Here is a 55,016-nt window from a genome sequence, read left to right as displayed (position 1 = left end):
ATAAAGTTAATGCTGTACAAAGAACTGCAAAAAATACTGCCAGAGGGATCATTGTGAAAAATGTGTAAACGGACGTATACAGTACATTATTTTGTACTCATCAGCCCCACAAATCCAGCATCGCTCAGGCTCTACTATCCAGTTAAGTGCAAGTTCATTTTTACCACACAGACATAAGAGTGGTATCAATCATTTCATCAAAGAAACGTACTCTTAAGAAAGCAAGTAAACGCAGCGTATATACGCAAAAAGTCGAACAATGTCTTACTAATTTCTTATTCACTCTTCTTATTTTAAGTGCAGGAATGTGTTTAGGAGAAAAGAATGAGGCCACAAGTCAGGTAATGTTTTAACAATGTTGAGAGTTTTTATTTCCATGTATCTGGCCTTCAATGGTTTGTTTAACGCTGTCATCAGTCATCAGTCTGGTACAGCTCAAGCAGCGTTGCAGGTGGCTGGAGCCTCGCCCACGGGCGTGGATCAGACCCTGGAGCACATAGTTTCCCCAACTCCTTACACCTACAGCAGAGTGACTGCAGCCTTCCAGGGAAATTTCACCCTGCTCTGGGCCACGGAAAACCAGCTGTGCCACAGATCCTACGGGGGATTGGAGGAATGTGAGGATCTAAAATACCAGCCGACCCCCATCCATGGCCTGAGGACAGGTTGAGAGGCAGCCAGGTAATTACGAGCAACCTGGAGCTCCAATAAAAGTGTTGAAGTGTTAAGATGTGAGGAGACAGGCTGTTGTTTCAAGTCTGGTGCAGCAGAATTAAAGCTGTAAATTTACATGTTATTAGGAATCTGTCTCTCAATTTAATATTTTTATTTTTCACTGGAGGGTTCAGAGAGCAGCAGCAGCAGCCACCTGGAGCAGGTAGAGATTTGGCTTCACAGACGTTTTACTGCCTGTCCAGTGGCTGTTGCAGAAGCTTAGTTTACGACAGTCTGTTACATCTCGCTGCTCTCAGGTCAGTCAAGTTCCCCTTCCAGCATCCAGTGGCACCAGCTAGTTTTCCTCGGCAATAAAATAAGCTGACGGCTCAAACGGGTTGGGACCTCTTTGCGATTAAGAATAATAAACTACAATGTCTTGTCATTTTATTGAATGTGTCATCAGTTTAGAAAAATCTTTTTTTAATAATATATTCAATAAATATACAGGAACCATGGACTCATGAGAGTTTCTGTTTCATAAAAGCATCCTCGCAGTTATAACAAGTCCTAAACTTCTCTAAATATCTTTTTTTTTATTTTTAAAGGGATCTTTTTAGGTGAATCTTTTGTTCAGATTACAGGAATTAAGTCTGACAAGGTCAAATAAAGGACTTTGGATTTATAATACATGATGGGAAGGGCTCCAATGGATTGACTCCTGGTGAAGTACCATGCAGAGTGGATATGGGTGTACCAGACTGCATCCCTTTAGCGATCATTCACACTGTGCACCCTGAAAATTAGACTGTAAAGCAGCAGATGTCGTACCTATTTGGCAAAGAAAACATTCATCAAGCAATGGTAAAAAAAAAAAACAACAAACAAACAAAGTGGAACCAATATGGCGACACTGTAAAGTGACGTTTCTGTCTGAGCGGGGAACGATCTATACAGGAGGGGGACATGAAAATGGCCGACACATCTAATACTTGTGTTGCAAAGCCAGAACTGGTGATATATTAAAGAGAATACTTTAAAATGTTGGGAAAAAAGGTTTTTGGATGAGACGATATTCACTCCTCTAGTGATTATTCATTAAAAATGTGCAATTCGTAGAATATGGCCAGAATTCAAAGGTAGCTCCAAACATAGAGGGCAGCATATCACCAGAGTAGCCGACAACTGCTGCTCTTTGCTAGCTTTCCTTGGCAGGAGCACAGGACACCGACTGAACACAGCCTCCAATACCGACTGAGGTCAGTTTAACAGCAGGGGATATAGTATGGAGGTGATTTACAGTGGCGTGGACCAGGACTATGACTTCTGGGACAACAACACATGGCAGGTGGGGATCAGCCGTGGGTGAAAACGGTGTAGAGCAATTACATTTTGAATTCTACTATCTTATTTGGTAATAGAGGATTTATTTTGACCAAACCAGAGGTGATTGTGGAAAGACAAATAAAGACTGTTTTGGTGAGTTTTATTTCATTTGTGTGTTTCACAGTGATTTAACGAGGGAATGAAGCTCGTTGTCGATCTGTATGAGAAATTAAAACTCCGAAGGTGTACAGTTGTATTTTTCTCTTTTGTAAGGAAAGCAAGCGTAAGAGTTTTTCATTTCTTTTATATTTTGAGTTTACTTTGCTCATTTATTATGCTGAAACAACGAGGCGATGAGACTATCACCTCTTATGGGTACAAAGTGGTATTAAGACACATGACTGGCTGGAGCTAGCTGGTTAGCATGCTAACTGCAGTAGACATCTTCGAAACACAGTAACATGGACGTCTTTGACACGTCAACACTGTTGTCTTCACACTGTCTTCTGGCCATATTTTACAAATTGCTCCTTTAATATAAGGCTAAACATTACAGCCTGCAGCTAGTTAGCTTAGCTGAGCACAAAAACTGAAAAGGGAAGTGTTTTCACAGATTAAACAAACAAGAAGTCATGTGTTATTTAAAGAGCTTCACAGGTGTTGGTAGGCAGATTATGTTGCTTGTTCATCGCCAGGCTAGCTTTTTCCTCTGTCTACAGTTCTGATGCCAAGCAAACTTTAAGCTAGCTGTAGTTTCATATTTAACAGAGACATTTGAATAACTTATCGATCTTTTCATTTTCCACCAGAGGGCACATTTTTCCCAACATGTCAAACTATTTCCTTTAAACCTAAATTTTACCACAATCCTAATAGTATATTTAACTTCACTGAAGACTTTCTTTATAAATACAACCTTAATTAGACATCCAAACCTATATGTTTTTCATTTTGGCAGCTGTGATTGTTGACTTTGTTGCACTTCAGTGAGGGACATAGTGACCGTTGATTGCTCGATATTATTACATTTAAACATGACTACTTTTACCTCGGACCAATTTTACAAACATTAATAAAACACCCTATAGCATAAAAAACAGGCCATTTTAAACACTCAACAAGGAGTGCAGCTTCCTGTAAGCATAACAAAATGACAAAATGGTGGCTGGTTTTCATGACAAATTCGAGGCATTATGGTGACCGCTGAAGTGAATTCCTTCTTGAACACATGACACTACTGAACATGATTGGGCCAACCTGTTTAACTCTTCAGTCGAGGTCCTGACTCGTTCTAAGAGTAACAAGTGTGTGTCTGATCTCCCACAGGCAGAGGTTCTGGAAAATGTTCGTTCGACATAAAGATTTATACATTTAAACGACATTATTTTTTTAAAAAAAGAAAGACTGTTCAATAAAATACTTCTGACCATCAGTGCTTCTCTCGCATACACGTACAAGAAGTACAGTTTGTAACTGTAAAACGGAAAACAAACAAACAAAAGAAGCGCAGAGGCAGCCGCGTGCCGCTAACACTTTTTGCTCTCCCAGCTGAAACTGTCAACAGGCTGCTGGGCTGAACACAGCCTGACATCAGTCTGTCAGTGATTCGGTAACTGATAGCTCCATTATCAGGTAGGGTTTATCGTGGGAGAGTTTCTGTACACTGTGTACAACTGCCCTCTTTTCTCAGCAGGCCGCTAAGAGGTGCAAATGACATCTGTAGTGGTTGATGATTGAGCATGATTGAAGAACATGAAAAAGGAGGAGTGACATCCACTGAAAAGGCTTATTTTGTTGGCAGTGTTCCCTTTCAGCTTCCACTCTTCAAATTTTCACTGGAGTTGTGGATTAGACTGCAAGCCTTTTAAGGTTAACTCATCTATACCCCCGGGAAAAATCCTAACCCAAAACTTCCCTTCCGTGCTTTTATCTGGCAGTCCCTCCATCCATCCATCTTCATCAACGCTTGCAGTGCTGCTTGTTTAAACACTTCCAGACCTTCAATCCACTCTGCTTTTGGCTCTTTGCTGGGACACTCAGCCCCGACGCTAGATGAACTTGAAGCACTTGGTCTTGTCGTGGGGTAAACGAGTCTTAAAGAGAACAGAGTCCACGCGGAACTGCGTGTACAGCAGTGGCATGTAGCCGTACACCTTGACGAAGAAGTTGATGCACTTGTGGCGTTCGTGGAAATGCGAGTCGTCATGTGAGAGGGCCTGAGGGCAGCCGGGGCAGCGGAAAGTCCAACGAGATGTCACCTAACAAAGATAAAGAGAGAGAGTCAGTATGTACATTTGTCATGTTCACTAAACCCTGAACACTGTTATATATATATAATCACTGATCATATCTAAGCAACTTAGCACATCCAGCTAATTAGCTCACTACGTACAGGAGTAAGTAGTTACTTCCAAGGCCAAGAAATATTTCAATGGCTAACTACGTTTAGTAAAAAACTAGAGAACATCTTGTGAGGGGATCACACCAGCTGCGACAATCGCCAACATGTTGACGTTCTGACGGATGGTCATTACTACATTATTACATGAGTTGGACTGCACCCATCTTGGAAGTCCGCCTTGATTTTGATCTCAAGTTTCCTGACTGTATCTTGGATAGTTGTGACACCACAGACAGAAAGACCTGGCAACATACTTACAACTACAATAGGTGTCACATTTTGTTATGAACACACACACACACACACACACACACACACACACACACACACACACACACACACACACACACACACACAAAAAGCCCTTTCCACAACCAGCACACATCTGCTAGCCAATCCTGGATGCTAGCAGAGTTCATGCTAACGTCAGCAGCAACTTCTTGGAGTTGGGGAGACTCAAGCTGAATCTCATTACCCAGGATAGTGTTATAATCGCCAAACACATCAGTTACTACTAATGCTAAAAGCTTCTTCTTTTGTAATGTTTGAAAATATGAACAATTATGTAGGCAAAGCAGCCAAAAGGACTATACATTTTAATAATGTGTGCATAAAGTTAATACAATTATCATATTCTTTTTTTTTTTAAAAAGGGAAAGTGTACATTTAAACCAATATAAATGCCCCCAGTGTTAGCTGAACCTCTAGTTTTCATCGGCAGTCCCTTCACCTGATGTTAATCGGCATCCTAGAATAACTAAAAATAATACAGTATTTACAACAGGTAAAAAACATACACACTATTGCACACTGCATTACAAGATCAATGCAGTTCCTTTATTCGCAGGTCCTTTACCTGATCATTAACTTTTTGCCTGGGACATTCAGTCCTTAAGCATGATTTCACATATATACCCATGAAGTGCCTCATGAAGAACTGTTTTTTTATACAACTTAGCTTTAACATTAAACACACAGCCAGAGTTCAGTCAGAGTCACGGATGTAATATAAGTTTAACAAGTTCACCAGCTAGAGGTGGTGCAATCTGATCTGACAGTTGTCATTTCAGCCGAGAAAATCGACTGTGATTTACTTAAAACGACAACCCTGCTTTTGTCTAAACGTCTAAAATCAAAGATGCATTGCTTTAAAACATTACGACATATTTTTAGTGGTAAATCTGCCACTGTTATTATGTAACTGTGAACCGCACATGTGCTATGCAAAAGGTGACGGGGCTTAGCGAATGGCCAATTAAGACGAGGAAAAACTGACACTGAATGTTGTAAATTCAGCACCAGTGGTGCATAAAAAGTCATTTATTTTCTGTTTTATTTATCGTATTTGGACTAAAAGAGATATATAGTCCCTCAGCATTTAAGACTCCACATTCAAACTTGCCCCAAATTCATTATTCACAAGGCTTATTCCAAGCAGTGAATTGCTGTCATGCAACACACTCCATCAAAGCCGTCTTTAATTCCCCTCGGAAACACCCTGAATATTAACACCCATCTAAATCAAAAAGAACTTAAACTGAGAGCTGCATGACATTTCTGTTCCCGCAGCTTCCCCAGGCTTGATTGCTGTAATTATTTGTCTCGCCATAAATATGCACTCCGGTAATAAATGTCCTTCCAATAAAAATCCAGGGGAAAAATCAGACATAACGCACTGATTCGATCTTGTGTTTTTGATTTATCGTTTGTGTGGAATATTGGACGTGTCAGTTTGAGTAATGGCAAAGCTAAGTGGGCAGAAATATAAATACGCCGGGGCCTGAGGGAGATACAAAGTTTGTCGATGCTGAGCTGAGCACAGCCGCTCGGACTGCATCGCTCCGTCACTGACCTTGATGGGTGGTTTGCGGGTGATGTGGGAGACCAGGAAGTTCATGGCGATATCCTCGCAGTTTATGTACTCGTCCACCATGTCCCTGATGGCCTGGGGCATGACGTAGGAGTACAGATAGGCGTAGTACTACAAAAACAAACACATAGGCGAACACGTGAATGAAAAATGCAAAAACATATAAATTTGAGTGAATGCTTTGGGGAATGCAAGTTCTGACCTTGTGGAAGAAAGCAGCTCCTGTCAGGACCATGGAGAGCTCACAGGAGTAGTTGGAGTTGTAGAGCCAGGACTGATGGTTGACGTCCCACGCGTGATACCGCCCAGGGAAGCCCACGATGCGATCTCTGGCCTCGCGCCACACTCTGTGAGACACCAGCGAACACAAAATTAACAGAAGTCTTCATTTTCAATCAATTCATTAAGACTGACTGTGCAGGATCAATAAGTGTTTTGTAGTTTGTAACTTTTTCAAGTGTCTGTCTGAGCATACGCCACCATTCTTCATCCATCTGTTCCAACTTGCCATCTCACATTGCCTCTTGGGAGTAATTAAGTATCCACTCTGTTGTCTTCTATTAATATGTGACAGTTTTATTACAAAGATTTAAAGCCAGGATCTCACACTTGGCTCTTATTTACGCAGACACTGTTGCCCAGTCACTGCTAGAAAGACTTGAACAAAAAGGTTAGCTGATTAAACACAGAAGAAGAGACATCGAACGTCTTCAACAAGCTCATGTGAGACCGCTCGGATGTTTAACACTCAGCTGCTGTGTCATTTCTCTTCCTTGGTGAGAGTGCAGGTGAGGAAACATTCCTGGGTAATTCTGGGGGAGTCGAAATAATTCATGACAAATGACCCCAATTTTTGCCTGCCTGAACAAGCTGCTGCAGCACCGACTTGTAGACAAGTCAGAGAGGGAGGGGTGGTGCACAAAAATAGCATAACGGCGTACTGTAATTGGTTTAAGCATGGCCTTCAGCTTATCTGAGTACAGTATTAGCAAATGAATCATAAATACAAGGCACTGACAGCATGTTTCCCTTTTATTTTCTCTGGTTCAGTCTCTGGTGGTTGGCTCAGTCTCACTGTCTAATTCAGTGTTTTCAGGAATGTGATGCTTCTGCATTTTTTGGGCATTTTAACTCCTCTCAGGAGATGTAGCTTCTATTTTGCTGCAGTTTTGTGTTTAAAAACTGTCTTCACAGCAATGCTCCTGAGAGAGAAACCATTATACCTAGTGTGTATTTTGTTAAAGACCAGCCAGCGAAATTATCACTGGCTGAGTATTTATGCATTTAACTGCAGTGTACCAATAAATTCATAGGTCAGGGTCACAAACCTGAGGAACCGATCCAGTCATATTCTTAGTGTATAGTATTCCAATTCCATATCATTAGCATAATGCTGCTTGGAAACAAGGGATATCCAAGGAGAAATCAGGTGTGCCAGGTGTAGCTGTTAGCTAATTATGGGTAGTTTCACAATTTATGGTCTGTTTACACATCAAGATTCTGCATAACGGTAATCTTGTGTTGCCTTTTTGTATTTAGAGTGTTTTTGGGAACTTTTGGAACCGGTTTCCAGAGCATTATCTTGCAATTGCTGTGACGACACAGCCCAAGCTCCGCACATAACGTTTTCAGCCACAAACAGGAGAACACAAGAACAATTGCAGACTATCAAGCTTTTGTTGTGCTGCTAATACTGGCCTAGCCTGCATACAGCGTTTTCAATCGTTTTTACAGATCCGTGTGCATGAGGATGGTTTCCACAACGTGGTTTAATGATCGCAGAACTTTTTTTAAACACAAAGGAAAAATTAATCAGTTTTTCAGCAGAACTGCTGTCATGTAAACAGGGCCTATAATTCTCTATTTTCAAAATATGGCAGAGACGTGTCTGGTTTTTAGATGCAAAGTTGAAAAAGCAGAAATGGGGAGCATTCACCTGTTACCAAAGGACCTGAAAATCTGTGACAAATGGCAACAGTTTATTTGGAGAAATTGTGACGTCCCAACAAATCTTCCAGAGAAAACATGAGTCTGTAGTTGTCATTGTTTTGAGAATTTCACCAAAGAACAGATGGGATTCACCACAAAACTGCGAGTACACACAGCGAGTATGAGCATGTTGATAACATAACATGTTTGTCTACAGGTAAGTTTATTTTTCATGTGTTTTGTCTGTTGACAGCTGATTGATTTTGTTAATTAAGCTGGCATTAATGTTAACCTGCCGAGTTACATGTTACAAATTACAGGAAGGATGTTGGTTTTTTTTGCATGGGTTTGTTTGCAAAGAAAGTTATGTATTTATAGCGAATACAGTACATAAAACATGCAAACTTTCAAGATGGGTGAACACTTTTTACAGGCACAGTAAAATGCTACATAGTGATGACAAATGCCCAACCATTCATCTTCATTCTGTCATCATCACTGACCTGAACCCGAACATGATCTCATCATGGCGGAGATGAGCATCATCATCAATCGAAAGGATGGCCTCAGTCTCCACGGCATCCCAGGGGAGGAAGCGGTTGTTCAGGCTGTTCTTTTCTGTGCGTACAACCTGCAGGGACAAGACGAGATTCTGCTTAGCAACAACATTTCTGCACTTCACATGCAGCTCTTTGGTAAAGTCGACTACCTTCTACCTGACTGAAATGAACCTGCACTAACTGATTTTTTTGGCCACTAGGAGGCAGCAGAAACAAGCTGTAAACAGAAAATATACATAATTAATCACATTTTAAGTCGATATGCTGAACTTGGCAAACTGCTGCTAAGTGCTCCACTTTGTTCACCAGCTAGTTGCTAACTACTGGTCTGAAGCTGGGCAGGTAGCGTACAGAGTGTTTTGGGGATTTTGGTGAACACTGCTGCCCTCTGAGGCTGAAAATGAGCCTCGGGAAAGTCATGAGAGGGAATCAAAGCAGTAAAGTTGTGTGCTGGAAAACCAAAGTAATGAGTTGAAAGATGTGAAAACACTTCACAGAAGTGAGAGGAACTGTGGAGCTGAGTGATAATTCTCTGTGGGTACATCAAACAAGCAACCTCTTTCACATACAGTTATTTTATCCATTTTTATTATAAAAACATTGAATAAAGCTGTATAGTTTGTAAATCATAAATATTAGTAGACTCAATATGACTTTAAGAGCCATTTATGATGACAATTGATGTAAGCACCATTTAGAAATCATCATATAAAGTCGAGTCTTAGTGTCAGGTAGCATCAAAGCCTCTTCTACCAGATTCAACCCATCAGCTCTCTTTTGCCACTTGTACACAGTCTCCATCACAAACAAATGGTGTGAAGAGGGATATTTTATTTTTAAGGCTTAATTCATAAGCCCAAATTTTATTATTCATGAGCGTCAGCCTTCTTACATCCTCTTAGTAAAGCTTCTGGTAATTTGTGAGGACTCCTGCAGAGTTTCAAAGAGGTACTGATGCAGAGCTCGATGTAATGTACTTAAGCAAACTTTGCACCACCTCTGACACATTAGAAATGTTACAGGATTCTGTTTTATGCATTTTATAGACACAGGATAAAGAAAATGTATCCCTTACTTAAGAAGCCCTTCTTCTGAGGGAGTACTCACCACAATTGGCAGGCCAATGTCTGGCCACAGAAGGTCATCTGAAGGAGGCTTAGGCGAGTTCCACACCACCACCACCTTGTTGAGGTACGGCAGTCCATTCAACCTCTCCAGAGAGTTCATCAGCACCTCCTCTCTCTCATATGTAAGCATGACCACTGTGAACTGCTCTCTGGGCACGTTACCTCCTAGAGCTGCCTGGAACTCCTTCCCGGAGCCTCCCGTACCTCCACCGATAGGCCTGAAACCAGTACCTGAGCCAAGGAATTTGGCTTCAGAGGGCAACACAGGGTCCAAAGGAGTATGAGGAAAGAGATGGAAAGGCCCTGGGGCCCGATTCCATGCTCTGTAAGTGTCTGCAGCTGTGTATGTGAAATTGCGGAGAAAGCGGGGAGAGGCGTAGGGGGGCTCAGTCTCAACGGGACCCAAATCCAGGTCACCATTGTCAGCCAGGTTGGCATCAGTTCCTGCCAGCTTCCCCGCTTTGTGAGGAATCTCGTGGGCAGGCTCCTCTTTGATGGGTGCAGCAGGAACCTGGATGCTGGTTCTGATGCTGGCCAGGAGGGTGTTAAGAACATTCTCTGAGGTAGAGAAGTAGGTCTCCCACAGAAAGCGGCCCTGCCGCCTCATAGCTAACATGTCATTGTCTGATAGGCTGCGCAGCAGGAAGTGAAGCTCTGTGACACGAGGCTTAGGGACTATAATGGCAGCTTCGCTCCATCGAATAAACTGGTGATATGGTAGTCTTGAGTGGTCCCCCAACACCACTGGGATGGTCCCTACTTCTAGGGCCTCAAAGAGCCTCATCCCACAGCCTGCTGAGGCCACCAGCTGTCCATCCCCTGGAGAGATCACCAAGGCAAAAGTTGAAGCCTTGAGCACCTCCAGCCTGTCCTCCCTCTCTCCACAAAGAGCCCACTCAGTCGGCAAACTTGGCCGCGGGTTCTTGCAGGTGAACTCTACCAGCACCTGGTCCAAGTGGCTGTCCTGCACCGCCTTTAAGGTACCGATAATGCGATCATCGTAGTCGGCTGGTGGGTCTCCTTCCATTTCCTCTTCAAAAGACTGAGGGGGTGCCTCCTGTAAGCTGCTCCTCAGTGACTCCACCCTCTCCCCCTGGAAGGTAAAGAGGTATTTCCTCTTTACAGGAACTTGGGGGGGCACTTCCAAAAAGTTTGGTTCTGAGAGGGCATGAACCAGAGGGGACACGACCAAGTCAAAGCCCTCACGGTACTGCTGCTCCAGGAAGGTGGACTGAGCAACTGCTGCCCGTCCTGTGCTCACATTATACAGGAAGTTCTGTGTCATGGACTTTCGAGAGAGATGCACCAGTAAATGATTGTGTCCATCAGATCTCCAGTATGGGAGAGCTTTTAATTGCTTCTCCAGCTCTGCAGGAGATGGCATTGGGGAAGAGGAGGACTCCTGTAGCTCCCCTACCAGCACCAAATACAGACAGGCAATGCTGGGGTTATCAGTTACATAAATGTTGCTCTTAACTGACGCTGCAAAAGCCTGCTTCACCAGTGGGTCAAGATAGTCCGCCCACGGATAGGAGCCTGTGTCATAGACATACACAGGAAACCCAGACGTAAGAGGGCAGCGAGCGTAGTCGAAGCAGGAGCGTAGACGACATGAGCGCGCAGACTTGGGTGGAGGCAGTCCAGGGTCCTCCTTGTCTGGCAGCAGCCGGACCGGCAATGATAGTTTGGGCTGGTTCTGGGCCATTAGTTCTTTATAGGAATGCTCTGTCTGGCTGATGACATTCTTCAGCTGCAGCAGATCCTGCTTGGCGCTGTCGATGCTGCGCTTGCAGGCCTCGATGCGCAGGTTGAGTCGGGCGATCTCCCCGTTAAGCTCCTGCCTCTTGGCCTCCAGCTGCAGCAGCTCCTCGCTGACCGATTCACGGATTCGGCACAGATCCTGCACATGTTTGGCCTCGCACAGTTCACCACCGGGCCGCGGCCCAAAGATGCGCTTATCAGGACCCCCAGCTTCGTCTATGGTAGTGAGGTAGTAGTGGGCAATGAGTGGGAAGAAGACCAGGATGAAGAAGAGCATGAAACTTAGCCATGTGAGGCGCACACGTCGCAACACCCATGGCTGGCCACCGGCACCCACCCCGCCACCGTTACGCTGCATTGTTGACTCTCTCAGTCTGCGCCTCGCCCCACCAAGGAACCGTTGCTATGGGGATCAGCAGCAGCCATGGTGTGACCTTGTCAGCAAGGCAGTGGGATAGATACTAAATCATCAAAGCTTGGCTGTAGCTCTGTCCTTCTGTAAAGGTCATCTGAGGCCGTCTACCTCCTCTTCAGCGTCCTGTGGATGTTGAATCGAGGTTCAGCCTCACCTGTATTCTAGTATGTACTCTGATGTGTTATAGCCCACACAAACTAATGCCATTTCTATTTTCAGGTCTAGGTGATCTCACAAATCTATGTCAGAAAACAATCCTGCATCTGTAGAGGGGTTCCCCTCGATGTATGTTGCAGGGAGGGCATGGCCGCTCACAGGTCAGTGTGATAGCTCGGTGGGCCGGTTACTTCTGTTTGGGATTTGCTCATTTTCTGGCCCCTTGTCAGGAATTCCTCTGGAGACGGAGCTTCTTGAATCTTCTCTTCTCAAAACAGGAACCTAGGAGAGAGAATAACAGACAAAACAATGAGTCACGATGAAACAATAACTTTCTGAACCAAGATCAAAGTGACAGCTGTTTAACTATGACAGAATGAACTAAGACAGAATGATATTTACATGTATGTATACACTGTCTACTATGGGTTCACCAATTATTGACTTGACTTGATTATTCACCCAGAATCAGTCAAGATTTTTATTTCAATTGCTAATTAAATTAATTGATTAAAGAGTAAAAGTAAAATTTTTGTCTCCAAAATGTAGTGGAGTGGAAGTATAAAAGCAGGAAATGGATATGCTCAAGTAAAGTACTCGTACCTCAAAGTGTACTTAGTTTCATTACATCACAGGAAACATTACAGCCTTCAGTAAAGCAAACTCGTTATATAAAGCCCAGCTCTCTTTTTTTTTTTTTGCATTAAGAAGTGACTTGTTTGTCATTACACAGACAAAGAGGCTGTCGGCTGCAGGGTCCACACAACAACATATACATTTATATATACTCTGTCTTTCCGTAGCCAGCCACTTAATTGTTTCTATATAAAGCAAGTCTCTGCAGCTCATCCTGTTTTCCACTGCATTCTGTGCATGATTGCCTCGTCCAGGAAAAAATCATCAGTGTGGTGCAGAACACCAGGGGGTATCTGTTTCTTTCAATTTCCTCCCTCTCAAAGTTGCACGTTGAGAGTACGAAAGAGGGGAGAAGAGCTATCACTAGTAAACTACGCACAGTGGGCGAGCCAACACTCACGGCACCTCCAGCAAATCTCATTAAAGGACTCCTTCTGCATCCCGACCTCATCACCGACTCAAATTACTGAGCATCCCTGATAACAGTCCATCTCAGAGAGTGATGGGGAATTATCTTCACTAGCTCAGGAGAGAAAAAGGCTCAGGCCTTTTCACAAAGGAAACCATCTACACCTTCTGATGCAGACTACTCAACTCCAGCCAGGTTTATTTTTAAGTTTTCAAGATGCTCCTGAAGCCACTGGAGGTGAGTTTTCAGGATATATTACACATCCTCCTCATTTTCACCTTCAGAATGTAAGAAAAATTCAAGAGTTCAAGAGTTGCATTTTTAGTGTGCAGATGTTTTAAAAAAAAGCTCAAGGCCAAAAGCAACAGCAGAAATGTAAGTTCTAGTAACAGGCAGCTCCGACAGACTCTTACATCACGAGCAGTCTTAATTTAAGCACAGATTGTTTCTTTCCACAAGCAGCAGACAGTCTGCTCTCTGAGCTCAAGCTATATCACACAACAGCACAAGCCCCGAGGATGTCAACTGATAGGCCAAGCGCCAAACGGTCCTTATCAAACGCATTACTAACCCTACAACACAGAGAGCGAGCCTTGATTGAGCAGTGCAGTTCAGAGCGACACAGACACCGACACCAGAGGCGAACAGGAACGCAGGTGGTGTTTACCTTGCCGACATCACAGCTCCTCTTGATAAGGACATTACTCCCTGGGCTACTGATGAAGTCAACCCTCTGTGCTTGTAATGCTTTCATTACTGCAGGGTTGGATCACAACACACACTGATAGCATCTTAAAAACAAACATAGGAAAAAAGCCATCTTTCATTCTGTCTGAGTCAAGTAATCACATCTCCCCGCTGCCTCCATGTGACTGGCATTTCTGATGTTTGGAGATTACTGCTCCAGCCCCGACTCTCCTGAAAAACAGCATCTTGCAATACAGCTGGCGCGTGTGTGTGCGCCTGTCAAGGAGAGGAATGAGGAAAGATACTGGCCAATCATGTGACAGGCACGTGTTTCATCTTCCCTAAAATGACCGACTTCCTGCTGCTACATACTTTCTACCAGGCTGTGATAACTAATAACATGTCTTCATGACTTGTAATATACTTTATTGCCCACTTCTGTCTTACATTATTCTTTTCAACCAACAATTTTTTTCATTATCAAGTACTTTTGATTTTTTATGACTGATTATTTTCTTGATTAATAGATTAATCGTTTTGTAAGAAAATAATGAGAACTTCACATTATGGCTCGTTTTGTCCGAACAATAATGCAAAACACAACAATACTATATTGACAATGATATAAAATGGAAAAAAGTTAAATAGTTTTCTATTTATCTGTCATAAGGCTGAGCAATATGGCCTGAACATACTACTGCTATATTTTTAGGCTAATATACAATAAACAGTATATCTAGATATTATGAAAAGTTTTAGTGAAAAAACACTCAATAAAATAATCTTAAATAAATAATTTTCAAGCATTAGGGCTTCCAGCATAAATAAACTATGATTGAAAAATGGCAACCTCATCTCCCTGTTGTTTATTTAGTTTGGAATCTGCAGTATTCACACACATCCGATTAAAATATGCCTCCTGCCACGGTGTCAGACTTAGGAAATTCAAAATAAATCATGAAATCAACAGAGGACTAAAAGTCCCATATTGACAGCTCTTTCAAGTCATTCATGTGAGGATCGATAGTGAAAATGATCAACTTATTAAGAGCGTTTCTTAAAATTTCAATCATGATAAAAATCTCTTACCATCCCATTCCTAGTGACCTCGACTTTTGACCTTCAACACCCAAATCTAATCATTTCAAACTCGAGTCAGGGTGCACATTTGCGCCAACTTTGAAGAAATTTCCTAAAAAGGCATTTCTCAAGATTTGCATTCACAAGAATGGGACGGACGGGCGCACAACCTGAACACATAATGCCATAATAACAGTTTTCACATCGGCACAATTCAATGACTTATACGCCGATACCAATATGTCTGTGATAGGCCAGTATTGGTACTGTGTCACCTGGCTCTACTTTGGAGGCATGTGATCCAGTTTCTTTAGAGCATTCAAGAGATCCATGCACTGCTTCATTTAGTCTAACCTTAATTTGATGCTGAGAAAGCCCCTTTTTGTTTAGAATAACAATTTGACTTCCAAAACTTTCACTTTATTTCTGAGTTTTCAAATGTGGTCTAAGACTTTTGGACCCCACTGTATAAAGTCTCCAATCATGATAATGATAGACTAACATCGATATATTGCCCAGCCTTAGTCTGTCATTTTTTTGGCAATTGATTGGTCAATCATTTATTCTTTATGTGACATCTTTGAAAGTCCAAACTCAAAGATATTCAGAAGTAAAGCAGCAAATCTTCACATCGAAAAATTGAGAGAAATGTTACCAAGCAACTCATGTTTATGTAGCAATACAAAGTACCAGTACACACGAGGTACAGACATGAATACACAGTGTTTTATTACCTAGCAAAAAGGTGCAGCTGCAGTCCAGCAAGGATACACAGCAATCCAGGCTAAGATTAGATAAGAGGCTCTAGTCCTGCAAAGTAACTACAGGCCAGTGGATGTTGGAGTAGTTAGGGAGGAACATGTATAGTAAAAAGCCCCAGGACATGTGACCCTTTGGACGCTGACCCTCATCCTGCTGCTCAGTGATGTGCCCGAGGTGCAGAGTGACCGAGAGGCAGCTATCACAGCAGTCTGATTAATTGCTGCATGACTGCCAGTGTCACAGGGGTAATGGCAGACAGATGCTGGCAAACGCTGTTGCTAAGTCTAATCTGCAGCCAAAAACATGCTGGTTTAAAGCTCTGCCCCGTGGCTGCTTCTGGGGGGAAACAGAGCAACACATACACACACACAGATAGAAACTTAATCTCAATCTTCTCAGTTGTAGCTTTCTAATCTACAGAATGTCTTCTCTCCGCTACAGTCGGATTAATCTGACTGCTGTCTACATATAAAAACACAGGAAAGCATTGATCGCTCTGGACTTAGTTCCCGAGGATCAATGATAATGCCATCATTACCTGCCGCTGAGTTTGCGAGGCGGCTTGGTGTTAAGCACCTAAAGGGCTGCTGTTGTTTCCATTTTTTCCACTTGTAGGTTTTAGGCATACAAGGCAGCACAGGTGTAAGAGTGAGATGTAAAAAAAATACTTGCCTGTCCTTGCTGTCACCTTATATAACAAAGTGTGAAGATACACTATTACATGAGGACACAGAGCTGCAGTAACCAAATAACAGATCATAATTATGTTCATTTGCTTTTGTCACTTCTTCACAGATGAAGACTAATCTCTGTATTATAGTTTAATTAATCCATTGCTAATACTGGAAATCAACACAAATTTTACACAAACTCCAAACACTTTCAAATCAAGGGGTCTGCAGTTTCTCGGGGGAAAGGAGAGGCCGAAGCACAGCGCCTCGCTGATGACCCAGATAAAAAAAACCTTTTGCTCCACATGGTGAGCACTGAGCCAGCAATGACTTAGTCAGCAAATTACTGGTCAGGCCTATGAATAACGCAGACTCCATTAGTCTGGCATTCTGTTAATTTGATTTAGACGTATAAAATCTGGCAGGATGCATTTAACACACGCTTTAACATCAATCAAGCTTGAGTTCTTCACTCATGCCAAGTCAGGGAGTGTGAAAGAATGTAATGTTCGGAGGCACTCAGAGATGCATCATGTTGCGATTAATGCGAAGCAGGTCTGGGCAAAATATCCTCATCTGAAGTCAAAAGAATAACAGCAGCAGGTGCTGAGCTTAGAGCCGGAGAGAACGAAGAAGTAGGACGCTGCTTCCAAGTTCCCAGACGTTTGAGGGGGAGCACTTGTATAAATGTTTGAACAGTCTCTCTGCACACTGGCTGAGACAGAAATTCCTGTCTATGAAGGAACAGGAAGCACGGACAGAATCGTCATCCAAATCTAACAGGTTTTTACTTGACCACAATCAACTCACTTCTCATGAGGGGGAGCTGGTGAAAGGCAGCAGGAGCCAACTGTGAATGAGTGAAAGCTGAAGTTTCTGTCCAGCAACAAAAGTTGAGCGTGAGGGCATTTTTCTGCCTGCCTGTGCGGCATCTGACTGTGCTTTTTGACAGATACTGAGTCGTACTGAGGGATTTGAGGGCCGACAGAGAGATCACACAGCTTGTATTTTTAATAAGCCCCCAGGCAGCAGGGCTGAGAGAGGTAGCTACTGCAATGTCTGAAATATTAAGAAGATGGATCTTTGATTTTTCTTTTAATGTCAAGATGAATAGCTTACTTCTAATGATAAGACTGACAGAGATTTCCCAAACCACTTCAAACACACGTTCCCACTGGGTCGTCTATGACTCACAGCTAAATCAATCTGGAAATAAATAATAAACAAAGACAAACAATAATAAAGCAATCTGTAATTTGGGGTCTTGCTGGGCTTCTGGTCTTGAGGCTACACTCCGGCACAGCATGCTTTTTGCTTAATCTTCACATCCTCATACTAACATTTTCACAATGATGATGCCAAGATGTTAATGTTTGGCAGGTAACAATTGTTTATATTTATGTTCAGCATGCTAACATTTGCTGATTGGCACTTAACACAAACTACAGCTGAGGCTGAATGTCATCAGTTTTGCAGATATTCAGACATAAACCAAAATGCTGCACACTTTACTTTACAGTATATCCAAATGACAGTCTGAAATTAAACTGTTCAAGGACAAAGCAAGGACTATTTCTGCAGTGTTGCACACATTAATACCTGAGTTTTTATCTGTAGTCAGCCACTTAGCACTTCCACTGCAGCAGCATGGAGGTTGTACTGTACTGCTGGGAACACGTATCGTAAACACAGTGGAATCAATAAGAAAAATAACTTGCAGTTTATTCTTTCTCCATAAATAAATGTTCTGCACACGTATTACAGTACAATAGCTGCAGAGTGCACAGAGCGTTTATCTTTTCACCTTTTTTAACGATTTTATTAACTGGTCAGGGGTGTGGATCAGCTTTTGTATTCTCATAAATTGTCTTTCCAATAACTCCATTTCGTTGACAGAGCTGAAACAATTCATCGATTAGACAGACAGGAAATTTATCCGAGACAATTTTGTCAATCAAGTAATTTTCTCCCAAGACTGCCTCCTTTCTCTAGCTGCTCCAATGTGAGGATCTGCTGCTTGTCGCCATTTAATATAATTTTTTACTGAATATCATGAGATTCAAAGATTTCTCCTTAAAGACAACTAGTGTTCTTCACTATTATTTCAGAAATATTAAAAGACACAAATGATTAATCGAAAAGACGATCAGTAGATAAATATATAGATAGATAAATTGACAATAAAAATATTAGTTGCAGCCTGTAGCTGTACTTTAAAGAAAAGAGGAGAACTGAAGTGCGTGATGGTGTTGTAAATATCAATAAACACAATTCTAGGTTACTGCAGCAGTGAGCACAGGCCTCTGGAGGTGTTGCTGCTGCACTTCAGAAAACCATTATGCCTGCTGGGACTCCAGGTTACCCTGATGCATTTCTCCCTTTAAGGGGCTCTGGCTCATTGTGCTTGCAGACAACCCTTCCCTTAATTAATTGTGATTTCATGGAGAGGATCGAGGTAGGGCATTCCCTGCGGAGGTGATGGAAAAAAAGAAAAGATGGAGGCAGCTGCAGGGGAGAGCAGTCTGTGTGAGGGAAGCAGCTGTTGCAGCCATGGATCACAGCTCATCTGCAGACGGCTGACTGAACCATCTCAAGGACCCTTTTTCACAAGTAAATTACAGAGGTGACTGTGTAATAGTAGTCAAGAAGGTAATGAAAAAGTCAGGAAGATAGATCTAAGAAGCCTAATTTTTTCTTCTTGTCATTAAGCAAAACGACTGATGCGATTTGATTTAGTGCTGACACAATTGGTTGATTGACTACGATTTGATAATTTAGACCATGTTATGCATGATTTTACTTTTCCTTTTCACCTATCTCTCATATAAATAATTCAACATGTCTTTCTTTTTTCATATTATATTTCCTTAATAGTGGGGATTTTGTAGAGGTTCATTTCCTGGAATCAGCTCTATATGGTTTAAATAAAATCTATATATACACATTGAGTTCAGGTGAAATGAGGAGCCAGATGTGGCTGTAAAAGTCTCATGTGTGACTGCAGCTTACACAGAATGCACTTGCGCGTGTGCGATTGTTTGACCATGAATAAGATCACAGTGTGGTCGATATGCATGTTAACTAGCTTTTTAGCTTACACTTCTCCCTTAATGAGAAAGTATGGCTTTTCCTTAGGGGAATTCATTCCCTTTCTTACATCAAATACAAGAACTTTGCTTCTTTTCCCTTTGTTATATCTATTTTTAACAAAATCGTCATTGGGTTATTGCGTTGGACAAAAAGATAAAGATGTCGAGAGGAGTTCTGGGACATTGTTATTAACGTTTTTCACCATTTCCGTGCATTTTATAGCTTCTAGTTTTTGCATGAACTTCACTGGCTTCAGATTGCTGGATAAGGCCTCATTCTGGTTATGGACACATTGAAGTAAAAACCTTATCAAGGCTTCCGATCACTGTCTGCAATGAGCACAGGGGTGTCATCAAACTGATTATGTATTGATTAATTAGTAAGTCAGTAAAAATGTTAAATACATAATACTAAAAACAAAGTTTAAATCAAAGTGAAAACCATACAGTTTTCATACTCGTTTTCCTTTACTATCCAACTAAATCTTTTACACATAGGTATAACAACTGGGTTTGCCCTTTCCCATGTAAACATCACAGCCCAGAGAAAAACCAAAACCAGATGCGAGTGCATGGGCATGTACCCTGGTAATGAAAAGAAAATCGTAGACAGATGAATCAAAAATTTAAGTGTTCTTAGTTGCTGCCCTGGTTGTGATTCAAACGATGTGATTTAGATGTGGGGACCATGAATAAAGCCCTCTATTTTAGCCTTACAAAGCAGCTAATTAATAAGCAACATTGACAGCAATGATTTATTAGCATAAACGCTACAAATGGTAAAGAAAAATTGGTGATTGTTGACCGATTTCAACAGTTGCTTGCTTTACATCATCGTGTACTGTTCACTAAAAAATGAAATACTTTGTCGTCCAGGCTTCATTAAATTTAACACTATCAAACTTTAAGTACCACGACCTGTATTAGCGCTGAAACTTTCCAGAGATGCTGGTGCTGCTTTCTGCTCTCCCTTTATTATCTAATAACGCTGAAGAGATGACAATGAGGCCGTTATGATCATCAGGAGTATCGTGATGACCCAGCACAGAGCAATTAAGATCGCCCTCCGTGTGGACCACCTCCTACTCAGTGCAAAATGTATGAGTGTGTTGACCTTTATCTCCCAGTGTGTGCATTGACAAGTCAGAAAGACAAAGACAGAATGGAGGCAGACGGAAAACCCACCTGTCACTGCCCTGTTATTTGAAGACACATTACACACAACTTGTCTGCTTGTGCATATTCCCCCATGGTGCTGAACACTATTTTGCAAGGGCGGAGATGGAGATAGATGTAGCTAAAACATAAAGAGACAGAGAGAGATAACCAGAGACAGTGAGGGAGACAAGGAATGAGTTCATAATGACAGATGGGCCTGGGCGCCTTCCAACCTCGCAAGCTTCCGCAATATGACAAAGATTGCACAGGAGAGCACTTCCAGAACAAAACAAAAAAAAGGTGCCCATGTCCTTGCACATGTTCGTCTTTTACAAGCCAAGGTAAAACAAATCTTATATGTATGCCGAGAAAGATCACCCAGAGCATCCAAAAATATTGGGTAACGCCTAATTTTACAGGTCAGTAAATTTCATGGTAAGTAGGTGGCAATTTCAAGAAACATAATTAAAAATGTTGTATGTATTAACCTCAAACTTGCTGCTTGTAATTTCTTTATTACCACCATGACTTGCACATTGCATACACGAAAAATAATTAAATTAGATGTGGGAAGACTGCAAAATTAGAGTTTACAAACTATTTATTAACTGCTTGTTGGAAAATAGCAGATTGTAATTAAACAATATTGGGGTCATTTTCAATACATTTTGAGGTAATTATTGAGGTTATCTCAAAGACATGTCAAATATGTTGCTACCTAGCATAAGCTTTCAGGACCTGTTAAATGAAGTATTGTTTTGGCAACTTGAAACGACTCGTTAACCAATCTGTGAACATCTTCAGCTACGAGGCTCTGTTCGTACTGGGCTGTGAGAGTGATAAACAAAATGCATCACACTGGCTTTTCATCGAGTGCTAATCTGTCACTGAAGCCTCTGCTGTGGCACGAGCTGCCCTGCAGGGGTGAGGCGAGGACAGACTCTCACTGTGTTGGTGAGAATTGAGAATGTGAGAGCCAATTAGAATCAGAGCAGACGTACAGACTCACAGGACTCCCTCATTCTTCAGCACACAACAGCTCTCACATTTTGCTAATGAGCTGCAACTTTTTAAAAACCTCTGAAGGGACACGCTGACATTTTTAATTCTGACTTGACTTTTCTTTGCCAGAAACTCGCACAGTAGGCTAAAATTTAATTACGTATCCTTCGGTTTCCCAGAAAATGGTTAGATGGCATTGTTACTTTGCTCTTCCATAAAAACAAAAGGGCAGAGTTAGCAATTTGAGCCGGTTTTTCCCTCTTTCCTTTAATTATGGTTCAACTTCTGGTACTACTTTTTGAAGTCCGGTATCTATGAAGAAGGGCGATTCTTTTTGAGCTAACTCGCTATCAAATGTGTTTATGTTAATGTAAAAAAAACGCTATAATTAAGTCTTTAAGATGAAAGAAGTGAGCGTGTTGAGGAGATACAAAATGAGTCAGGTGAGTGGACGGACTCCAGGCAAGATGCACGTCATAATGGTTCTTGATGTGGTGTGAAAAGCAGCATTTGGCCATTTTCTTTGCTCTCCCACTGGCTTTTCCTCTCCCTACATGGCCTGCTTCTGAAATTGAAGCTGGATTGCTTATTATAAGGTTATTTGCAGCATCTCTGGGTTCACGTATCTTTCGAAAGTGCCTGTGTGGAGAGGTTTCCTAAATGTTCTATAATGTCTTCTGCCTCTGCAAAGAGAACTGCTGTGGCACTAAAGCTCGGACTGACGGTGGAGAGTAAATACACGCCGGCAGCCACTATTGACGTGGTTTTAAATCATTTTCACTTTATCCAACAGTGCAGAAAATGTGTGACCGGGTGATAGAGGGAGGGGGAAGATAAGGAGAAATCTGCAGAGATGAAAGATAAACTATTTCTACTATGTGGTCACATTCAGTAATCGTCTGTAATATTTGTACGTGCACTTGTTGTATATGTGTAGCAGTTTGCCTTCTGATCCCGCAAATAAATTAGCTTTCCTGATTAGACTACAAAGTTGGTGCTGATGAGCTTCCTGAATTAATCAGCGATGTTGGAGCTGACACTGTTGACTGATCAGAGAAGAAACTACATGAACATTTGCAGAGGATGTCACAGTTTTTTTTAAATATTCATTAACTTTCGGTAGGGGGGAATTTGCTTTTAACACTACACAACCACATTATTTTGGTGCAAGGTCAAATGTTCCCCAAAGGTCCAAACTGTGGCGTGGCTAAACAAGACCCGACTTGTCTTCTTTCCTTGAAATAAACCGAGTGAAATAGCACTCAGTTTAACGGCTCATTTGGACAAGGTCAGGCTTACTTTACAGGCTTTTAAGGTTGACATTTAAATAGGCGGTCATCTAAAATTAGATCTGTGCTTCTGAAAAGAACTGACTGGCTAATATTTACTGTATTAACAGGTCAAATATTCTGGGAATCTCATATTAGGTCTGGGTGACTGGACGAATATAACGGCGAATGGCTGAGTCCTTCATCTGGTGGAGTTTTTGGAAGGCATTTATTTTCAGTTGTCAGTCTGGTTGAATCACTGTACAGTGTTTCTTTGTCATGTATGAAACATTACTTTTTTGCAAACCCTTCATACATAATGACATCTATTATCTATCATTCAAAAATATAGAGTAGTCCTCTCAGTCATCTAGGGATGCAATGGTATGAGCTTTTCACTTACAATAACCATCACAGAAAATACTGCAGTGTCATGGTATCACTTTATAAAAGGTACTGCACTGTTGTTATTATTTTTACTATGACTACCATTATTACAATACCCCTTAAAAGGAATGAAAGCAGAAGGGTTTTTTTTGGTTGAACAACACTTTGTTATAATTTCACAAAATATTGTGTCCCAACAAATATGAAACTCGATATAAACTTGAAATTAGAGATGTTAATGATTAATCATAAATTGATTAATTGCTGTTAAGAATTTAACTGATCAAACATGTATTAACTGACCATCAGAGACGGGCACAAATACATCAAAAAGTATCTTGTTACAAACTACACATACTTGCTTCTCAAATATATCAAAATAAAATCCAAAATACTGGAATGAGAAACTGTATTTAGTTAACAGTAATGAAGTAATTATTTTGCGTGATTGTGTTTATTATTCAAGTAATGTAGTGTTCTCTTCAACTGTTCTTTTAAATCCTAATGTTGCCTACAAACAGCTTGCTACTGGAAAAACTTATTTAATACAAATGTAATGTATTGTTAATGATAAGGCTATAATCAATTGTTTATGCAGCAAACTACTGATTAAAGAAATTGCTTAAAATGTACATCCCTACTTGAAATATATGGATTTTTAAAAATAATACAATATAATTAAATACCTTAGATAAGCTAATGTACAAGGTTCAATAACTGTCCGTTTAAATGCTACAGTATACCTTGAAAATGGTATATCACTGCAGCCCTACAGACTTCTGACGGTATTAAATCAAGGTTTTGTGGCAGCATACTAAACTTTTGAATGGTGGTGTAGATCTCTTGAAAGATTTTTTTTTTTTGGCAAACCAAAGCTCAAACAAGCTTCTCATTCATGTCCTGTGATCGGGTATGACCGCTTCCCTTGTGACGCACCAGCCAACCAACTATATTGTCGAGCCTGTCGGGAATTTCTGCGCCTAAATGCCTTCAACTGGTGTTTGACCCATTCATTACCAAAAATCTAATTACAGGCTGCCATGTGCTACTTATTTAACCATTTGCGTCTACGTAATTACTTTAGGCAGAGATGAAAAGCAACAGAAGAGTTTGAGGCTACACACAGTCCTATCATACACGGTCCTCCACCCTGGCAGAAACTAGTAAAGCATCACCTAAAACAGAAACAAAAACTAGTTTCGGGATGAATGTGGCTTAATTAACAGACATTGAAAGTGCCTACTCTGACTCACTACACAGTGGTGTGTTATTGCCTACAGATATTTTCAAAAAACAATTTCTTCTAGCGCACATCTTCAATTTAATCCCTTGTTAACAAAAAACACAGTATTTTTTCACTGTCATCACATCGGACAAACATTATTTTCAACTCATTTTTAAAAGAACGGAGGAACGCTCTTTTCCACCTTCAACAGAATATCTCACCATAAGCATCGAAGATTTCAGATGAGTATTTATAGCTTCATAGTTATACTCTGATTTAAGCCAAAGTAAGACAGGTTGTCTGAATTTCTCTAACCAGGTGGTGCATATCGAACAGGTCCTGCTGCAGTTAAATTAAATTCCTTTCATTAATCAAGAGCTTGGGACATTTCAAGAGCCCAAATGTCACAATTTTGAAGGGCAGGGTGAGCCTTAATTAGTCACCTGGGCTGTAATCAAGCTTTATCTGGAGCAAAGTGAATCGAGCCGTCACAAGTAGAAGAACTTCAACGGCTCGGTGTTACAACAGTTTGCCTGAGACAGGAAGAAGAATGAGGGCAGGGAGAAGATGAAGAGTCTTTTTGTATTCCAGAGTGGAAGCTGCTTCTGTGATCGAATACATGTCGAGTTCACTGCAACAGAGGCTCTTGTGTGTCAAAAGAAGCCTCTTTTTTTTCTCGCACTGTGGCAACATCAGAGCTAAAGTTTTATAATGTGTCAAGTGTAAGTAGAGTACACTTTAAGAGGAGTACTTGGGGGATGGAAAAACAAAGATAACAACTGATTTTGATTTGATTACTGTACATATATATATATATATACATATACCTTTATCTAATTATTTCCTGGGCAATCTATTAATTTTATATTGTTATCATGAGACTACATGTTGTCTTTGGATATCATTAACATGATATGGCATAATTAGGGCTAGGTGGTATCTTGTTTTGAGACAACACCTTTTATTAGGGGTGCGTAAAAATAATGATTCACATACGAATCTAGATTCTTATAAGTTTTAATAATAATAGCCTTAAGTTGATGAAACGAAAAAGGTGGAACTGAACTGTGAGGGTAGCGCAGCACCCAGACAATTTACAGCACACACACCCTAGAGTTATCTTGAAGTCCATCTCAAGAAAAGGCAGCAGTTGGACACATTTCTTTAATTTAATGACAGAATCATTACCTTTTTTTAGAGTGATTACCTTTAAAAGACGTCACCCACACCCAGAGACTAATGTTAACAGAGTGGAGCAGCGATCCAGAAAAAAAAAACAGGCAGCGCAGATCTGCAGTAACAACCGAGAACAGCTGACCGACACACACAAAAATGGTTTGGCACACAGTAGTAGTGTCTCATTTTCTCTTCATTCAATTGATAATAGATTTTATATCAAGAATTGTTTAAAATCAAAATTAATTCTGAGAAGGAAACGGTGGAAATGCGACGCTACCAAGTGGACCAATGACGTTGCAGTAAATTATCTGGCAACTGTTGATGGGTAAAATAACCAGCCATGAATGTCTGAATAGACAAGGTATGTCACCACATTGTTGTAAAAAAGTCATATATAATGAAGGATAGGATTCGCTGTAGCCTAATGCAAGCAGAGACAGATATTTATATTGTAAAACTGTGGCTATCTTAACATCAAACAAACGCAGTGCACAACATGAATCACTAAAAGAAGAACAAAAAAAGAACAATTCCACAGATGTTTAGAGAAGAGGAAGAGGGAAGTTCAGGATGGCAGAACAATGAGAGGGAAACAATGCCAGAAAGTCAGAAACTGACTGACACAATCCTTCAAAGACAAACACACCAACACATGAAGTGCTTTAAAACCAAGCCCCCAAATGCTTTCATATCATGTACCCCCAACTGGGGACGAATATAACCAACGATATCATGGGGATTTCCATGTGGTAGTGAACAACTGTCTACAAATGAGAGACGCTGAAACCTTTGGTGACAACAGCTGTTGTCAAACACTCTGTACACCCACTCTCACAAATTTCTCATGAATAAATTGAATTGATGAATTTTTTTCACAGCACACTTGCCAAACACAGGTGTGAAAAATCACATGAATGTGTAAGTACTCTGGTATTGTGCTTAACGGCTCATTTACAAGGCTTACTGGCACACTTAAATTGAACAGAGACATCATTAATGTTACTATTTATTATTTTAACTAGTAAAGAAGTCTACTATGAAAGAGGCCTATTTTAAGCAGAAGTACAACTGCTCCCTTACTTGCTTTTAACAATTTTTCAGTATGGTTTTACAAGTACAAATGTCATAGTAAATAAATAATCATGCCTTTCTCCTTCGTCTGCCCCCCACCCAAAAAAACAAAAGTTGTGAACAGCTGTGTACTCTGAACAGTCTGCACACGGAAGTTTGACTCCAAATATTTGCTCTGCCGACTGAATCTAATTGTGAGGTCTCGGCCAATTCCATCTCCAAGCATCAACAACCAATGCGTGCCAGTCATGCGATATCAGCACATTTGGCTAAATCCATAAACAGGACTCATTTGAAAGGCGTGATAATCACAAAGAAAAACAGCCAGTATCTGGCTCAAACATGATTTTGAATCCACAGAGTACTGTCCTCCTTCCTTAAATAAGGCCAATTTGAACATATACCACTTTGATGCCGTATAAATATCATCACAGCCACTACCATTTCCTATGTGGATGTGAGGCTGTTTAGCTGATGGAAAAAACAGAAATGAGAAACTAGACATTTCTGGCACAATAAGAAGAAGCAGCTGATACTTTCAGCATGTAGTGTAGTTAAGTCACATGTCAGGAGAATAGCTTAGCATGACATTATGAGCAGATGAAAAGAAAAGTCTGTGCAAATGGAACAATTATTGATTTTTTTTAAGGCTTTTCAAAGAAAATCTAATTGTGAAAATAACTGCTACAAGGTCAATTTACTGTTAATTCATTTTTGTCAAAACTGTTATTTCTTCACATGTTGCATGTATCATCAATGTCATATCAATGTATGTTTGATATTTCTTGCTAATTCTTACATATTGGACCTTTAAGAAATCAGATTAAATTGTACTATTGGGTGCACCTTATTTATGTGCTGGTGCAACTGAATGAAAAAGTTAGGTGCACCAGTGCAACCAGTGTAAAAACTTAATCTGGTGCACTGTCTATGAAAAGAAAAAGTGCATCACATGCTACCGAACAGCACAATGACGCCTTCAAATATCTTGTTTTGTCCAAAATTTGTCCAAACAAAATTGGTGACGATCCATTTTCTGTCCACTGTCATTAGTATTATTATGATATTGTATTTATAAAACCGTTCCACTCTTCCACTTTTAACCCGTCTCTCCCCTGCAAATATTTTACAGAGAAAACCAGTTAGTGGGTAACGCAGCGAAAGTAACACGCAGGCCCTGAAATCCTGCCCTTCTAACAAATAAATCCTCTTGTTATCTTGCCATAGCAGTGGCAGAAGCCCCGCTTGCTGTGTCCTCCTGAGAGCTCTTCCTCTCCCCCCTCCTGCGCAGGCTGGCGGAGACCATAACAGATTGACTCAGCCCGACAACAGCTGCCAGAACCCCACAAGCCTCGTCCTCCAGACACTGATGGATTGTGGGAGGGGAGCCAGGGTGATTAGCCCCTGACATGTGAGAATTATTGCAGTGTACCACCCCAAAAGAGATTGCACCTGAGTGTCAACGTAGGGCATTCACACTACTTTAAGTCATGTTGTTAATGCCCGCTCAGCCTTACAAATGCACAGGGCTTGAACTCGACAACACGTGGCAGGATTGTGAGTGGGGGGGCACCGATCCAACTTGTCACTTTCTAGAGTAAAAAATGAAATTGGGGAGATAAAGTGGCCTCACCGTGACAGTTATTGCACTATTTTTATACACTGTTGTGAGGAAATACCCGACAATCAAATATTCACCTTTGCCAAAGGAACAATGTGTTTATTTTTAACTGCTTCAAACAGACACTGTCCTCACCTTGAGCTTGACAGTGACGTACACTAACTAACGTCCACTGCAGGTTGGCAAAAGGCATTTCTATTTGAGGAATTTCTGCTTAGGAAATGATTTAGCTGTGAAATCCTGCTGCTTGTTTACTTACTTTGCCAAAAATAAAACTAGTCTCTCTTTTCAAGCATTTTTTCTCCTCTCACAGCTACGAGGCCGCTAATCTGTTCATGTCAGGACTTTTATTCATGCTATTCATTTCTCTCTTGCCAAGTGGAGTAAAAGAAAATCCGACAATCAACAAACATACAGAACGAGCTGTACTAGGTTAATGTAGCCCAACTCTTCCTGCCTCTTAAAGCAGATGTTCATTAGAGTTGAAGGCCTTGCTTTTTCACACCGGGTACACGCAGCTATTCAACTCGAGCTAAACCTCTGCACTTTCTCAGACGAGAGCAGGACAGTTTGACAGAATGCAAGTCAGGAGGCGGCGGATCTGTTCGGTGATTCATCCAGAGCCTTGTTACAAGGACATGGCAATTAATGTCAAAGCCAAAGCTACAGTCTTTCACTCCGGCCTGTGAATTTTTATCAGACTAAAATCAAAAATCAGGGCTGCAATTAAGACTCCATCCCTGAAATTGGTGTAGTGCCAAAAGGCTAAAAAATAAAGGGCTTTGAAAAACTTCAGGACCAAGGACATCCATATTAATAAGGAAGTTGTGGGTGGATCTAGTTGTGCCTTTAAGCACCAATCGGGAGTATAAAGGTGTCCTGACTGACCACGATCAGCTCGTCCATATCCTGACTGCCAAATCACACCTCCAAAATACAGGTAGGCCAATTATCAGGGTTTTTTCTATCAGGATGCTGACAAAATAAACTTAATTTAAAATTGTGCCACTTTGGCTCTGATACAGCATCATCTGACACAAAGTCCCTCCCACAGCACTATTTGATCTGTAACACATCGCGATTAAAAGCCTAAACAATAAAATAATATGAATCTGCAAAGTAACAAGTTCCTAAATTTATCAAATAAATGCAGTGGAAAGGAGGTATCAAGTAGCAGAAAAAGGAAAAACTCAAGTAATGTTCCCTAAAAGTGTACTTAACATTACTTCTGAAAGATCTAAAAGATTTTAATTTTTATTGCAAATGACTATGGGTTCTAAATATCGGTTATCGGTCTCCTTGATATCTAATAATCGGTATTGTATCGGCCCTAAAAAAATCATATCAGTCGACCCATACTCCAAAGGTTTCACCTGAAAAACAGCGTAATACAGCTCACTTGAACACCAAAAACAAGTAAGTGCTAGATGACTTTTACAAGCAATAATGAGAGTCGGGTCAAGACTCATTATTGCCCGACAGAGCTGTCCTGAATACCATTTTTGGGGCCTCGATGTAGGCATGGGATGATATGAAAACTTTAGGTTACGATTATCCTGGCAAAATAATGTTACTAAATGTTATCCCAATCATCATTAAAAATGTTCTTAAAACTAGCACTAAAACATTCTGGAACAAATATTTATATACGTTATATATTTATATATGTTTTTATAATGAAAATCCTTTTTAGTGAGATCAATCAAACAATCTTAAATAATATAATCATAAATCAGTTTTTATCCATTCATTTTTCGAGATCCACAATAAAATCTGATATCCTCCCATCCCTACTTCTAAGCTTCAATGAGAATTACCCACATACACAAACTTGCGGTCATTATGTACTTGTAGGCTATACTTTATTAATAACATCAGTCTAAAGAGAGACAAGGACATGATGGAGACATCAGCCACTGTCTCCTCGTCCCTCCTGTGATTGCATAGGGAGAGTCAAGCTCACAGGACTGCATTTTGCTCCCTCGTGAGGACGATGTTCCACTCCCAAATACTCTTCTGTGCCGTACACAAGTTATGAGACTAAACACCATACAGGAGATCCACTTCCTGGTCTTTATCAGTCTTCTGCCTATTTTTCTCCTTCCAAAAACAAATAAAAAGTTTTAAAAACGAAGCATTTGAACACTGATTTGGATGCTGATTATTATGGCAACAGTAGACGCTTCAAAAGCTTTGTCGCATTAGGGTCAGTCCAAACTGATAATCACATCTAATTGTCACCTTCTATCAGCTGCCGTTGGCAACAGATGGGCGAGGACTTAACATCATATTTAGCTTGTGTTCCCTTGGCTGTTCACTCAATAAACCCTTTTCCCAGGAGATATTTTGACATGTCATGATGAAAAAAAAAAAAGACGTCACTGTTCCAGGGCGTTGGTACTGTACATGCTGGTGCACTGGTATAGATTACTGGGACAACTCGATGAATGAGAGCATCAATAATGTTATCAATTACATCTGCACTTTTCCTGTAATGAACAGTCGAAATATCAGAAAAAGGTCTGTTGCAGTCTGATTGCACTCATGATGAGTTCGGCTAAGCACGCCCTTTGTGGCATTTTGTCACATTACGTCTCACACACAGACTGGACTTGCAACAGGTGTAACTAGTAGGGATGCAAATTTTAAGCAGTTTTCTTAGTTGATGATCGGCTGCCTCAATCAATCAATTATCGGTTAATCATTAATGATATATGAATTATATTGGACATTTTTCCATTAGAAGACTGTTTGAACCACTGACATGGTCTATGTTTGGTGCAAAAACAGAGACACCAACATCAAGAGTTAAAAGAACAGATAAAGTAAACACCAAGTGACTTGAATGACAAACTACACAAAACTTGTGCAGACTAACTTTCTACACTGGTGGCACTAGTGCGGCTAACTTTGTAATTTAGGTGCACCAGCACATAATTTAGGTGCACCCAATAAGACATTCTAATTTTCCAAATTCCCATTTCTCAATACAAAGACATGTTTTTCTTCATTCAAATCACAGCACATGCAACAGGAAATGGTGATAACCTCAATTGTTCAAAAAGTACACTACTTAATTTCAGGCCCACAGGTGTGACCAATGAAAATGTTTTGTCGCACTTGACAGATTTTTGGGTGCATGTGCTATTTTCACCAGCTAGTAACTTATACCCGTCACACTGGCCAAAAAACCCACTTAAACCCACTAACATCAGGCTTCTGTTTGCAATGTGACTGTATATTATTGGGATTTCCTCTCGGGTCAATTAACCCTGCAGTAGTCAGGAGTATTCATCACCTCTGGCTCAGCTGTGATGTGAACACAACACCAGGATTAACACGCTAACTTTCTCTTGGCTTTTCAGGCTCGACGATGTGGCCAGAGTTAAAGTTAAGGCCATTGGCTTGTTAAGATCTTTCCATCCATTTCTGTCAAGCAGCACTCAAACATCATTCAATCGGTGCTGAGTTTGAAGAGAGACTCAAGATAAAGATTTAAAGAAAAGTAACCACTATTTGTGTCTTCTGTGTGGCCTGAGCCTAGTCAACTGATCTGATGTCTGCATCAGAGATCAGAAAAAAGCAAGATGTTTTACTCCTTGGCAACTTCTGTTATCAGCTCCGGAAAAAACTAATGTCTAATTCAGAATATTACTAGTTAAAAATATTGGCGTAAATATTCTACAGTGATCAAACACATACTACTACTTATGCCAACAGAACAGCCTCTATATGTTCATGAAAAATGAATAAAATTGTTGCATCGGGCAGGTGGCCATGTTTAATGAGGGCAACACATCTATAAGCACCTTGTCACATAATGAAATGCTGATTTTGCTATTATTCTGCATTGTGGCGTTTCTTCATTACTATGCGACCACAAGAGGGAAAAAAAAATCATTCAAAGACAGCGTGGCAGTCACACCGCTATGAGAAAAAAATCAATATCCTCATCCACAGTGGGAAACAAAGTGCCCCAAACAGTCCATATTAATGCATGCTGCGGTACAATCTAACCATAACAAGAGCATGGGAAGTTAAAAAATCTGGTTCTGTGATGATTTTTATGTTAGCTTGATGGTCAGAAAAAAAATTAGGGCTGCAACTAATGCTTATTTTAATTGTAGATGAATCTGTTGTTATTTTATCAATAATTGATTTGTTTGGTCTGAAAAATGCTATCATAGAGGAGTTAAGAAAAGGTAAAACATTCACATTTAAGACACTGAACGGAGAAATTTGACTCTTCCCCCCTTTTTTTGGTCTCAAAACAGTTGGAGATTAATTCAAAAGTTGTCAACTAATTTATTAACTGATTGTTACAAAAAAACAAACATTTTTTGTTTAGTTCACCATTTACAAACATTGAAATGACATACTGCTGTTGTTTATATCTCAGCATAGAAGGTAAATACCAGAGAGAGAAGAATGCTCTGGAAACTAACAGACTGACTGACTGAGTGAAAGACAACTGACCTACAAAAACTACAGTCTACACCTCTATCTGGGGTTACAGCTTCCCAGTCCTCCACATCTCACACTCAGACGCTCATTAGTCTAACAATACTTGACAAACATAACCGATTATATAACTATAAAGTGATGAATATTGTGTTGGAAGTGATGAAAGTACAGTGAACTTTTGCAACCTCTATACACCAGGTGAATATTTAGTGTTTTCCGAGACCTGTTCCCTGCAGTCCCCTTTTAGTTTTCTCTACATCATCAGATTCAGGACACCGCATAAATATGTCTGTGGTCAGCAACTTTCTTTTCCCACCGGGTTTCAGACTTTAAGAGCCCTAATTAATAACATATAATGAAACAATAACATTGGACTCATTTACTCAATGATGTATGAGGTGATTTGACAAAAGCGACCTCCTGTCAAATCAAAATTCACAAACAAAAGCTCTGACAACGCATGCAATCCTGTGCAGCCACAAATAAACTGAAAACATAGCCTTGGGCCAACAACTCTGGTAAGGCCGCTATTAAGTGCTCAACTTTGGGCTTAGAAATCTGAGTGAAAAAGGATTTACCGGTTACGGAAACATGTTGGCAGTGAAGTCAGTGTCACCACAAACATGCTAAGCCTCGCCTTAACAGGAGCTACTGGGGTACGGTTCCCAAACTACAAGAGTTGAATTGTCCCCTCATTGAACTTTCTGTATCGGAGAGACTGCTGACAGAGGGTTGCTCTAAGCTCCTCTGTCCCATCAGTCATTGGTCGATTACCACAATGGCAATTACACAACATCTGCACTCAGTTTCCAGTTTATTAGGTACAGCAAGCCTGAACTGATTAGAGTATAATGCAACTGCCATTTGATAAATCCCACCCACATGTAGGCTGTAATGGTCAGACTTTGGGGAAGTTTTTGAGAGGCATTGATTACATTTTTGTAGTCATTCAGGAGGCTGTAGTTTGAGGTGCAGTTGAATTGCATTGGATCACACTGAGAGGTGACTCTATAATCTAGTCTTAGCTCATTTAATAAATAAAAAAGGGTAATAAGGCACAGCTTTCTTAAAAAAAAAAAAAACGGATGGCGACTGTGTGTAACTAAAAAAACACCAAAACATTTGCCAGAAACTTGTTATTAACTTCTTACATTTTAAACTATATTATAAAGGAATCAATACTGTGTCGGAGAGCAAACCATTTTGGCAGAAACACCTAAGAGAAGGTCACTCACTGAATACTAAATACATTACTGCATTTATGCTACCTTGCTCAATGGCAAAGGTCAAAAATGATTGACAGAGAAAGATACCAAATTTGTTATCCATTTGTTGAGAGGCACAAGCCTCCTAACCCTTATCCGAAAACACCAAACTGAACTCCCATTTGCAAATCCATTGTTTTATAATTGTACAGTCACCAATAAAAGCAGTAATGACAGATTTCTTGCATTAATATTTACCATGATTGCCAGTACCATGCAGTACAGATCGTCGGTCTATTAAACCATGTTGCTAACCATGAAACTCATTATGGCTTTCATAGTTAGCATTAATTATCATGGCAATATGTATGCTGGCCAGTGAGGGTCGACGATAAACTGACAGTTTTATAATGAAGTTTGGTGTTACATTTATTCATGCTAAAAGAGCGGCATAATTATTTTCTTACATTTTAATGTATATAATAGGGAATCAATACTGTTAAATAGAGCAAACCATTATAGCAGCAATACCTATGATCTTCTCGATAGCGAGCAGGTCACTTTGAATACCAAATATATTTAAATACATTCATGCCACCTTGCTCAATAACAAAAGTAAAACCTGACTGACAGAGCAAGATACCAAACTTGTTACCCATTTGTTGAGAGGCACACACCCCCAACCCTTATCCGAGAACAGAACTCCCATTTGCAAATTCTTAGTTTTGCAATTGGACAGTCAGTGGACTGCAACTTTGTGCATTAATATCTACCATGATGGCCATTACTTCACAGAAATGATCAGTCTATTAAAGCATGTTGACCTTACCAGAAGCTCATCATGGCTTCATAATCAGCATTTATTATCATGCCAGTATGTATGCCTGCCAGTGAGGGTCAACAATAAATTGACAGATTTTTGGATGAAGTTTGGTCTGGCATTTATTAACGCTAAAAAACAAAATGAATGCTACCTTGCTCAATGGCAAAGGTAAAACATGACTGACAGAGAAAGATACCAAACTCATTACCCATTTGTTGAGAGGCACAAGCCCCAACCCTTATCCGAAAACAGCACACAGAACTCCCATGTGCAAATTCTTAGTTTTGCAGTTAGATGGTCAGTAGTAAATGCAGCAATACATTTTTTGTGAAGTAAAGTCTACCATGATAGCCAATACACTCGTCAAGAAACAATCGTCGGTGTGATAAAGCATGTTGACCTTACCAGAAGCTCATTATGGCTTTCATAATTGTCACAAATTATCATGCCAGCATGAAAGCCTACATATGAGGGTCGACAATAAATTGACAGATTTTTGAATGAAGTTTGGTCTGACGTTTATAAACGCTAAAAGAGAAAATCCATGCTACCTTGTTCAATGGCAAAGGTAAAACATGACAGAACAAATGCCAAACTTGTAACCCATTTGCTTAGAGGCACAAGCCCCTAATCCTTATCCGAAAACAGCATACAGAACTCCATTTGCAAATTCTTAGTTTTTCTAAATTGGACAGTCCGTATGAAAGGCAGTAATAGCAGGTTTCGTACATAACATCTACCATGCTAGCAAGTACATCACAGAAATGATCGTCGGTGTATTATAACATGTTGACCTTACCATAAGCTCATTATACGGCTTCACAATCATGCCAGAATGTATGTCTGCCCGTGAGGGTCGACATTAAATTGCCAGTTTTCTGAATGAAGTTCGGCGTGACATTTTACTCGTGCTAAAAGAGCGGCACGCAATCGGGGTTGTGGGTTTGACCATGAAAACAGGGGGGTGGGGGGTCAAATTGTAAAAAAAAAAAAAAACCTGATAAATGAAAAAATGCATTTAGCAGTCAAACATTTTTATGCTAGCCCTAGCAGTCATATATAGACTGATTACATCACGGCAAAGCAGCGGCAACTACACCGGCTCGGTTGACGTGTGCCCCAATCGAGATCAAAGCAAAACAGACTCACGACTTGCAGAGACTACGGAGACCGACTCAACTGCCTTTAAGTCTCTGTACAAAACTGCCAGCCTTTCACACTCGCGCCAGTTAGAAAATCCGCATCTGAGCCACAATGGGATCAAAGGAAGTCTGCTGTATGAAAGATGTACAGGAGAAAAGACACAAGGGGCCATATGTCTCATCTGGCCAATTAGCTAGCCTGCTAGCCAGCATCGGTCACAACAAAATGCATTTGCACTCCACTACACAGGCAGACCAACGTTAGCTTCAGCAGCTACTCACCCCATCAGAAGAGTCCGGGATGTCCTAAAAGCTGCGCCGCAGCCGCCGGCCACGTTTGTCAAACCGTCAAAATGTCGTTGTGTTGAATTTGAACGACTACAGTCTCCGGACAAGCCTGCGGTGCTGCTGCGTTTTTACTTCGCACCGCTCACAGCACCATTAAAAGCTGCATTGTTGGAGCGACGGCTGGACAAACAGCACCGACAGTACGCCGCGAGGCATTATGGGAAACGGTGTTGATTAAATGTGCTATTCAAGCGCTGGAAGTATTCTTGGGGAAACGCTCCACCTAGTGGTCGGTGTGGGTACTGTTTAGTGTTGCATTGATTTTAATTATATTTATTTCATTATTATGTGTATGTTAACTTTGTGTTTGACATAACTTTGGATATCTTAACAATATTTAGGTGGAGGATTAGGTGTCTCTTTCTGTATTGTATATTATTTGTTATTGTTATTTATGTTTTTTTTAAATCTTTAATATAAAACATGTAATATATATTTTATAAAATGTTTGATGGACTTGATTAAATGTTGAACTTTTAATTAGGAACTCCAGACTTCAACATCTTTGTCAATTTGTCAAGAGAATTGTCAATTTTATATTTGTTCGTCCGTCGATTTTCTTTAATCAAATTTTTGTTATGCGTGAAATACAATAAGACTAATACAACTGCAGGCCCACTCCAACTCTCATCTCTTTTAAATCAAGGCTGTGAGCTTTTTGTTTGCCACAACATTTTAAAGCTTTGATCAGTAACTTGAACTGCACTGTAATTTGTATAGTATTGTCCCTTGTGCCTTGTGTCTGAATTGTGCTATACAAATAAACTTGTCTTGCCTTGCCTATTAAAGATCACACAGGCCTCCGCACCTCTTAAAGATATTTTTGGATGTTTATTTGTTTCATTTTTGCTTGCTTTTGTAATGTACAGTACCTCATTACAAAACATGTATTTTCCATTAAAAAAAGTTCACAAAAATGAAAAAAAAAAATGCAGCAATAACCATAAACAATGATGTTGTAAATGGGAAATGTACCAACATGGACATGCAGTAATTATTTTGATAAAGATAGATATTTTGTTGAAAAACATTACACAAAACTATTTTTTCTATTCTGAGGATGTGGGAAATAGCATCAGAAGAGTTTGCTTGAGCACACAACAGCCTATGAAATTAAAACGGCAGCCATGTTTGTATTTCAGACTAAGAATATAAATCCAAAAATTAAGTGAGCAGATGAAATACGCAATTTAATAACAATTGTTCATGGTCAAATTTAAAAGAGTACAGAAAACAATAAGAAAACGTGTCTGATTATTGATATTAAATAAACATCCTAGAGCTATGTATGTATATAGTTATGTATGTTAGAGTTATGTCTGTTAATGTGAACTGAAATGTGTTTTTATTTATTTTCAATCTACAACTACAAACCCACATTTACGATTAAGGGAACATATTCAACTACATCTGCTCAAGAATTGTTTTCTTTACTTGTTTGCTTTGTGTTCGCGTGTATTTGCTGAACTATTTCTATGAATTCAATAGAAATATTTAAAATGTGTTCAGAAGGTCCTCTCAGCAGTCCTTACTTTGCTGTAACTTGCAGTACATGTCTATGGGGGGCAGCAGTGAGTCCGTTAGAGAGCGAATTCACACAAATACCCCTAGAAGAAGAGGCTCTGGGAGTCGCGGGGTGATGACGTACAGCTTGGAAAATGGAGAGAAAACACATGTCAGCTTTTGCTCTGTATCAAACGATTTCAACAGACCAGCCTCCTCCTGCTAAGAAGGCTTCTCTGCAGGTAGATTTTTATTACATTAATATATAATTTGTGCTTTAATGCCTGTGTGTGTGTAGACGTGTCTGCCACAGCTGCAGGAGGAACTGAGCTTAAAATAGCACACTCCCCCTGTAGCAATTTATCACACCATGTTATCTTCATGTCAGTTATTTACATTTCTCCAGACCAACTGTGTAGCCTGACGGTAGCCTTATGTTGATTTATGTGATGTTGCAGGTGGCAGAAAAAAAGAAAAAGAAAAAGGAGAATGGGACCAGTAAGGTCAACACAGTGAAAGCTCAATTAAAGCCTGAAAGGAAGAAAATACGAAAGAAGCCCCTGAAGTCTGCACAGAGAGAGGAGAACCTGAAGGAAATCACAGAGGTAATGTGTTTCTGCTGCAAATACACAAATATAGATGCTATTATTTCATTAATTTGACCCTACGGTGTTTATAATGTACACTTATGGTTAATGGAGTCCTTGTGCTTCAGAATCAGGAGGAGGAGGAGTGTGTCAGTGGAGACGGTGAGGACCTAGAGGCTTTTCTAGCTGACCTGGCAAAAGTCAACAGCAGCAGGGAGAGGGCGAGCAAGCTGTTCCAGTGGCTCATCAACCCCATTCCTGCCAAGTCCTTCTTCAGGTACAGACGTTGGCAGTGTGTCTGTCTGGATGTAAAGACTCAGACTCAGAGCTGCATATCAATCCCAAATAAATAAAAGGCATTCAAAAGAAAGCAAACACCGGTCGATGAAAAAATGCACCAAGTTTTCACTGGCTAATATTTTTCCTCTTTCTGAAGGGAAACATGGGAAAAGAAGCCAATTCTTGTTCAGCGTAAGAATCCAGATTACTACAAGGGACTTTTCTCCACAGCAGAGTTTGATCGCATTTTAAGACAGGTAAGGAGCCGAAACATGAGCCAGACGCTCATCCATCAATTTATCTGTAATCTCCTGCCTGTGTTGTAATTCAAGACGGATACATAATTGTCCATAATAGTCCTGCACTGTGTACATAATGTATGTATAGAAGCTTATAATGATTATAATCCATCCCCCTCTTGTACACATTTTCATCCAATATTTATTCTTAATGGCCTTGCACTACCTCTGTTTCTCTGTCTTTACAGCATATGGTCACTGTTGTTTTCTAATAGACTGCACATACACCTACTTTTTAGCACATGCTCCTGTACAGTTCTGTCTTCTACTATTCACCATCCTTTAGCCTTTAACTTAAACGTATTTGCTCAGTTTTAGTTGTCCGTGTTACCGTGTGTCTATTCATGTGTAGTACACTGAGAGCAATGTAAACCGAAGTCAGATTCCTTGTATGTGTACACAAACTTGGCCACTAAAACCAATTCTGATTCTGAGATCTTTCAGATTAAGACATTACAGAATAATAGAAAGCGGGGCAGGAAATGTGCTTCTTCTAATGTGGGAATGTTTCCTCTTTGGACACAAATAATCTCAAGTATTTGAGAATTACATCGCCACAGTCGTAGTGTTTCCATAATAACTGAAGTTCTAACTTTTATACCTCCAAAATGTTTGGCGCTATTTTTGATGCCACAGGGGAAAAATGGACACGACATGAAATTTCAGATTTTTGGTTTGCCACTGCAGATGTGACTTCCTTTTTATTAACCTTTTTATAAACAAAGTGCTTTGACTGACAAGCAAAAGCAGGAAACTCAGGAAGACAATATTATAGAATAAACGCCTAGTCTAAGGTGAAGTTAAAAAAAGAAGGCAAAACACAAAATGTTTCTTGGTTAGTAGCAGAAAATATCACTTCCCCCCCCCCCGAAACATGTCGGGAAGAAGAGAGAGCGAAAGCGAAGCTGGAACTGATGCATCAATAGAGCAGAAAATGAATATAGTAAACCATTTCAAATATTAAGATTCATTATGAGACGGCCACTGGGTAACTCTAAACATTTGAATTTGAGTTTTCGTTCTTTTCTGTCACTTTAAGGATTGTTCGCATCGCTGGAAGAGTCTGACAAAACCTGATTTTGCTGAATGGTTCACATTAATTTCAGACGTTGGTTCTAGAAAGTTCTATAAAGTTTGGTCTCATTTTTCACTCATTTTATAAAGAAAGGAAGACGACTGACAGTAAATACTGCCGTTCATCATGTGAGGATGAGCCACCTAATTGTTAGGCTGCTGCTGACTGTGTGCACAGATTTGTTCTGTTTGATTGAATGTAAGATTTTATCTTGTGTTGCATTTTCTTCTTCAAGTTATATAGAGAAACTGTATATAGTCACACTGAACTGCATGTCTGTGTTGTTGAATTTCAGGAGGATGTTCAGTACGGAGTTAACCTGGATGTCACGAGCTACACTAATGGCCAGAGGGAGACGCACAATCCTCCAGGGAGGGCTCTGCCGTTCACTGTGTGGGACTTCTATGAGGTACGGCCGGCCTGATGACACCAGCAGACGTGATTATTTCCAATGCAACATCCCTGTGATGCTGCATCTTAATGCTCCTGATTAAATACCTTTTTAATTGGGCCCTTTGCAGCGAGTTAGCTGCACCCGCTCCCTCTGCGGGGGTCATTAAAGTTTCCTCTCACTTTCGGATTTTCCAGGACCTCCTTCATTAAAAAGCAGTTAGATGTATGGTTATGCATTAGGCAATAAATTAGTTTTAATATTTTCTGTGCCGCACGCTAGAAGTCATTTTGTGTCAAGCGCATTAACCGTATCAGTGCACCATCTGCACCACTCGCAGATTAGTAATCATCATCATGTCTCTATTTTCCAGGCTGGCTGCTCCCTCCGCATGCTCAATCCCCAGGCTTTCTCTTCCACAGTGTGGAACGTGCTGTCCATCCTTCAGGAGCAGTTTGGCAGCATGGCAGGAGCCAATGTGTGAGTATTCAGGTCAGTGATTGTACTGGAAACCTTTTGTGAGATAAAAATCAGATCTGTTAAATGTGTGTTTTCCCTTGAACCAGATACCTGACACCACCTGGAACACAAGGCTTTGCTCCACATTATGACGACATCGAGGCGTTTGTGGTTCAGCTGGAGGGGAAGAAACACTGGAGAGTGTACAACCCAAGGTGAGATGAAGGGAGGAACCGTAAAAAGAGCAGTTAAATTCACACTTGTGACAACTTGTTTCTGCTTGTTTGATTGATTAAAAAATGTTTTACCAAGAAACACTGAAGCTGTTTTTCTGGCCTTTTCACAGGACAGAAGATGAAGTCTTGCCTGTGCTTTCGAGTCGTGAGTGAAAAGATGTTTATTCCATTTATAGTTTTTTTTTCCCCGTGAAAAAAAGGCCAAATTTGTCTCTATTTGGTTGGAAGCAAGATCGATAACTATTTACTGCACGTCATTGGCACAGAAAGATGCATCTCGTCTCTTCTGAGCTGAGCTGAACTGAACTGTGTAGCAGACAGCTGTCGTTTCTTATGTGACCGCGTTGCGTTTCCTCTCCAGCAAACTTCAATCAGGCTGAAATCGGAAAGCCGATCCTGGAGGTGGTGCTAGAAGCCGGGGATCTCCTCTACTTCCCGCGAGGATTCATCCACCAGGGCGACTGCCTCCCGGATGCTCACTCCCTCCACATCACCATCTCCTCTTTCCAGAAGAACAGCTGGGGGGATCTGATGCAGAAGGTAAGGAACTCTGATCGAGGCTCTGATCAGGAACACACTTGATTAAGCCTTATGATACCTGTGTGATTTAACCTACAGCCACTTTATGAAAGCTTTTACATTTGCTGACGTAAACACATTCAGTTCTTCCTGGAAAAAGTGCTTGAGCACACAGAAAACTATGCAGTTTTTTTTGCACCTGCAGCAACAGCAATTTTAATTATGAAACATGCAACCAATTTAAAAAAAAACAAAAAACTAAACTTGCAATCAGAAGAATATTAATCGATATTAATTAATTTGATAATTCATTAATCATTTTAGTCATTTCTCAAGCAAAAACGTCAAACCTGTCCTACTTCCAGCTTCTTAAATGTGTCTTTGGGTTTTGAGCCGACAAAAGAAGCAATCCGAAGATGTTACTTTGGGATCTGGGAAAATGTGATGAGCATTTTTCACAATTTGCCTTTAATCAGTTAATTGTGAAAATAATCAGCAGATCCGTCGATTTATATTTATATTTATATATAACCATTACTTTCAGCCCAAAACTGAGTTGAATCAGCCTGAATCTTCAGATTTTGCAATGCAAAAACACCACAGCAGTGATTGCACTCCTGCAAAGACAAAAGTTCAGTTTAAAAATAGCAAGAAAAACTTGTTTTAACCAAAGACGAAAGCAAAGGCTCCTTTTTAGCCTGCTGCTTGAGATCCTCTGGCAGGAGGAACCACTAATGGTTCCAAACTCTCGACTTCACCAGAGGTGACCAGGCGTTCACTGTCTGGGCGACCCAGCTGTGAAAGTTAAGTATCTCAAGTTCTGGGTTTTATTGCATTTACTATGTTTTTATTGTAAAGCACTTTGTAACTTTGGTGCTATATAAATAGAGTGTATTATTATCTGATTAGAAAGAAGCCACTTCTGTCTCAGCCTCATAACCTGCTTGAAGAAAGTTTAAACAGCCGCTCTTCAAACAGCTACCTGGGTTCCTATTTTTACCAAAGGTCTCTCCACTTCTTATCTGCTCCTCCTCCAGGTGGTCCCAGCAGCATTGGAAATAGCAATGGAGGAGGACGTGGAGTTCAGGCAGGGCTTACCTCTCGACTACCTGACGTACATGGGAGTGCAGAACTCTGACAAGGTAATTAATCACTTACTTTGTGTTTACTATCGCCAGCCTCAGCTGTTCACAAATTACCCACAAACTGTTAACCTTGTGTGTTTAGGATGACCCACGCAGGACAAAATTCTTCTCTCGCGTTGAGAGTCTGATGAAGAAGCTAACAAATTACGCCCCGGTCGACGCTGCTGTGGATCAGAAGTCCAGAGGCTTCCTCCATGACTGCCTTCCTCCTCTGCTCTCTCCAGGTACGTGATGGATACATCAGTTTGGGGGGAATTAATCAACTTTTAATGCAGAAGGAAGACGAGGTATACTGATTCTGAACTACTTCATGTCATCGCTCGCAGAGGAACTGGCCAGCAGTGTTAAAGGAGCACCTACGAGATGGGAGCGTGGACAAGCTATGGATGTAGGCACACACATCACTACCCAGACCCGAGTCAGAGTTCTGCGTGCTGGATGTGCCAGGTAATACAGCTTTATATTGCTTTTCACAGTAAGTTATAATATAGCATCTTTTGTGAAGAACACCTGCTTCAATGATCCATGAAATGTAAAAAAAAATATGCAACTTTATCACGTGTATTTGCTCACAAGCTTTGTGTCTTACCAGGTTATGCAGCGATGGAGAAGCTGTACATCTTTACCACACAATAGACAACTCCAGAACCTACCACAAAGAGGAGCCCAAGAGTTTTGAAATAAAAGCAGAGGTAGACTGGAAGATCAGTGAGAAACAAATGTCTTGTACACGGTGTCCGAGCGATGTTTTCACTGTAAAATGATCGTTTTTCTTTCAGCACACAGATGCCGTCGAATTTCTGATCCATTCGTATCCCAAATTTGTGACCGTTGGAAGTTTGCCGTGTGATTCTGCAGAGGACAGGGTGCGTTGTTTACACCTCTTTCTCTAATGTCCATGGACTTATTAAAACACATCCCATTTTGCATATTTCTTTTATTCGAAATGAGAAATGTTTCAGCCTGTGTTTTTGTGAAATTAGTGTTTTAAGCTGTTCCTCATGTGGGTTTCTTTTCCCTCCAGATCACTTTGGCTGAGCTGCTTTTTGAGAGAGGGATTATCCACACTGCAGAACCTCTTTAGTGGCCACAGACTCTTCAGTCATGCTGACTGCATGAATAGATTCAAATTACCTTTGTACAAAACAAGATCTTCATGCAAAACACTCGTCCCAAGTTGTCTTCATTAACTTTACTGGAATAGTCCCACTGAACGACCCATTTATGAATTTGCTCTGTTCAGCATCAAATAAAGCAGTTTTTTTTTAATAATGAAATGTGTGTGTGTGTTTGTTATGCGACCAAGATCAACAGCAAGTGCCAAATGATTCTGAAGAGAAAGGACATGTTTATTATCGGTTGATACAACTCAAAACTTTAAACGATTATTAGTTGATCCATTCAAAAACAGAGATGCAGGAGTCTTCTTAAATATTCTGATTTGAGGGCCACCCATCAGTCATTCACACCACAGACGACAGGACACGTTCCAGGGAGGGACAGTCTACTTCCAGGTCACCTCCTCACCAGGCTTCAGTTCCCTGAAGAAAACACAAGAACGACAGTTGCATAAGCTTGCACCCTGAATGACATTAGCATTAAATTATTTTTATGTGATGCAAATTTGTGAAATGCTTACAGAATTAGACACAAAAATAGTAAATTGTACTCTCGTTTTAAGATTAACGAGCATGGAGCTCTGATCTGGCTTATATGTGGCAAATGGACATGGTAACACTCAGCTTTTTGGTACCAAACTCAGTGTATACTGAGTAGCTGACAGTAGACATGATATGTGTATTCTGCAGACTTATAGTTGAGTAAGTTAGTGGGTTTAAAGTTGCAAAAATCATCATAAGACTTTGAAATAAAAAGGGATATAAAGGATATTTAACAATAACACGGGGGGACCTGTTTAACTTTTAAATGTAGGAGGAAAATGGCTTTTTATTCTTACCTGCTGAACAAAACACTCTTGTTCCTGAAAGCTGTCAGCTTCTGGTCCTGCTGTCTGTCAAGGTACCATCCAAACACAAAGCCCATGGGCACCAAGATGTTCACCCAATGCTCACGGGCAAGTGCTACAAAGTTAACCATGGTTCCTGCAGAAACAAGAAGCAGAGGACACATTGTGACATAGATTGTGGCGCCGATATTATAATCTGATGGAAAACAGTCATGCTGCTTACATTTGAAGTTAGATCGAGGGATTGATGCTGTTACATATACTGACACTATTGTAAGTCATGACATTGCTGTAGCTTCTTCGCAGGGCAGCTCTGGTAATGACAGCCCATTGAAACAAACCAGTGCAGCGTTTGCATAGTAAGGAACACTAACCTACACAGCATGAGGCTAGGATTACATTATACTAACACATTAACTGAAAAACCTAAGCCATATCTGGTTTGCTGCTCTGCCAACCACTAAATGAAAATCAATGCATTTTAAAATGACCTGGTCCAGAGTCATTGAGAAGTGACTATAACATTTAGTAAAATATTGTGTCATACTGGATCTTTTTAGGGACTGATAGGGAATTCTGTAATACATGATACTACCATACCCCATCACATCTGCAGACAGGACTACCAATTATTTCAGGACAATCCATTGTATGTACAGGAACTCCGCAAAGTTTTCGTGACACTAACTTAAGATCTTGCTAGCTTAAATAAAACAGTAGCGAGAATAATGATTACTACAAGCCATATATGCGGCAGCTGTAATTTCCCCATTTGCACTGATTACTGCATTATAGCTTGCCATAAAGTGGAGCTATAATGCTGAAAATATAATACTTACAAACTTTTTAAACCCCAACTAGTGTGAGCTGATGACAGCATAGCCAGCAGCTAACGTAACTGGCTAGCTAATCAGTTTGCTAGCTAGCATTAGCAGTACGTGTCGGGTTTTCGTTGAAAATGGTTTGTCGGTTTGTCGTAAGTCATTTGTGTTAGTTGTGTTTTGCACAATTAACATACTAGAGTAGAATGGCTGAAACAATAAAGAGGCATGTGGTTGAAATATCTGAAATCTTACCTTCTGTTTACAACAAGCCGTGGCCTTCAGCTCTTCATTCACAAGGCAGAGGACATTGGACTCTACCAACTGTGCGAACACGACAGTGTGACTTGAACAATAACGCATTATTACTCCACTTTGGGACCCTTGTGGAGGGTTATTATGTACATTTTAAACATATTATTCCACAATTTTAAAGCTTAATTGTGATGATATAATACGACAAAATGCGCTTTCAATGTTTTGTCATAATATTAGTTTTTATCAACACCGCCATAGTTGGTACGTCCCCTTGCCCTTTCACACATGACGCAGCGGCTAACATGTTTGCTAGTCAAGTGTGTGTTCATAAGCGTTAGCCAAAATGTCTTAATGTTGTAATTCTAGAAAATCCACTTGTTGTGTTTCTATTCCAACGGGAATATATATATATATATAATCTCATATTTAATGGTATGTTGCACGTTCCTTTGTCGAGCCAAGACACTTACATCCACAAGCCAAAATGTAACGAAGCTAGCATGCTAAGTCGGCAGACTTTGCCGGGTGATTTGTTAACGTTATTGCTCGTGCGAACTAACGTTAGCTGTGGCTAGCAACCAAACTGTTTACTTTAAATGTGCTTACTGCTCGGCTAGCTAGCTGTATAGTCCCCATGTAGAACTTATGCTGTGTATTACTGTTATACCGTACAATTTAGTTTCAAACTACAAACATGTTTTTGTTTTTTTCGCTGTTGGTCGAACTGAATGAGTGTTGTGCTCCGCTGTAATCACAACCGCTCAGCTCAACGTAGGCGATATTGTTTTGTTTGCGTAACCTAATGCTAAACTAGCCAACTGTACTTTCAGCGTTACGACTGAAGAAAAATGACGTCCATTATCAAGCTGACAGCCGTGTCAGGGGTTCAGGAGGAGTCGGCCCTCTGTTACCTGCTGCAGGTGGATGAATTCCGCTTCCTCCTGGACTGTGGCTGGGACGAGAACTTCTCAATGGACATCATCGATGCTATGAAACGGTAATTATGGTTGCCATGCTCTGATTAAAGCAGTTTCCCCCCTGTTATGTGAACTAAAACAAGTGTCATGTCCTTCTCCTCTCCAGATATGTTCATCAGGTCGATGCTGTGCTCCTCTCCCACCCTGACCCCATCCACCTGGGAGCCCTGCCTTATGCTGTAGGGAAACTGGGTCTAAACTGTACTATATATGCTACAATTCCTGTCTACAAGATGGGTCAGATGTTCATGTATGATCTATATCAGGTACGAAAGGAGCATGGGAAATCTCATACATGTAAAGTTATTTGTCGGCAGGGTTTAATTGCATGATTAACTTATTCATCCTTCTTTCCAATTAGTCCCGAAACAACAGTGAAGATTTCACACTGTTCACCCTCGATGATGTGGACTCTGCTTTCGATAAAATCCAGCAGCTGAAATACTCTCAGATTGTCAATCTGAAAGGTGAGTTAACTGCAGACTGTTACTGAGTCACACCTCATTATCTATCACTCACACCAAAGTGCTTCATGTTTTTCTTTTACCTTTCACTTTAAGGGAAAGGACACGGCCTCTCCATCACTCCTCTCCCAGCTGGTCACATGATTGGAGGCACTATTTGGAAAATTGTGAAGGACGGGGAGGAGGAGATTGTTTATGCTGTGGACTTCAACCACAAGAGAGAGATGTGAGAACGGACACGACACACAGGAAATGGAAATGAGTTCTTCAGTATTTTTGACTGTTGGTTTAATTCCCTTTCTCCTCCATTTCTCTTTTCTAGCCACCTCAACGGCTGCACGTTGGAGAGCATTAGTCGTCCTTCCTTGCTTATCACAGACTCCTTCAACGCTACATATGTACAGCCACGACGCAAACAAAGAGATGAGATGCTCCTCAGTAAGTAATCTACACAAGACTCTATAGTAGAAATCATTTCGTTCCAACGCTCTATTTCAACATCGAAATTGAAATCCAAAGGTGCAGATTTTTCATTTAAGTCCTCTTTTGTTGACCTTGAAGACAGGACTTGTTCTGCTCAACACTGTGTGACAAATAACAGGATAACATGGTGTTTTAGCCTGCATCAACCTATCTTTGTATTTTTCCTTAAAACTACTACATTTAAAACTGAAAAAAACAATGGTTACAAAAACGCTGTATATTTTCTGGAATATTCTTCTTCTCACAGCCAATGTCATGGAGACCCTTCGCGGTGATGGTAATGTCCTGATCGCCGTGGATACCGCTGGTCGTGTGTTGGAGCTGGCTCAGCTCCTGGACCAGATTTGGAGGACAAAGGATGCCGGGCTGGGAGTTTACCCACTCGCTCTGCTCAACAATGTCAGCTATAATGTGGTGGAGTTCTCCAAGTCCCAGGTATCAATCACACACTTTCACACTTGAGAAGATTTGTGTACTTTTCCTTAGATATTTTAGATTTCAAATGATAGTTGTTGACTATCACCAGTTATAATTGTTAATCTGCTGTCTTCCTGTAGGTGGAGTGGATGAGTGACAAGCTCATGAGGTGTTTTGAAGACAAGAGAAACAACCCGTTCCAGTTCCGTCACTTGACCCTGTGCCACAGTCTGGCTGACCTGGCCCGAGTCCCCAGCCCCAAGGTGGTGCTTTGCAGCCAGCCAGACCTCGAGTCCGGCTTCTCCAGAGAACTCTTCATCCAGTGGTGCCAAGATGGCAAAAACTCTGTCATCCTGACGTACCGCACTACACCCGGAACCCTCGCCCGCTACCTCATCGACAACCCCGGAGAGAAGATGCTGGATCTGGAGGTGAGACCAGCCGCCAGCCGCGATGGAGCAGTTTTGATCTTGTCTCTTCATGCATCACTTGCCCCACAGGGAGCAGCTGTCTCTCACGTTCAAACCCAGCTGAGGAAACAGCAAAATGTGTCATTCTATCATTTGCACCATATCCATCTTTCACTCTTCTCGTTATGACAGGTGAGGAAAAGAGTGAAGCTGGAAGGCAAGGAGCTGGAAGAATTCCTCGAAAAGGATAAAATAAAGAAAGAAGCGGCTAAAAAGCTTGAACAAGCGAAAGAGTAAGTCCCAGTACATGATGCTGCTTTATGTCCCTTGGTATAACGAAACATTTGATTCATATTATTTCTCTGTTTACAGCTAAAAACAGAAAACTATGTAAAAAGCCGACAGAAATTAAAATGTTGGTCTAAATTGCAGATCTAAAACAGGCCGTTTAAATGGAAATCTGTAATTGGGAGATGAGTCATGAACCTTTAACATAATATTTATACTCTGCAGCTGAACAAAAATCTGTTGTCTGTCATCTCATATGTACACAGTTAATGTTTATTTTATGCACTCGCAGGGTGGATGTAGATTCTAGTGACGAGAGCGACATGGACGATGATCTGGATCAGCCAGCTGCTGTGAAAACCAAACACCACGACCTGATGATGAAGGCCGAGGGGAGCCGCAAGGGCAGCTTCTTCAAACAAGCCAAAAAGTCTTATCCAATGTTCCCCACACACGAAGAGAGAATCAAATGGGACGAGTACGGGGAAATTATCAGGTGCTTCAATATTGATATGCGTGAACATCAGAATACAGAGTGATGGATAGAGAGAAACTACACCGATCCATATTTGCTGACATCACCAATAAGTTCTTCTTTTACAGGTTAGAAGAGTTTCTGGTTCCTGAACTGCAGGCCACAGAGGAGGAGAAAAGCAAACTGGAATCTGGACTGACCAACGGTGATGAGCCCATGGACCAGGATCTCTCTGTTGTTCCCACCAAATGCATCTCAAGTATAGAAAATCTTGAAGTTAGGTGAGTGATCCTCTAAATCTGTGGTTCCGAACCTTGAAACGGAAATCTTTGCTATTATTGAGTAAACTGGCAACCACTGACTGCATAAATCCATGCACCTTCATCTCAACTGATTTCCTATTCTAGACCAAAAAAAACCAAGAAGAACTGGGCTTTTTTTCCTTCTTATTCTTAAATGAATATGAAAAATGTAGCTTTCTCCTAATCACGAATATCTGTTACGTTTTAAAAGCCAGAAAATCCCTTATAGTGGTTGGGAATCCCAAGCTGGGAAACAGTCCTCTATATCTGTGACAAGACATCTGCAGGTTTAAGTTCCCTCATAAAGTGCCATCAGAGCTGATCAACAGTACAGTACAGTGTTGTGGTGTGTTGGATGGCCTCCAGGTGTGAATGAGTGTAACCGTTTGAACGTGTTGCTAAAAAAAAAAAGGTTATGTCTACTCAGCAAACCTCTCCTGCATAAATCACAAGAACCCATCAAGATATCTTGTCTGCGTGGGCATTAAACAATGTTTGACAAATCGGCACTAAAAACCTTCATCCTGTCTTCCTCCTTTCTCCTACAGAGCGAGGATATCTTACATAGATTATGAAGGTCGCTCTGATGGCGATTCCATCAAGAAGATTATTAATCAGATGAAGCCCAGGCAGCTGGTGATCGTTCGCGGGCCGCCAGAGGCCAGCCTTGACCTGGCCGAGTCCTGCAAGGCTTTCAGCAAGGACATCAAAGTCTACACACCCAAACTGCAGGAGACTGTGGACGCTACGAGTGAAACACACATCTACCAGGTCAGCTTCAGTAAACACCTGCTCCGTTTATTTTTCATTAGACTGAATTGTTGTACAAGTCCTTTGTTTTGTAGAATCATACATTTAAATTATCAATGATAAACCTTATAAATCTTTGTCCGGTCATTTTTTCACATTTTACAACCTCTTAGCAATTGAGCCAAGGTGTTAACTGCTACAAGGTTGAGTTCTTTAGCGGTGATTATAGCTCAAGCATTAAGGCAGCCTTCCATGACCATGGCCAGTGTTTTCATCATGTCTCGTCTTCTCGCGGTAAAGGTGCGGTTGAAAGACTCCTTGGTGAGCTCTCTGCAGTTCTGCAAGGCCAAAGACACGGAGCTGGCCTGGATCGACGGCGTGCTGGACATGCGCGTGGTGAAGGTGGACACAGGCGTGATGCTGGAGGAGGGTGCGAAAGAGGAGCCCGAGGACAGCGAGCTGGCAATGGACGTCGCCCCCGATCTTGGCATCGACCACAACGCCACGGCGGTGGCAGCACAGCGCGCCATAAAGAGCCTGTTTGGGGAGGACGAGAAGGAGGTGTCTGAGGAGAGCGATGTCATTCCCACGCTGGAGCCTCTCCCTCCACAAGAGGTTAGTCAGAGAGCACTTCATCGCAAAGTTGTTGCAGTGATATATAATTATATATTTATTAGAAATATGAACATTTGTTGCTAGTAAGCTTACAGATTCTCTCCACCCTGCTTGGAAGATGATATGTGTGAATTTTTTTTTCCCCTCGTCTTAAAAATGTAATTACATCATTAAAAATGTACATCTACTTCTTCTCACTTATTGGAGTCTATGAATATCTAAAGATTTTTATCTCAAGAGTTTAAGTGCTGGTCACTTCACTGAGAAGCACATCCTCGGTGTGCCTGCCAATGGCTTCTATTCCTCTCGTCACACTTGAGCCCAGCTTTAGTGTCAAACCCCGAAAGAAGCAACAATAAACCAAATGCATTTATGAGTGCAGAGGAGCTTTTTTTAAAAACTCACTCTAAAATAAGCTTTATGTTCTGTTATGTGTCAGATATCTGGCTGATTGGGTCATAACAAGTGTTAAGAAGCCTAACTTGGTGCTTAACCTGTTTTCAACTCAAGAGAGATCTTGTTTACAGCAGGCTTGTCCTACCTGCTTCTCATTTTGGCAGGTAACCTCATTTCAAGTCTTGGCTGTCATGCAAATGAATAATGGCTAATGAAGTAGTACAAGCAACTGAGGATTTTCAGGTCCCAGCAGCTGCAGCAGCCAGTAGACAAACACCCTTTATCCATAAATACATTCATTAAGACTTCTTGTTGTCAGGAAGAGGTCTGGAGACAGTTTGTCAAAGGTGAGTTGCAGGAAGAGTTTATTCTGGAACAGATATCTGTGGGAGTCTAAGTTGAGAAGAGTTGAAACGTGTTTCTCTGCTAATATGTGTCCACAAGGGCGTTTAAGCAATTCCGACAGCCTGAAGTCTGACTTCTGTTCTCCCTCCAGATTCCAGGGCATCAGTCGGTGTTCATCAACGAGCCTCGCCTGTCTGACTTCAAGCAGGTCCTGCTGAGAGAGGGCATCCAGGCCGAGTTTGTGGGAGGAGTGCTGGTATGCAACAACACGGTGGCCGTCCGCAGGGTGAGTGTCCTTCCCACTGGCCTGGCCAGTACGCTATCCATCAGCTCCCTGCAACACTAAGCACCACTAGCCCTCATCAGGGAAAGTTGCCAGTGCAGAAGACATACGAAACAGGCTTGTTTTACACCAATGAAAATGTTGAGCCCCTGGTTTTATTTCCATATTGATACATATTTAGGTCCGTGTGCCAGGCAGTTGCATAGTTGACATAAAGCCAGTGATTTAATTAAATTAAAAGATTGTAGAATTAAAGGATCTGCATGAAAACACCGTGCAACATCTTTTCACATCTCTGCGTCTGCAGCGTTCACAAACTTCTATTGTACGCTTCAAAGCCTCGCATAGAATAATTTATCTCCGGAACAAATAGACACAGAATGAACACATTCCAATGACATTCACTGCCTGAGATCGTGTTGACTGAGTCATCAGAAGTAACGATGCACAGCTGACAAACTGTCCCCTTAAGACAAACTAATATTGTTGTACAGCAGGATGACACATTTCAGCTTCTCCCTTTGTTTGCTGATGGATTGTGCATCCTGAGAAATCAGCAATGTTTAGTGGAGTGGGCAGGTCGTTTTAGATGCCAGAAAATACAGTAGCTTAGTCAGGAGTCTACAGACACAGACAGAGGCAATAGTCTGTATGTATTATATATGAACTCTTTCTGTGTGTGTTAACTGGTATTGGCAGTGATTAGGATTAACTGTAATTATAATATCCCCATTGGTCCTTGAAATCCTTGAAAGTTTGTGAATTTGAGAGGGCAAAAAAATCAAGAAATTTTTGATTAAAAAACAAACAACAAATTGTTATTTTTATATTTTAAAGGTCCCATATTGCAGAAAGTGAAATTTCCGAATACGGAATATTGTAATAGTATCAAAACAATTAATCCACAGAGAATAGCACACAGATGTTATTCAGAAACTGTGCCTTTAAATGAGCCGACAGGACTTCTCTAAGGTTGTGATGTCACAACTATACAGTCAGCGCCCCTAGCAAGGCTGTAGTTACAAAAAAAAACAACGGAGCCAATGCAGAAACACTGTGGACACTCAGGCCTGTGAGAGCTGACCAATCAGAGCAGACTGGGTTCTTCGGGAGGGGGGGACTTAAAGAGACAGGCACTAAAACTGAGCTTTCAGACAAAAGGTAAATAGAGGTACTACGGAAATGGATTGTATTAGAAAAATAATGTGTTTGTTGAAACATTAAAGCATGTAAATATTCAATAGAAAAACCCAAAATAACAGTTTGAACCTGAAAATGATCAAGATCAAGCTCTGCTGAAGCCCATTCATGTGAATCAGATGTGTTCAGGCAGGGAAACGTCTAAAACATGGGTCGGGGGGGGGCCCAGTACCATGACAGACAAACACTGGTTTAGAGGTTAAGGTCTATTTACTTACAAACTATAAAATGAGATACCAGTGCTTAAAACAAAATGGAACATTAAACACGAAAAGAAACAAATACAGCCCGACTGGGTAGGATGAAAGAAAACCCAGCGGCGTATGAAAACATCTCACCTCTGAAGAAACACACACAAAAAGAATCACAGGCAGAACTTAAGAACTAAAAGGAAAAGTAGGAGTGAGCCAGGATACCAACAACAAAATGCATAATTGACAAGAACTTAAAATAGACGCAACCCAGAAAATGAAATCAAAGAGAACTGAGACTGTTGAGAGTGTGTGTGTGTGTGTGCTATTTAAATGGGAAAACTTGAAGTGGATTGCTTCATTAGACATTTAAATCCCCAGTCTGTGAACGTCTGAGTTGGAAGCACTTCATTTTTAGAGGTCAGCAGCAGGCTGCGCAGAGCTTCTACGTGCATGTTTAAAGGTGAAACCATGCTGTACGAAGTGTTGATGAATGTTATGTGAGGACCTACATGACCTGTACATCTTTTGTGCTCTCTGTTCAGACGGAAGCCGGACGCATTGGCCTGGAAGGCTGCCTGTGTGACGACTACTATAAGATCCGGGAGCTGCTGTATCAGCAGTACGCTGTGGTATAGCAACAGCAGCAGGAGGAGGAGGAGGACGACACGCTGCAGAAGAGCACACCACGGCAATATAGAGACAATCCTTTACGAGGACTTTACCCAGAGGAGAAGAGTGTACCGCACTCGGGCTACCTCTTCCTCAGGGGCGGCTCCAGCTGTTTCACTGCAAACCTTGTTGTACATTTTCCCTTTTTATAGTTGTTTTTTTTTTCTTTCAGATAGAATTTTTTTTTTATTGTTAGTTTACCTCCACAAAGTGAGAGGCAGATGCTTTCCCCTGGACTGACCTCTCTGTGTGAACAGACTCTCGTATTCCTGAAACTATTCCCTCTGTACAGTAACATCCCGGTGCACTGATGTGATTCTGCCATTAAAACCAGTCTTTTTTTCAAATATGCATCTCTGTTGAAGGTTTTTCCACAGTTAATGATTCCCAATACTTTATGAATACTGACCAAAATTTGACTGAAGCATTAAGTAAGAAAACTTGGCATCACACTCTTGGCCCAATTCATGCACTCATGCACTGCTCCCTGTAGAAGTAGCAGTTTACTCTGCAAATATTGGACAGCTGTGACTATCCATCTGTAAGTGTACATGCCATGAATCTGACGTTAAATTTGACGTTTTTGTTCCACTGTTGGAATTTCTCAGGGCACTATGTAATTCACATATTTCACACAGAATTCAGACACTTTTAATAAGATGCAAGAGGGCTGATTTTGCACTCAGTAGTGAGGTCTTTGTCTTAAGTACAAGTTCTTGATAGACTGTTTCAAGTTAATCGGAATATTGATTAATTAACAGTCGAAAATCATAGCATTGATTGT

General features: G+C 40.8%; 4 protein-coding genes across 5 annotated transcripts; 2 read left to right on the top strand and 2 right to left on the bottom strand.

The window, feature by feature from the left end:
• Positions 1-342: 342 nt before the first annotated feature.
• Positions 343-36,550, bottom strand: extl3 (exostosin-like glycosyltransferase 3). Its single transcript, XM_084378473.1, has 6 exons — positions 36,361-36,550; positions 9,848-12,481; positions 8,684-8,811; positions 6,454-6,598; positions 6,234-6,362; positions 343-4,238 (listed from the first exon to the last, which is right to left on the bottom strand). Exons 2-6 carry the CDS (start codon positions 11,984-11,986, stop codon positions 4,029-4,031), a joined length of 2,751 nt encoding a protein of 916 aa, XP_084234599.1. The 5' UTR covers positions 11,987-12,481; positions 36,361-36,550; the 3' UTR covers positions 343-4,028.
• A 1,491-nt stretch (positions 36,551-38,041) lies between these two features.
• On the top strand, positions 38,042-44,187 carry riox1 (ribosomal oxygenase 1). The gene is made up of 15 exons (XM_084378285.1): positions 38,042-38,171; positions 38,388-38,534; positions 38,645-38,793; positions 38,953-39,052; positions 40,465-40,578; positions 40,934-41,040; positions 41,127-41,234; positions 41,366-41,400; positions 41,617-41,795; positions 42,812-42,916; positions 43,002-43,143; positions 43,246-43,366; positions 43,512-43,611; positions 43,699-43,785; positions 43,944-44,187. Exons 1-15 carry the CDS (start codon positions 38,085-38,087, stop codon positions 44,001-44,003), a joined length of 1,641 nt encoding a protein of 546 aa, XP_084234411.1. The 5' UTR covers positions 38,042-38,084; the 3' UTR covers positions 44,004-44,187.
• A 60-nt stretch (positions 44,188-44,247) lies between these two features.
• ndufb1 (NADH:ubiquinone oxidoreductase subunit B1) lies at positions 44,248-46,116 on the bottom strand. The gene is given in 4 exon segments (XM_084378286.1): positions 44,248-44,460; positions 44,877-45,021; positions 45,962-45,968; positions 45,974-46,116. Coding segments are annotated over 4 exon segments (285 nt in total). The 5' UTR covers positions 46,070-46,116; the 3' UTR covers positions 44,248-44,423.
• A 128-nt stretch (positions 46,117-46,244) lies between these two features.
• cpsf2 (cleavage and polyadenylation specific factor 2) lies at positions 46,245-54,312 on the top strand. 2 transcript variants are annotated; one of them, XM_084378284.1, is made up of 15 exons: positions 46,245-46,396; positions 46,795-46,961; positions 47,048-47,207; positions 47,303-47,408; positions 47,502-47,631; positions 47,728-47,843; positions 48,136-48,323; positions 48,446-48,736; positions 48,908-49,008; positions 49,296-49,499; positions 49,607-49,759; positions 50,329-50,551; positions 50,831-51,145; positions 52,038-52,172; positions 54,106-54,312. In XM_084378284.1, exons 2-15 carry the CDS (start codon positions 46,813-46,815, stop codon positions 54,196-54,198), a joined length of 2,364 nt encoding a protein of 787 aa, XP_084234410.1. In that variant the 5' UTR covers positions 46,245-46,396; positions 46,795-46,812; the 3' UTR covers positions 54,199-54,312. The 2 variants fall into 2 exon arrangements, with proteins under 2 accessions (XP_084234410.1, XP_084234409.1); XM_084378283.1 differs by lacking the exon at positions 46,245-46,396 and having other exon boundaries at positions 46,541-46,961.
• Positions 54,313-55,016: the final 704 nt, after the last annotated feature.

The sequence above is a fragment of the Pagrus pagrus genome, assembly GCF_965226575.1.
Source record: "Pagrus pagrus genome assembly, chromosome: 16".
In the NCBI taxonomy this organism is placed as follows: domain Eukaryota; kingdom Metazoa; phylum Chordata; class Actinopteri; order Spariformes; family Sparidae; genus Pagrus; species Pagrus pagrus.
This window is presented reverse-complemented; position numbering and strand designations above follow the sequence as displayed.

What these genes read in the sequence shown, in the direction of transcription:
- extl3 (XM_084378473.1), bottom strand. Translation starts at nt 11,986, where the DNA reads ATGCAGCGTAACGGTGGCGGGGTGGGTGCCGGTGGCCAGCCATGGGTG. An exon ending in ACATTGGCCTGCCAATTGTG is followed by an intron (nt 8,812 to 9,847) that starts GTGAGTACTCCC and finishes TTGTCCCTGCAG; the next exon opens with GTTGTACGCACAGAAAAGAA. An exon ending in GAGATCATGTTCGGGTTCAG is followed by an intron (nt 6,599 to 8,683) that starts GTCAGTGATGAT and finishes GGTGTCTCACAG; the next exon opens with AGTGTGGCGCGAGGCCAGAG.
- riox1 (XM_084378285.1), top strand. Translation starts at nt 38,085, where the DNA reads ATGGAGAGAAAACACATGTCAGCTTTTGCTCTGTATCAAACGATTTCA. An exon ending in CTTGCCTGTGCTTTCGAGTC is followed by an intron (nt 41,401 to 41,616) that starts GTGAGTGAAAAG and finishes TTTCCTCTCCAG; the next exon opens with CAAACTTCAATCAGGCTGAA. An exon ending in GGGGGGATCTGATGCAGAAG is followed by an intron (nt 41,796 to 42,811) that starts GTAAGGAACTCT and finishes CTCCTCCTCCAG; the next exon opens with GTGGTCCCAGCAGCATTGGA.
- cpsf2 (XM_084378284.1), top strand. Translation starts at nt 46,813, where the DNA reads ATGACGTCCATTATCAAGCTGACAGCCGTGTCAGGGGTTCAGGAGGAG. An exon ending in GAGTACGGGGAAATTATCAG is followed by an intron (nt 49,500 to 49,606) that starts GTGCTTCAATAT and finishes CTTCTTTTACAG; the next exon opens with GTTAGAAGAGTTTCTGGTTC. An exon ending in ACACGGTGGCCGTCCGCAGG is followed by an intron (nt 52,173 to 54,105) that starts GTGAGTGTCCTT and finishes CTCTCTGTTCAG; the next exon opens with ACGGAAGCCGGACGCATTGG.